The 72,089-nt window shown below is 37.4% G+C and overlaps 5 protein-coding genes across 10 annotated transcripts; 3 read left to right on the forward strand and 2 right to left on the reverse strand.

The window, feature by feature from the left end:
- Nucleotides 1–31,579: 31,579 nt before the first annotated feature.
- LOC110850553 lies at nt 31,580–33,247 on the reverse strand. 2 transcript variants are annotated; one of them, XM_035852275.1, is made up of 3 exons: nt 33,054–33,241; nt 32,204–32,995; nt 31,580–32,138 (listed from the first exon to the last, which is right to left on the reverse strand). In XM_035852275.1, the coding sequence occupies exons 2-3, from the start codon at nt 32,871–32,873 to the stop codon at nt 31,624–31,626; spliced, it is 1,185 nt and encodes a 394-aa protein (XP_035708168.1). In that variant the 5' UTR covers nt 32,874–32,995; nt 33,054–33,241; the 3' UTR covers nt 31,580–31,623. The 2 variants fall into 2 exon arrangements, with proteins under 2 accessions (XP_035708168.1, XP_021953679.1); XM_022097987.2 differs by having other exon boundaries at nt 32,204–33,247.
- A 2,093-nt stretch (nt 33,248–35,340) lies between these two features.
- LOC110849954 lies at nt 35,341–37,623 on the forward strand. Of its 3 annotated transcripts, XM_035852027.1 has the most exons (7): nt 35,348–35,648; nt 35,715–35,825; nt 35,886–35,963; nt 36,074–36,587; nt 36,648–37,068; nt 37,130–37,314; nt 37,372–37,623. In XM_035852027.1, the coding sequence occupies exons 3-7, from the start codon at nt 35,959–35,961 to the stop codon at nt 37,450–37,452; spliced, it is 1,206 nt and encodes a 401-aa protein (XP_035707920.1). In that variant the 5' UTR covers nt 35,348–35,648; nt 35,715–35,825; nt 35,886–35,958; the 3' UTR covers nt 37,453–37,623. The 3 variants fall into 3 exon arrangements, with proteins under 3 accessions (XP_021953129.1, XP_035707919.1, XP_035707920.1); XM_022097437.2 differs by having other exon boundaries at nt 35,341–35,648; nt 35,886–36,587; XM_035852026.1 differs by having other exon boundaries at nt 35,343–35,648; nt 35,759–35,825; nt 35,886–36,587.
- An 843-nt stretch (nt 37,624–38,466) lies between these two features.
- On the reverse strand, nt 38,467–40,469 carry LOC110850554. Of its 3 annotated transcripts, none has more exons than XM_035852029.1 (5): nt 40,243–40,469; nt 39,904–39,961; nt 39,564–39,815; nt 39,300–39,486; nt 38,467–39,148 (listed from the first exon to the last, which is right to left on the reverse strand). In XM_035852029.1, the coding sequence occupies exons 3-5, from the start codon at nt 39,748–39,750 to the stop codon at nt 38,671–38,673; spliced, it is 852 nt and encodes a 283-aa protein (XP_035707922.1). In that variant the 5' UTR covers nt 39,751–39,815; nt 39,904–39,961; nt 40,243–40,469; the 3' UTR covers nt 38,467–38,670. The 3 variants fall into 3 exon arrangements, with proteins under 3 accessions (XP_035707922.1, XP_021953680.1, XP_035707921.1); XM_022097988.2 differs by having other exon boundaries at nt 39,904–40,038; XM_035852028.1 differs by having other exon boundaries at nt 40,175–40,469.
- A 3,012-nt stretch (nt 40,470–43,481) lies between these two features.
- On the forward strand, nt 43,482–44,646 carry LOC118435927 (zinc finger protein 211-like). The gene is made up of 3 exons (XM_035852458.1): nt 43,482–43,492; nt 43,572–43,650; nt 44,154–44,646. The coding sequence occupies exons 1-3, from the start codon at nt 43,482–43,484 to the stop codon at nt 44,571–44,573; spliced, it is 510 nt and encodes a 169-aa protein (XP_035708351.1). The 3' UTR covers nt 44,574–44,646.
- A 6,057-nt stretch (nt 44,647–50,703) lies between these two features.
- On the forward strand, nt 50,704–55,533 carry LOC110850555 (gastrula zinc finger protein XlCGF26.1). The gene is made up of 5 exons (XM_022097989.2): nt 50,704–50,931; nt 51,951–52,126; nt 54,044–54,346; nt 54,601–54,679; nt 54,936–55,533. Exons 1-5 carry the CDS (start codon nt 50,704–50,706, stop codon nt 55,338–55,340), a joined length of 1,191 nt encoding a protein of 396 aa, XP_021953681.2. The 3' UTR covers nt 55,341–55,533.
- The last annotated feature ends 16,556 nt before the right edge of the window (nt 55,534–72,089 follow it).

Below are 72,089 nucleotides of genomic sequence, written 5' to 3' on the forward strand. Positions count from 1 at the left end.
ACTCTACCGGATCGTGATAAATACCACCGCGCAGTAGAGGTATGTCATCCCACAGGATAGTTTGCTACCATTTGGTGATACTCTGCCACCTAGTGGTGATATAATGTGACCAAGAAGGTGGCGTTGCCTATCATAAGAGGCGGTAGAGCCATATGGCGATGCAAATGATAACGGTTATCACCCAGTTTCTTAGAGTGTATGATTACTTCAGCTCCTCAAAGTGTTGTCGTATTAAAATTAACGATAAGTATATCCTACGCCCACTAAATATATCAATTGTGCTAATGGAGAGTTTAAGATACCTGTAACTACGTTATAAATTTATACTAAATAAATACTAAGCAACCCAGACAACGCCTACTCTCACGTATTTAAATGCAATTACTCCCAAGTCATACTTACAAGGGACGGTTCCCGACTGCTCCGCGTCCCCAGGGTACCCACTATGTTTTTTAGAATCTACTAGGACCCTAAATGAAGGATCCATTCATGTTTCCGTGTTAATCGCATATTTGGCGCCATGGCGTGGCGCCAAACTTAAAGATCTACATTTCCGACCAATTTCAAACCTCCATTGCTTTTGCAGTTTCCGGGGGATTTTCAAAATTTTGGGCTCAAAATGATCACAAAGATCAAAATTTTCAGAAATAATAAAAAAATTTAATATTTTTATTTTTTATATTTTTTTGGCGAATCCCCAAGCGTAAGAAAATTCCAAGATTTTGACAAAAATTGAAACAATAAATTTTTTAAAATTTCATGGCATACGAAAGTTGAACTTGTTTTAATGATTTTTGGAATTTTTTTAAAAATCCGCCCAGGATTTCAAAAGTTATGGCGGTTTCAAGAATAAAAACATGCAAATTTGGCAAATTTGTATGACCCTGGAAACGCGGAGCAGTCGGGAACCTTCCCTTGTTAGATCGATCTCCAATTTCCACATTCCTATTTACAAGCGTTTTGTCATTCCCTTCAACTTTTGAATCATGACAACTTCCAATATTTTACTGACTTTTACATCTCCTCAGTTCTTTTGGTTTACGATATCCTTACTCTTTACAAAATTCGTCAGCTTCCTTTACGCAAACGTCGAAATCTCTGTCGCCCCGCCCACGCGGTCAATGGACCCCATTGGTTTTCACAACTGGACAGCACTTTCCCATCTCCTACAAATCTTTTCAAACTGTTCGACCATCCTTGAAGTGAGAAATGGGACCCATATTTTTGTCTCAAGTACCCCCATCATCTTGGTCGATGGCGCCCTTTCCGAGACGGATTACGGTATGACCGACACCCTAAGAATATACATAACTCGGCGAAGAAACATCCTTGGCCATTGTTGGGCATATATAATCCTCCTGCCAGAAAACGATCCTTACCTTGACGAAGCCGTACATTACTGGAGGAGTAACCAGTATAAGCACGATTTAGTCACTTACTTTACCGAGAAGCAATATTACGTTGGAAAGGTCTATATTCCGCAATATATGGTTTTGGTGACGAAATTTAAATCAGAGTATCAAAAAGTGGTTCAATCCTTGGGTTTGAGAATTGTGACGTCGTACAAATCACTTAACTTAGTTCTGGTACCAGCTGATCAATTATTGTGCAACCAGATGGAAACATCAGCTGATAAACCATTGTCCAACCAGCCGCAAGATCAATTGTCGTCTAACCAATCAACTAATCGATTGTCGCCCAAGCAGCAGGAGCGATCAGCTGATAAACATCAAATTTCTCTCCACTGCTACAATCGATACTATTCAAAATTTAGCGTCAAAATTTCCCCACCTTGGACCACCATTAACTGCAAGACTTCCCGTTCCACACACTGTTTCGACCTTCTGACCATTTTCACCGACGATATTTCTCATTTGAACAAATACTTCTGGGAATTCGACGACTGGCTGAATCTAACCAGTTCAACTTCCGACAGTCACAGCTCCGCTGTTGGTTTCGTGGAAAACAAATATTTTACGCAACCTCTCGATACAAACTTCGATAGTCGGGAGCTTGCAAGGGACACTACATTCGGAGAATTTATTGGATTCTGGCTCTTTGCCGATATTTTACCTCATCTCCTAAACCGAAACCTCGATAAAATTCACTTTCTTAAATCAAAATCCGAATTCCGATACATCCCTGGCTCGTATCACTCCTTACTTCCTATCAAATCGAAATCCTGGAATGTTATATCGTGCTACCGGGTCGGATCTCATACTTCGACGTTATCCCAGCTGTTCACTCCTTTCGAAAAACCAGTCTGGACTCTCATCCTTCCAACCGTCGTTATCACCTTTATCCTTCTCACCGTTCCACGAACAAACTTCAGCGCGGCGTTTCTCTTCGTCGTAGGGATACTCTTAGAAAACTCGGTGGTCAGCTGGAAAACTAATTTTCGAACCTTGACCGGATTCTACATTTTCCTCTTTGGTACCATTTTGACGAATTTCTACAAAACTAGTTTTACCAAAGAAATGATCCTTCCCGTAGAACAAACCGCGCCGTGGAAGACGATCCTTGATACGATAAACTTTACGTTTTACGTCCCCTACGAGACCATCATACCTGAGAGGGACATCAACGCGATGGAAACGTTCGGACTTTTGGATTACCTCTTTTACTCCGAAATTTCAATTAAACTTGCATCCTGTGCAACTTACCTGGCGGAAGGTCGACTAACTACGCTCCAAACGAGATATTCCGATTTTTTCCGACAACTGCTAGAAACGATAAAGGTTCAGATCATCAAGGATGTCAGAACCCTGATTAGTCCGAACCTAAAACCCTTGAGTCATCAGGATGCGGCAAGTTTCGTGGAAATTTTATCCTCCTGCAATAAAACGGGTTACCTCGATACCGCTGAAAATGTCATCAAGCTACAGGAATTCCTTAACGACGCATTAGCCCACAAGATCTACAAGAAAGGCGAGGATGGTTTTATGCAGAGTACGTACGGCTGGGAAAATGTCCCCGTGCAGAATAGCTATGTCTGGAAGAGGTTAAAGGCTATGATCTCTTCAGGAATTTACAACTATTGGGATAATTACTTCAAACGATTAAAACCAGAGAAATCATTTCAACATTATGCAAACTTGACAAATTTAAAGGACGATCAAAATACAGGGATGCAATCTAAGTCCAAAATTCTAACAGGATTTAGCATGTACGGAGTTTGTGTAGCCATTGTAGGAATTTGTTTACCGTTGAAATAATTTATAAAACGTTCTGCAACTTGGTAAGTAATCTTGCAAATGATATGGCTCTAGCGTTATTTTTGGAATTACCATAATTTATTAAAATATCAAGTTTAATACATCTCCGCAGTGTTCGCCAAACAGCAAAATAGCATGGATAACTGTAATGCAGTTTGGCTTTTACATAGTTTATTGCTCTTTTGCTGTTTTGCTGTCTTAACATTCGCCATCTAGCGGCGAACTATGTAACTATTATTTTATAAATTCTACAAGAGCAAAATGGCAAACAAGCATCGTATTTTGATAAGCCAAAAAGCATGTTTTGAAAATCGCGCTTGTTTACTAGGGCGAACACTGCATGTCCGTTCAGCATGCGTCCGAATTAAATTTTTATTGATACACGGAAGTGCAGTATTGTGAGAAATTTGTGGTGATTAGTGCACTTGTTCTACATTTATCCTTGATATGTATCCTTTACGGCTTTAGCTAATATCCCACTTTTTTAATTATTGCTGCACTTTTTATTTGTGATCTTTATTAAATTACTGGAATGAATGTATGTACCCACGAATGTCTATCGATACTAATTAGTATTTAGGTTTAGACTGCGAACATCCCTATCGGGATCCCAACAGGACCGACGTACTTCATATGTACGTATAAATATGCATACAAATTGCTGATTTACAGAATTATAATTCGAAACTAATTCCATTATCTAATAAAGTTACTTTCTTGAACAGACCTCAAGCACAGGTTGAAAACCATCGCTTGAAAACCATCGCTTGTAGACCCGATTGCAGCAAGATTTTTGTCGCACAAGACCAACGACAACCTCCCCCTATCAAACGTCAGTAGCGACTATGTGGCTATAAATTTATAAATTAAGTTGAAAATAAGCTATTCAATCACCCAAATCGATTCCGCCTGCGCGTGGAGGTCAGTAAATAATTACGCCTACCATATCCTGCCGCGTGTATATATCACTTGTGTCCAGTCCTAAATCACGAGATGTTTTGATACCTTGAAACCAAGTTAGAATTATAGCTAATTTAAACTGTTATAATCCAATTAATGCTTTCCAACCATAGCAAATACGTGGATCAATGCGTAGGAAGCTTTTCAAATTTATTTACTTAAATGTATTTAGTTAATACATAAACACCTACATAACCAAGTAAATATAAGCATTGTTTACTTTGATTTAATTAATTATCCATTATGCTTCTGAATAAGCACCTGGCTTCTATCAATTAACAAAAATGGAGTAGGTTATGACTTCAAAACAGAAACAGGATGTGCTCCAGTGTTTGCGCAAGATATTATTTACAAGAATATATTTTGAACGTACGTATGCAGGTAGCAAGAGGAATGTGACCATTTTTAGCTCCGTCGTTATTAATTAAAGTCACAGATAATTAGCAATGGAAAATATGACGTATCTAGATATTTTAATACATATTCGCAACAAATCAAAGCAAACATGTTGGGCATGTCCATTCTTTCCTTGCCCAACTACACTGTAAGAAATTCTATCATCGTTTCATCACCGGGCGGTGACTATTTATAACTACCGTCTGGAGATAAATACCACGGTGCGGTGGTGGTATGTCACCATGTAGTGATAGGTTGCCACCATTTGGCGGTACTCTGTCACCTAGTGGTGATATAATGTGAGGAAGAAGGTGGGGCTGCCTATCACCAGAGGCGGTAGAGTCATATGGTCATGAACATGATAACGGCCCAGTTTCTTTGAGTGTACCATAGAAATTATTTTACATTGCCATATCTCAAATGCACTTATTTCGATGGTAAAAATTCCGTATACATATGTATGCCACCGACTGTATGCTACATACTTACATATGTCCCCAATACTGCTAAATAATACCAGCATTTAATAAGGCTTCCAAGTAAATCGGTTATAAAAAATAATATTTACTTTTGAACGTAATATTGTGGAAACACGGAGCCAATGTTGTTTTTAATAACGTGACCCAAAGCATATTATTAATAGGATTAATAACGTAATCCTATTACTGGTAATTCCTATGCATAGGCATTACCAGTTTCATTCTTCTCTCGCTATACGAAACTTTTTTAACCGGAAAACTAATTGCTCCTTCGTCGCCGGCAAAATACCGACATGTTGGAGACCTGGTTAACGCCGGGGCTATATGTTTCATCGATAGATTAAAAAATTTCAGTCTTCAAAAATCTGAAACGGATCCCGCTATTGTGCGAGAATTTCGAAAACGTGGAGTACTCCAGAAGATAAATTGTACATTTTTCTATGCTTCCCTGAACAATGATTCTTTGCCGATTGACAAAGTATCGATGTATGTTTCCGAAGCGCCAACTGGAAATAGGGACATGTCACAGGTTTATAAAATGATAATGATCAATACAACTCAGCCCGAATTTCAACGAGGGGATCGATTTTATTGCGATTTTGTCACGCTGGTGGGTTTAATGCATGAATTGTTCCAATACGATGTGAGATTGATGGGAGAAATGGTTAAAATTCATAGGAGATTAATGCCAGTGGATTGGTGCATTATTGGGACCAGAACTTCAGGCATTATAGATTCTCTAAATTAAGGAATAACCTCATTCGTAAACCAAAATTAGATACGCGTAATGAATAAGCGGACGATATCCTTAGAAAACTTTTAATCCAAATGGACACTCTAGAAATGATACTCGTTATGTGGGCAGTTTGCATGGGGTTGAATTCATTAGGATTTTTGTTCCATGAAGTTAAGCTTTATAAAATTTTGAAAGATTTGATTTCAAGAACCAGATGTCGTATGTACACGATAATAAATTCTAGCATTTTATCATCGGGAGGTGACCATATATGACTCTGCCGGATGGTGATAAATACCACCATGTGGTGGTGGTATGTCACCACGCTGTGATAGGTTGCTACCATTTGTTGGTACTCTGTCACCTAGTGGTGATATGACATCACCAACAAGGTGGAGATGCCTATCACCAAACGTAAATTAGACATTAGCAAAACGAGTAAAAAGATTTTACAAAATTGGTAAAGTGAAAGTTTGGTATTAGAAAAAATATCTAAAATGATTTCGCGGTTCTACAGATATGCAGTTCAAGACGTATCTAACTAGCATTTTGTTATTTGAACAGCTGAATTTATTGCTTGCGTGTTCAGATTATGTTCATGTACCATACAAATCGTTACAATTTATAATAAAATTGTCCAAAATTATTGGAATATTATTCCAGCTCACAAAAGAATTCTATCAACTTATTGGAACATTATTCCAACCCACATAAGAATTGACCCAACCTAAGAACATTACTCTAGGAACACACAACTAGGAAGTTATTTCAAGTCCGTCCAACAAGGTGTTTTCCCCATTCGTGGGTCAAAAAAGCGCCTTTTCCCACTTTTTCAACCTGTGTGGTAAAAAGTGGATTATGCCTGTAACACTGTATGTCTATTCAAAACATGCCGAATGCGATATTTTTATTTGTGACTTCATGTATTAGTGCCGTCGCTGGAGGATTCCGGCATCCTTTTTGACCTACATTTGGAACCAGATTGGTCTAATTTATGTAATACCCACAATTTTGTAATTGACCGTTAGTAGACCAGACTGAAATTTGACGACATTATCCACCATTAAACCAACAACCCGCCTAAATTTAAATCAGGTCGAAATCTGAAAATGTTAAATTTTTAAAATGGGTCAAGAATTGTCGTAGAAACTATTTCCGGGTCCTTAATAATTACTGGGTGCGCTACCTTACCTCTCTGGTGAAATCTGGTCCCTACAGACCTATATATGATCCTCTTACATAACATCGGCGAAACTGTGTTATGTCTCTAAGGAATTAGAAAATACATGCGTTTAGATATAACTGCCTTCGCTAACACCTCATGTAATCCGTAAGCGATATAGATGAACAATTTAAAGTTCCGCGAGTCCAAAATTATAACACGGGAAGTCTGATTATTACGAACTAGGACAAAGTTGCCCTGTCTCGCAGGCAAAATCAGTACGTTCGGGACATACACAAACACAAATAACTGGGTCAGACGACGTAATTCGGTAAGTCGAAGATAAATCTTGAGCATAAAATCAATTGCACGAGCCAATTATACATCGTTAACTTTAATTGTATCTTAGCAGGAACTGTGACCTCTGTACGTTGTCCTGAAAAGGACAACCGAGTATTATGAGGAACAAGGTTTTGTATATCATTAGGTAATATAGATCATTAAATCGTTTCAACACCCTTAATATGTATGCACAGAATTAACAGACAGAGGAATTACCTTCACTAATGCTCTCCTGGTATAAATAGAAGAGATCAACTCTTATGGACGTCCAGTAGTCTTCTGAACAACTTGGAACGCTCCTCGGCTGTCTTGTTTTTCCATCATCTCTGTAAAGTTTTCCACTGAGTCTTCGCATGGCTGTCACCGACTGGTTAATCTCGCACATCAAGAGCTGGGTTGGAGACTGGGTATACTTTACGAAGACATTGTACATCATATTTCACAAAGACGCCCGCCATTCAGCCACTTACATTGAGTAAGTTTGTCCCACTTATATGTAGTACTATATAATTATGATCAAAGAGATGGACTCCCTATGATCCGAACCTATGACCAAAGATTCACCTATAAAAATTGATCAAAAATAAACTGTTCTATGATGAGTCTGAAATATGAAATGATTTTAAAATAATTCCCAAACATAGCTTGTTAGTATTTTATACAATAACGTCGTTGATATTTCTTACAGCGCTTGTCGTACCAGCTACCGGTTGGGTTTGACCTGCTCCTTTCTGCCATTCCGATACGACGAGAATGCGAAAACCATTTCTCTCAAGCCTCTTCCAAAATGGCTATCTAACCTCCATTTCATACTTCAACTCATCATATGCGTCCTACACATATGGATAGGGATCAACTGGAAGTACACCATCGGAAAGGGGGTGGGCTTAGATGCCGCCGGGAAGAAGGAACTCACATGGAAGAAGATCGTGCAGTTTTACTACGACACCCTCTCAGGGTATACCCTGATGATTGTGATCTTTTACCGGATGCGCGCCACCAGGATGAAACCGCTGCTCACGTTTCCGTTCCACATGGAAAGCAAGTGGTGTCAGGGGAGAGTGGGTTACGTAAAAAATCTTCTACTCGGCTTGACCGCATGCGCGTCAGGGACCTGTCTCCTGTTACCCTTCATCTACCTGGCTGCCTCTATCCTGAAGCCGTGTCTGCCATTTCTGTCAGTATCCTTGGTAACAACAAGCTGCCCGAGCTGGAGATCTCCGGGGAAAGTTAATTTAGGACTGAAAATCTTTTTCGCCTTGGTTGAGTACTACTATTGGATTTTTATACTTGGGATATACCTTGGCATTGGGTGGATAGCGCTGGTGTATCCCGGGATCGCGGCAAAATTAAGGATTGACGCCATCATGAGGTAATATGTAGTTTTATGTACGTCTTCAAATTCATGCAAACGTCTTAACCCTAGAACCCACCAAGTCATCAATGTATTTAAATTTAATTGATAGCGGCGTCTTAATTATTATAGCGAATTCAAGGCCGGAATCGAAAAAGGTGTCGTAGGATTTCGAGAAGTGCAAGTCCTCCATATTTTGACCAACATATTCTGGAAGTTTCCCCTGATGCAGTTACTTCTCGGGGCGTGGCTTGTCTGCGAAGTGATCGCCCTCTACACCGTGGTTCGTCTTGGCGGAACCCTGCCGCAAGAAATATTCATCTACTTCAGCCTAATCGGCATCGACGGGGCCGCCTTAATTCATGTCCACTTCAAACTCTTGGCCACACCGTGCATCGCATCCTTCCAGATGTTCGAATACAGGAAGAGGATGCCTAAAGGGGGTAGCCGATGGTTCCGACGGGTGATCAAGTCGTGCAAGCCGTACCAGCTGTCGATGGCGGATGGGAGGTTTTTCGATAAAACAACGGCATTAGTCATCTGGCAGTTCGTGATTGATCGGCTCGTCATGTGTCTTATCATGTAGGAAAAGTAGAATCTGGGGAAACAGGAAAGCGGGAACCTCTAATGTAATGCTTTGGTAGATATATGTAGATGACGTATAATGTCAATGGAGGAGTAGGCGAGTATGTAAATATTATAAACTACAATTTAATCCAGAACATCATGTACATTCATTTAAATAGATTAGGTGGGAATAGCTTTCTGCACTTGTTGGCTGGATAACCCATCTACAGTTGCACTTAAATTCACAGTATTGATTGGGACAAGTTTTTCCATATAGAGGCGGTGTCCGTCAACGACAAAGAAATATTGGCATCCGGATATTGCCAGACCGTTGCAGTTCACCGTTTACCTTTATTTACATATATGTACATAAATATGTATATTTCCTGGACAGTATAAATTTTTTTAAAGTCATACACTGTTTAACTAGTTCAAACTTGTGGATCATGGGTCTACAAATAATTTACCGAGCAAATAGCCATTATCATTACTTTACAATTATTAAAACTACATAATATACATAAATAGGTAGGTGTGTATGTGTATCGATAACATTATTCCTACATACATACATGTTGCATGTAAGTCTGGATAACCTAACTGTTCCTAATTTGGGGTTACGTGTATGTAACTTTCAAGCCCTGATCTATGTTGGTAGGTTTAATTAGTATATTTTTTATTTGCGAAGCTTACCTGCTTATATGCCATGTCGCCGACTTTTCTCATCTTCAAACTCAGCCATGGCCTTGAACCTGCGGTCAGGTTTAAACCAAGTTGGTCAAACTTGGTTCGAGGGTTCGTCCGCTAGCGTGTCACGGACGGACGGACAGACAGACAAGACGATGGGTACATAGGCCCTTGGTTTAGTTTAAAAATTGTAACGCTTTATACACCGGTAAATGTTCTTGCAAGCGATTCCCGCTCCCTGCGAATATTGGCGACATTGCCGTTGGAAATTTTCCCAACATTCCCTAAAATTCCACAGAATCTTCGATATTTTCCAGAAAATTGGGAATATCCCTTGGGAAAAGGGAACTGGACAATCTTACTCGCAGTGCCCCCCAAAAAAAGTCAGCTTTACCCATTCATAACGTTAAATTTTGGCGCAGGCTGAGACCCACGTCGGCAATATACTACCGTGTGTGGTACCCAGATGCCAGCAAAAACCGGGTTCGGACACTGTGCCCGACACATTCTGAAATTTCCCTACTCCAACTCTCTAATCGAGGACTGACACGCGAGGAATATTTCCTGGAACGATTTTAAGAATAGGACCACCGCAAATCTACGACTGCATACCTGATAATCTGTTAAAAACGTGCAGCCTGGTTGCATGACTCCGTTATTTACTGAAATTAAAAAAAACATCAATTGTTTTCCTGACTAGGAACTACCCTCTGCGGTACCGTCTAACTCGACGAGCAGCTGAGGATTTTCCCTTGTGAGGCTACACTGTAAGAAATTCTATCACCGTTGTATCACCGGGCGGTGACTATATGACTCTACCTGATGGTGATAAATACCACCATGCGGTGGTAGTATGTCACCACGCAGTGATAGGTTGCTACCATTTGGTGGTACTTTGACACCTAATGGTGATATAATGTCACCAAGAAGGTGGCGCGGCCTGACCAGAGGCGGTAAAGTCATATGGTGACGAACATGATAACTGCTATCACCCAGTTTCTTAGAGTGTAGGTCATTTCGTATACTGTCAGATTCACTGATAAAGTCGACATGCCCGTCCAGCGTAATATCCCCGTACAATCCAGCATTTGAGTGATACACGTCCACAAAGTGGGCATCACTTGGGGCAATATTCCACTCCGGGTGGGGCGGGTAAAATAGTGGACCAGCGGGATCAAGTCCTACGAATGCAGAAGGATACAAATTATTGACGAAAAGTGCCGAAATATTTTGCGAGACCCATTTGCGAATTTTTAAATTGGCTCCAAAGTTTGGAATCCGACGCTGCTATGGGGTGGAGAAGAGGGTTGGTGTGTGGTGCGAAGTCAACGCCGCGCACTTCTCCTCACTCGTCGCCCAACTCAACTCGCCTTCTCCTCCACCCCATAACAGCGCCGGATACCTAACTTTGGAGCCAATTTAAAAATTCGCAAATGGGTCTCGCAAAATATTTCTGCACTTTTCTTTCCAAATAACCCAAGCTGTATGCACAAAGTTAAATTTGAACTCCAATTTCGACTATCATGTAAAAAGTATACCTTGTCAGTACAAAATCATAAAATTGGTCAAATTTTTCTGGTACATATAAATCAATGATTTGTTGCAGAAATATTTTTCAAAATCGAAAACAGCGGTAAATATCTATCTCTGTACCGGAATGGTACTGAATAGTCTTTTTACTTTTCGGTCGGGGACATTGTTACCATCTGGTAGTAACCTATCGTCACTCTTTGTAACTAACTGTATCTACTGGGTCGGTAACAAATTATTACCGCATACCAAAAGCTATCTAAAATTTCATCAAGGTCATACGCGGTTACCACCTCTTAATAAAATTTTCTATTTTCTATTGTGCCCGCCATATCCAAACTTTCCTCCAATTTTCAAAATTTTTGTCTCCTCACCTGTAATCCTTGGCACCTTCCTACCGCCCAAGATCCCTTGCACCGCTTTTCCTATCATACCAGATAAATGCGATCCCAGGGGACAGCCCCACCACCTGGATCCGATCCAAGCCTAGGTAACCCGCCAGTCTAGGATCATCCACGCCATGAAACTCGCAATCCTATCCCGAGTGGCGGGTAAATTCCCGACTGCAATTGGATACAAGGGAATGAAGTCAGGTTCAAATAACAGTCGGCCGGATAATTCGGTCCAACTGACGATAATAAAGTTGTCGACGAACGGGCTTTGCGTGAAGGTGGAGATGAAGAATTCTGAAAATTGCGGGAAACTATAAATTTCAAAAATGCGTTAGTTCAGGAAATTAATTTTATAGCCAGTGTTCGCCAAAAAGCAAGGATGGTTGCAATGCACATTTGCTTTTTACAAAATAGAAAACAAAATAGCAAAACAGCGAAAAACTATGTATAAAGCAAAACTGCATTACACTTTAAGAAACTGGGTGATACCCATTATCATGTGCATCACCATATGACTCTACCGCCTCTGGTGATAGGCAGCGCCACCTTCTTGGTGACATTATATCACCACTGGGTGACAGATTACCACCAAGTGGTAGAAACCTATCACTGCGTGGTGACATACCACCACCGCACGGTGGTATTTATCACCATCCGGTAGAGTCATATATAGTCACCGCCCAGTGATACAACGATGATAGAATTTCTTACAGTGTACAACAATCCATGATTTTTTGATGTTTGGCAAACACTGCCCCCCAATATTATCTGAAAACCCGCTTAACCATCTTTATAGAGCTTTGTGATATGATCCAAGAATCCATGGACCAAAATAACGGTCAACCCTCTCGGCATCAGCGAACTTTGCGACACGGACAAGTCATCCTGGGTGAACATTTCTTCTCTTACACTGCAAAATTTCAATGCACAAATTTCACCTGTAAATAATTCTTTTACAGTTACGATACCAACAATCAGGGTTGTCCAGTTCCCTGTTCCCTGGGAATATTGAGTTAACCCCACCCAATATTCCCAATTACCCCAATTTGCCGGGATAATATCGAAGATTTAAGACAATTTTAAGGAATATTCTCAATGGCACTATTCCCAAAATTCCTAAGTTTTCGAGAATTTATTCGCAGGGAGCGGTAATTGGACAACTCTGCTCAAATTGCAGTGTTTTCTCATGTAAGTAAAACTCCGATCTTGATGGTTCCCATAATGTTAATTTGTTTTTAAGTATATTATAGGGGAATAGTAATTCTAAGATTACGCATTTTTAGTTTTTCGAATTCGCGCCAAAATTCAAAAAGTTACAGCCATTTAAACATCTGAGAATTACACTCTAAATAATCCGGTAATGAATTATTGAAATTATTACCAGGCGGTGACTATATATGACTCTACCGCAATAGTAACAATCCGCCACTGAGATGGTGGTAGATCTTCGTGGTCGTGGTGCTATTCGCCACTACTTTGGTAGCAGACATAACCATCACAGTAAAAAATAGCGCCACCACATCGAAAATCTACCACCATCTCCGTGGCGGATTGTTACGGTAGAATCATATATAGTCACCGCCTGGTAATAATTTAAAATAATTTATTACCGGATTATTTAGGGTGTAGGAAAAAAGCCAAAATAAGGGACTGATTATTTTTGGTGGGAACAAATTCAAATTGGCCCAATCAAGATCCCTTTACATGAGAAAACCCGGCATTGTCATTGGTACGTGGCAACTTCTGCGAAAAAATTATTTTTTAAATTGTAGATTTTAAATAATTTTTTTTATTTAAAATTAACCATTTAACTTTCTTTCATTTAAAATTTTTGAATTATTTTTTTCTATGAAGTGCGAGACACTCGTGCATTGTAAACGAAACCGCCTAACTGTAGAGAAAGCTACTAAGCTGTGCTGTGTCAGTAGTTTCTACAAGATTTTTAATCAAAAAATATAGTTTGAAGCGAAGCAACCGAAAGAGAAAGTTTCCGGAGATGGTTAGAGCCTGAGTCAGACAAAATCTAATAAAGAAGGTCTATTGATGAAATGGTTTAAATAAATATTTATTATGCAGTAAGCAAAAGAATAGATCGTACCTTTGCGTATTTTTAATTGCGATATGATCCCGTACAGTTAGAGATTTGAAACTTGGCACACAATTGTATTAACTCATTGGCGACTAATTCCGCGTCGCCGATTTTTAAGGTCACCGACAGGTCAAAGGTCAAAATTTTTTTGGCACTTCAAAATGAGAGGCGAAATTTGAAACTCCCTGGATAATTTTTTTTGGAGTTTCCAATATTTTTTATAGGATGCGCCAAGGCCTGACGAAGAAAATGAGCTATCATACGACCGTGTACGATTTTTTTGACGCCCACAGGAATTTTTCGCCAAAAAAGTTTTTAGGGTCTAAAATCGTGACCGCGCCGAAATTCAAATAATTGAAATATAAAAACGCATATAAATGATGTGTGTATGCTTTTGTATATTTCAATTATTTGAATTTCGGCGCGGTCACGATTTTAGACCCTAAAAACTTTTTTGGCGAAAAATTCCTGTGGGCGTCAAAAAAATCGTACACGGTCGTATGATAGCTCATTTTCTTCGTCAGGCCTTGGCGCATCCTATAAAAAATATTGGAAACTCCAAAAAAAATTATCCAGGGAGTTTCAAATTTCGCCTCTCATTTTGAAGTGCCAAAAAAATTTTGACCTTTGACCTGTCGGTGACCTTAAAAATCGGCGACGCGGAATTAGTCGCCAATGAGTTAATACAATTGTGTGCCAAGTTTCAAATCTCTAACTGTACGGGATCATATCGCAATTAAAAATACGCAAAGGTACGATCTATTCTTTTGCTTACTGTACATCATTTAATTACGAACAGGTATTTATTTAATAGTTGAAAAATCTTCCAAATCGAATGTATCTGCTCTATTTTGCATCCCATTCTTCATGGCCAGGCGTTGATACTCTCGAAATAGACGCAGAGTGTACGCAGCATCGGTTGTTGCGCTATGAATACCAGTTTGTGGATCCTCGTTGAAGAAATGGAGAGAAAGTTGGCGTAATCCGATTGGCTGCGTCACCGGATTTCCTCTTTTGTCATAGCCGGTCAATTTCTTGAATTTAGATTGTAAATCGAAGCTGTCGTAGTCCCCAGGTGCTAGGTCAAAGGATTTGTAGTCCCCGTTTCCGCCTTGTGTAATAACGAGGCTGCCTTGCAATTTCTCCATTAGTTCTTTCCGAACTTCCACTAATTCCTTTCCGTCCTCGAGATCCTTTGATCTGAACCCAGTGATGGCAACATGGGCTGCGTCAGTAAGGAATGTACCCGCCTTGTGTTTAACCTTGCCCTGTGAAAGTAAAAAGAAAAATATTAGTTTTATAATACAACAAACTTAACCAATTTAACTTTATGCAAGGCGTTAATTACCGAAAATAATGGTTTCCCCGTAAAATCAACAACTGAAACTGTTCCTGGAGATTGGATATGCCTTCCACGCTCATCTTTTTGGAGAAGCGTGACAAACTCAACATCGAATGCAATAATTTGAGACGTATCGTACTCCTCCCACCAGTATCCTTCTCTCTGTTCCGCTTCTGACACAGGAACAGACGAGACTGACGCAGGAATAGAAGAACATTGGAACTTCTTGGCTCTCTCCAGTTTTTGGGCAAGTCGCGGTTTATCCCGTGCCCTCTTCTGGGCCGTGTTTACCAACTTTAAAACTATCCCCAGGTCATCCAACGAGCAGCACCTAAGTACATCCCGCATAAATCCCATCCTGGATTCGCTCTCCGTCCCACTCATCCAATTGAGGGTCTCCTCTAAGCACGACATGGTGAAAAAGGAGCAGGACGAAAGTCCGGAACTGACTATAAACTACATCAAAAATTATTTCAATTAATTTTCATCCTCATCAAAAGTTTGATCATTTCTCGCCTCCGTGAATTTATCTTAAAATTCTGGATGACAAAATTGTCCTCAATAAGTTGATTAATTGAATGGCAGTGAGTTTTTAAGCCAGTTTCGATTAGTTTCAATTTTCTGAAGACTTCTTCAAGTTGAGATCTCCTTTTTCAAAAATGGTCGAAATCTGGAGTGCATATTTATAAAAAACGGCAACGACCTGCTCTACAAATTTGGCGTCCAGAATTTAACAATAAATTCTCGGAGCCGAGAAATGACTAGAAATGTGATGTATTGGAAGTTAGCCCAGCGCAGCCCAGCCCAGCGAAGCTCAACCCCCGGGTTGAGCCAAACCGGATCTTATGTTATATGGCCATACAACCTCCAGGGATGCAGGTGGAAGCAAAGGGGGTGTGGCTCCACATGACCACACCCCCTTGGAATTGGGGCAAAATGAGATTTTGTACAAAATGCATGGATCATCAAAAACTAACAAGATATTAATTTTTTGTTACTCTCCCCCACTCGACCACACCCACTTTTGGGGCAAAATGAGATTTCTGTACCAAATTCAGGGATTATCCAAAAATAACACGAGATAATATTTTTGTTACTCTCCCCCACTCGACCACACTCACTTTAGGGGCAGAGTGAGATTTAAGCAAAATTCATTGTATTTTTGGAATCAACAATCTGGAAATTATGTGGGGGCCTACCCGCACATATTTGCCCACACCCTCGGCTGAGGAAAAATGAGATTTTCATATAATAAGTTATATTTTTCGTCGCTTTCACCTACTTGTAAGCCAAAACTACAAATTCAAGGCGTTTCACATGATGGCATGTTTGCGCTAAATTTGAATAGCCTTGTGGAGTGTTTGCCAAACCCTGCATGAATCGATAGTGGGGAATAATTGTAATAAGAAAGGGAACCTGATATATAATCTAGCGATACGCTGGGTTCCTGGCAGGAACTTCCTGCTACAGGAAATCTGAAACCTTAGCGAACCTTGCGTTACTATGATTGCACAAGATCTAACATACGAATGATTTCTACTTTTCATCGTGACTAGTCTAATGCCCACTTAATCCCAAATTATTGACACAATATCCAAATACCATCTCGAAGGCTTCGACTGAACGCAAGAATACTGAAATACTTTTGGAATTCATAGGTTTTGTATTCTTCCAGGCCCTAAAAACTTTAATCTTGACAATGATCCCTATGATCATCAGATGCCGCCCATGACGCCTGAATCAATTCCCAAGAAGGGCCAATTTGGGATCTTGCTTAGATTCACCCCCAGAAAGTTGCGACTCATTCATAAGCGGGGCGAACTCAGACTGTCGATTTTAGTCCATGCGGGATTATTGAAATATTTCCAAGATTTTCAACAATTTCTGGATTTTTTATTCCAAGAGGCGCATATGATTTTGCAAGTGAAATGTGATGCACATGAAGTAACAATCCCGCCCAGCAAGTTTCGACTCATTCCTAAGCGGGGCGAACTCAGACTGTCGATTTTAGTCCATGCGGGATTATTGAAATATTTCCAAGATTTTCAACAATTTCTGGATTTTTTATTCCAAGAGGCGCATATGATTTTGCAAGTGAAATGTGATGCACATGAAGTAACAATCCCGCCCAGCAAGTTTCGACTCATTCCTAAGCGGGGCGAACTCAGACTGTCGATTTTAGTCCATGCGGGATTATTGAAATATTTCCAAGATTTTCAACAATTTCTGGATTTTTTATTCCAAGAGGCGCATACGATTTTGCACGTGATATTTGATGCACATAAAGTACAAACCCCGCCCAGCAAGTTTCGACTCATCCCTAAGCGGGGCGAACTCAGACTGTCGATTTTAGTCCATGCGGGATTATTGAAATATTTCCAAGATTTTCAACAATTTCTGGATTTTTTATTCCAAGAGGCGCATACGATTTTGCACGTGATATTTGATGCACATAAAGTACAAACCCCGCCCAGCAAGTTTCGACTCATCCCTAAGCGGGGCGAACTCAGACTGTCGATTTTAGTCCATGCGGGATTATTGAAATATTTCCAAGATTTTCAACAATTTCTGGATTTTTTATTCCAAGAGGCGCATACGATTTTGCACGTGATATTTGATGCACATAAAGTACAAACCCCGCCCAGCAAGTTTCGACTCATCCCTAAGCGGGGCGAACTCAGACTGTCGATTTTAGTCCATGCGGGATTATTGAAATATTTCCAAGATTTTCAACAATTTCTGGATTTTTTATTCCAAGAGGCGCATACGATTTTGCACGTGATATTTGATGCACATAAAGTACAAACCCCGCCCAGCAAGTTTCGACTCATCCCTAAGCGGGGCGAACTCAGACTGTCGATTTTAGTCCATGCGGGATTATTGAAATATTTCCAATATTTTCAACAATTTCTGGATTTTTTATTCCAAGAGGCGCATATGATTTTGCACGTGAAATGTGTTTATTTCGGCGATGTGTCACCGAGTCCTTCATTAAAAAATCCGTTAAATACTAATTTTAATTAATCACATCATTTTCTAAACAAATCCTCACATGTAACTGCGGTTAGCACGTGTTCCAAAAAACATTAAACACTGTATTGTCTTGAATATTTAAGTTGACAAATAATAATAACGAACCTTTTGCGGAAGAGTCGATGACCTGAAAAGTTATCAAAGAAAACATATTGTACTGTAAAGCTATGTATGCACACTATCGGAAAGTCATAAATTAGCCCTTACTTTAACCTAAAGTTCCACAAATATTTCCGCAATCCCGCTAGCATTCCCGTTTTTGGCATACCCAAAAATAAATTTATTTGCTCCTCACTCCTCAAATATTGACGGGTTGAAAATTTAAATCTTTGAAATAATGGGAGGCACTCAGGTTAATTTTTTTGCAAAAATAAGACAAATTTCCGCACAATACTTTACTCAAATTGAAAATCCCTTGTTGTCCAAACACATCTTGCTGATAGGAATTTTACGAAAACTTAAGTTCCTCAATTTGTGGGATTTAAGATATTTAGCCAACTTCCTGTTGCAAAACGTGTACTTATTCAGGAATCACACTTGCTAAACTTATTACTTGATTACGGGGCCACCGACATTTATTTTATTGGTCTTAGTTCAATTACAGGTTTAGTAGATTTGTTCTCACCGTACCATTTATGTATCGTAGATGATTTTATCTTAGAAAAGCTCAATTTTTATTTCAAACTTTCCCAATGTAAAGGAGCAAAAATGCGGAATTTGCAAAGCAAAATAAAACTGGGATCAGAAATCAGTAACATTTAAGGCGATAATGTATCTTTTAAAATTTGTCAAGAGTTCCAAAATTCTACGAGTATCTGCTCCCTACAAAAAAAATAATTTCCAGGGGAGGATCCTCAGAAATTTGAAATCGCTAAAATTTAGGAATCCGTCTTCCCATTCCCCATCGTGCCACCTATTCCACTTTCACCACCACCGTCACCGACTGAAATCCTCCTTTGTGCCGTGAAGCATTCCATCATCATCACCAGGAGAGCAAATCAGATTCCAAAATCTGTTCATGCTCCGTCGCCTAAGCAATCACGACCCAATTTAGTCCACATTCATTTCATAAAGTAGAACACCAGAAGATCGATTTCATTCCCCAAATCAGCTTTCCAATCTTACCAAAAATCTGCATTTTGCTTCCATATTTTTTTTACAAGTTGCCAAATTTTTCACGATAAGTATTTAGCATCGCAGCCAATGCATGATATCAGATTCTTGTCAACAGCTAAGTCCAAATTTAATCCACATTTTGTATCGACGTAGAGGTTATGCATCAATGTACAATTTCGCATCCCACATAATTTTGCTAACGTACAATGCGTCTTACAGATTCGCGAATAGGTTTGCCAACAAGGTTTTTTGAAAAGTTGCAAATTTTAATTTTTGCAGATTTTTTACGAATTATATTAGAAGTTCTGACATTTTCAAAATTGTGTCCAAACTTTAACAAAGCAATCATATGTTTTTCAACAACCTCTCTATCGAAAATTGAATTTAAATAATACGCATTGTCCATTCCAATTTTCCACACAAATACCCGTGCGACAAAAAATGAACCTTCAATCCTGTCTTTTTGCTGTTTAGTTAATGTACAAACCAAATTTTTTATTCATTTAGAATTTAGTTTGGCTACATTTTACAGAGAAAATAACAGAAGAAAACATGTGTTAACCTGATTCTCGTTTAGTTGTTTAAAAGAATTTATCCCACATTTTATATCGACGTAGAGGTTGCGCATTAATGTACAATTTAAATCACACACTCCACCATTCAAAGAAACTTAAATACATGTTTTGCATTTATAATAAAATATAAATTGCGAAATAAAAATACCATTTCAAAGAATACCGACTCCATGAATTCATCTTATGCCAAAAGCTTTCCCTATTTAACCCCCAACTTAATTCAATCTCAATCTACTTTAAATTCTGCCTTGGCATGATTGCGTTCCGGAAAATAGTCGACCAATTATTTCATCTAAATTGTTGCGAATTTTCTAAACTGTTGCGAACCTAAACACGTTCCGTGATCCCCAATTTTACTGAAAACCTAGACTGAATTTTACCCAACGTTATTCAGTCCGTATTAATCCGGTCCTTGCTTGTTAAGCATTTTAGAAAATGAATCTCTCTCAAATTGTGCCGTGACCCTTTCCGCCTCCCCACACGGCTTAATCCGCTCTCTCATTTATTCTCAAATTTAAAACCCCTGCCACATTCTCACTCGGGATGGGATCGCATAATCAGCAAGGCAACTCGGGCCCGTATTCCTTTTGAATTTCTCCTTGGTTCACGTTCAGGCTAATCAATCATATGGTCTCAAACTCCACCTTCAACCCAGTTATCTCTATAAGGGTATTCAAGAGCTGTTGCAAACGGATTCCAAACGTAAATTGCGCGATCGACTTGAAATTCAAAATTTAAGCTTTTGGTGACCTTAAAAATATATTAAACTTTTATTATTTTCGCCATGACCTTTCTTCGACACGGATTAGGTCGGAAAAGGTCATGGCGACAAAAATAAACTTTTAATATTTTGTTAAGGTCACCAAAAGCTTAAATTTTGAATTTCAAGTCGATCGGGTAATTTTAGTTGTCAAGGTCACATTGTGTCGAAAAAGGTCATGGCGACAAAAATAAAATTTTAATATATTTTTGAGGTCACCAAAAGCTTAAATTTTGAATTTCAAGTCGATCGCGCAATTTACTTTTGGAATCCGTTTGCAACAGCTCTTGAATACCCTTATAGAGATAACTGGGTTGAAGGTGGAGTTTGAGACCATATGATTGATTGGCCTGTTCACGTTCCCATTTTGGAGAGAGACGACTAATTCCATCCGGTCCTCCGTTCCAAGCTCAACGACGGAGGGAAAGTAAACCGCAAGGTAAGAAGGAAACTTATTTCGGGGGAAATGAACTAATGATATTAAGAGGGAGAAAAGCTCGTAGATGAAATTTTTGTATTGTTAATTTTAGGAAATTTTATAGCAAACTTTTTTTAAGATTTCAAACTTTTGAGAATGCATAAAATTCTTAAATTTACAAGTCCTGATTTCTTAATTTCTCCCTACAAATTTCGAACCTTCAAACTGCCACAGCATTATTTTGCTCACATCCACACTTTACGAGATTACGCAAACATTTACATACTCACTTTGATCATCCAGTCTCGCCCAATTTCTGACTAATGTGGGACCTTGCAAAAACAATGTGTGCGAATTTTATGCACGAAATTATATTGTATCAATTCAAACATAAACTGGTACTTATGGCATCAAACAATCTGTAGAATCAGGAATGACTCCTGAAAATTATTGTGATTAGATTTTTGGCTTTGTAATTGTTCAATCAACTTTCATGTTAAATTTTCTTTTGAATTTGGGGCTACGCGGAAAATTTGTAGTTTTTTCGCTGACATGCTACTTTTCCAGGAATCTCATGACCAGGTTTAATTTTAAAACTAAAGTTGCTGACTTCCTGTACGCACCGAACCCCCGAGAGGGATCGCAGCCTGTGTAAAATCCACGACATGAAATTCATCCACTTTAAAGAGAACGAGCTCTGCAGGAAAATGGGAATTTTTCTGGTTTATCTTCACTCACTCGTCTCTGGAGAGTACGGAATGTTTGATGCACTCTTAAGAATCTGGCACTACTAAAACCCTGTCTTTATGTAAATGTCTTTACAAAATTGGTGACACCATTTTAAACTTGTATAATTCCCAAGGAATTTAAAACATTGAGAATATTCCCTATTTTTTTGGAATCTATATTCATTCCCTAGAGGCCAAATGTTGAAATAAATTCCGTGGAAATATACACCCCGGAAATATTCCAAATGATAATTATTCTTTTTTATATTTTCTCAATCGTCTATGGACAACGTATTTTGTACACTCTAAAAAATCCGCTACTACATAATGACACTCTCTGGTGGACTGAATGTTATAAAATTAGTATGAAAAAATGTGCCCGAGACGCTTCCAGCAGATTGAGAACAACACGTCCCAAATTTGAAGGACAACAAAACCTTAATTTTTGTCGTTCTCTCTTCAATTGATTTATTTATCACATCTAATTGTTTCCCAAAATGTAATACTTTGATGTCCTTATCGATTTTTAAATTAACTCATAAAACCAATTGTACCCTAGATATTTTGTCTTGGGATTATTTAATTACCGGATTATTTAGAGTGTAGCTTTTTTTCAGCTTAATTTACCGTGCATGTTTCCCCATCTTAAGTACATATTTTTTTCAAAAGGTTTCTGTTGATGGACAAGTCAACTTTTTAGTCGGGGATGTGACACATTTAAAATCTAATGTATGAATTACTCGCACACATTATCGGATTTGATTCCCAATAATTAAATTTTCGCCTTTTATAAGGCCGTGACAGAAATATGGGATTTATAAAACCTCTTAGTACAGCTCTGCTTAGCCCGAACCAGGGTTTGATCAGTATTATCAATTTGTCCGACTATTTGAAACTAACATTTCTAACCCGCATTTAAAATCTCGGCTTGATCTATTGATTTTCATAACCTGTGTTGGTTATACCCCGTCGGGTCCGCATGGTTACAAATATTACTCATTTCACGTCTTAGTTTATGTCAATTTAGCAATTTCGCCAAGTTTCAGTGTTAACCTAACCCAACCTGATGAAATATTTTTACAATTCTACTTCATCATAATCATTTCCTACTCATACAGCATCACCATACCAAATTTCAGCCACCTACGACCATTTTCATAAACCAGTTTGGGTCACACCTGGGGACCCCACCGGCCTGCATTTTCAAGCAGTTGACCTTAGACTATTAGTTTATGATCCAATATGAACTATCTTGCCCAAATACGGCAACTTTGAATTTTCGAAAAAAATTCCAAATTCCCAAGGGTCCCCCTTTCTCTAAGTAAATTGGCGAAAATATTTTCGACCCCCACCGGTCCAAATTTTTTTTTATCAAACCCATCTTCGAACTCATTCAAGGCCTTGTCCCACCGGTCATTTTAAGACCAAGTTGGTCAAAATCGGTCAAGGGGTTCACCCGCTAGCGTGTCACAGACAGACAGACGGACACGACGGTTACAGATTGTTATTCTGGTTTTATCACATTTCCTCAAGGACAAATACTAAGGCGCCCATCACCCCTTGGCAGCAGGCTTAGGAAAAACCCTGGGTTTTACTTCGAAAACCACTACCCCGGGGTTTTACTGGGTTTTGGGGTTTTACTGGGTTTTACTGGGTTTTGGGGTTTTACTGGGTTTTACTGGGTTTTACTCAATGTTTGGGGTGAAATAATATAACTAACAACGTTACAGTAATTAGTTAAATTCTGGATTTTATCAAGATTCACCATGAAACTTAAATGCAAAATGCCAGGAACACCCCGAATTACACTGACACGACAAAACTTGAGCTCAAGCTATCAATTGTGATTTTTAGACCACAAATGAAAATCCGAAATAAGCATCAAAGTCAAAGGAATATTCATCAGAGGACTTAATTCGAGCTAGATAAGAACTGAAAATTGATTTTATTGACTTATCTATTTAAATTTTAGACAAAACAGAGTAAAACCCTAGTAAAACCCAGTAAAACCCGAGTAAAACCCCTTTAACATAGTAAAACCCGCTGGGTTTTACTCATTTACAACCCAGTAAAACCCAGTAAAACCCCAAAACCCCAACCCAGTAAAACCCGGGGTCGGAATACCCTGGTTGGCAGAATAACATCACGGATGAAATGGAAATGTATGTGAGGGGATCTATGTATGTACATATGCACATACTTGGTATCTATCACTAATCACTCCTTATTGTGTAGAGTGACATACGTAAATTCCGGCTTACCTCATTATTCAGGCGTCATGTCAATTATCCCGAAAGTATGCCAGCCCAAAACACTTGACCATGATTTGTTACTTGCTGAAAATATTGAGTATGCCTCGTGTCCCATTTAATTAATCAATTATTGTGACATTGAGGGAAAGTACGTTTCAGGTATTGATACCGTATCAGTGGCACATGTTCGCAATAATTATTGATTGAAATGCCAGAGAGTCAACTTGACCTGGGTATATAAACTTGGAACGAGAAGCTTGATCGGAAGTTTTGTTTGGAAAGATACGCATTGATTTTCAGGCAGGTTCGGTTTGGTTAAGACAGGTTTGTTGTATGTTTTGTGTTTTTTGTGTTTTTTACTTTCTTTTGAAACCTACATATTTAGTTTGAATGGGTAGATGGTGTCATAAAAGACATGTAAAAAACACGTAAGAAATGCAAAAAATACGCGACACAAAAAACACTGTGTTAAATGGATTGAAAAAACATACGGTTTACGAACCCTGCCCAAAAATGCGAAACATTATTAGACTCGGATTTTTTCTTATTGTTGGACTTCTCGGTTACGGGAGCGCCGCAGTTGTGAAGCCAAGTGAAGATGGTAATGATGTCAATATAATTGTTAGATAATTATAATGCTTAAATGTGACAGAAAATATCGACCCATTAGGATCCTTAGGGGGTGAGGTAGGCCCACTCCTCGTCAGCTTGGGATCCGTGGATGGAAAAGCGTACTACTTCGATACAATTCTGAGGGTTTGAAACTTGAATTTATGTAAACTAATTACGAACGTGTTAAAACTCTGTACTGATTTCCATTTAGAATTGGGCCGATTCTAAAGAACACTGTGAGTCGTATGGAATGCAACTTGCTCAAATTAAATCACAACAGCAGCAGGACTTTCTAATGGGGAAAAACACATTTCCTGGGTTTAATGGTAAATTAATAATTGATCATGGGCTTTAACCTCTTGGCTACCAATTACATATACACACACATTTCTGCAACATATTATTATCCGTTGCGTAACACACATTTTGTGTAAACTCAAACGACACCAAATTATTAAAAGTCGAGTTTCACTAATTTCCATTTAAGTTTTGTAATTTTGGGAAAAGTACCAGGGTTTCTGAGAAATTTTGCCTGGGAAATTTTTAGAACTTTTCCTATACCAACTCAACAAAAAATTGACTCTTTAAGTTTTTCATTAAAAAAGAGATATTTCCGAGTTTGAGAGAATAAAAAAAATATATTTGGTAATCAGGTGCAATTGCGATTGTAACATGGTAGAAATTTTTACAAATTACTGTGGGAAGCATGAGGTTAAAACATGTAAAATACATTTAGGAAATTACTGGTTGGGGGGAAGAGATGCTCGGACAATTCATCAAATGGCGTGGGACAAGGACAACACCCAAGTCTCAGATTATGGTCAGCAATGGACATTCTCGTCCCAGTCGACATGCTTACGGTTCCTCAGTTACGTAGATAGCTATGACAATGGACGATGGCAAACGCATCCTTGCAATTATTCCTCCCGGGTTTTGTGCCAAACATATTAATTATTACAAAATTTTTGGGTCATTCGATGAACAAAATAATGATTGGAATATAGGAATTGTAGTAAAATATTAAATTTATAAAATTTGTCAACGTAGCAAAACAAAAAACAAAAATTGTCAATTTATTTCTATAGTGGATCATATGTTTTCTTAGCCCGAACCATGCGGCTTACGTAATCGTTATGTCTGTCCGTCCATCCGTGTGTCGAAAACTGAAGAACGCGTCCTACCAAATTTGGTGGGAATGGTTATCAATTTTTTTTTATAATGAATCAGATTTGGTAAAAATTTTACTGTCCCAAAATTTACACACTTCTAAATTATACATCGTATATCGTAATTTAAAAATTGTTAGAAGTTTTCAAATTGCTTTCAGTTTTCCCTAAATCATAGGAAACACAAATTGATCCCGAAACATTTCGAAAATAAAAATGTTAAAACAGAATGTCCAAAAATTTCTCTCGTTTTTCATTTGTCTTATTCTTGTGAAAATATCGTCACCTTTAATTTAAATTTTGAACTTAACTCTTACAATTTTACTTATGTAGACAAATGTACAAATTTGCAGCATTTGTTTTTACCTCAAAAATTGTCAACATTTCCACAAAAACCTCTATATGAAAACTGTTCTATTTAATTAATGGAATTTATTACTATTCCCGATTGTCGTACATTTTATGGTTGTCTTTCCTTTTTTTGTTCTTTGTGATTCTGCTCTCTCCCCGTCAACATTCCTAGTAGCGCATGTAACGTCGATATTTCTAGATCTCGAAATATCGATATTTCGATATTATAATATCGAAATTTCGCAATTGCAAGTTCTTTCCAATTTTGTTGCAACATTATGGATTTTTAAAATCTGTTCCCGTGGGAACAACGTTTTAAGGGGGGTGGACCTAAAGGATGGTCTGATCACCTTTCTTAGAGCCGGGGGGTGTACCCCATGAACCCATGTATCACAAAAGAAACACTTCAACTTCCTGTCACTCCCCCTTACCTCAGGGGGTGTGGTTTTCTTGAAAATACTAAAACATGAATAACTTTTAATTGGGTCAAGATTTTTGAAGTCTGTTTTCGCCGTATGGTGCACTAAATTAACTCCGAGGGAACAGCCACACCCACTCGTACCTAGGGGGTGTGGTCCGGGGCAAAATGAGATTGTTACCGAAACTTAATCTTTAGATGAAATACAGCAAGATTAGGTTTTCCCGCGATGTCATGGGCGTGTTGGGGGAGAAGTGAGACAGCTTTTTCGGTGTGTGCGTTTGCCCTGGTTAACGTTATTGATAATATTTAGAAACCACCATGCAGGTAAGTTACGTTCAAATGCTCTAATCTTCCTGTTGTTGCGTTCACGAGATTCTTTCCTATCTTTTCTTCGACAATGTCCTTGTGACAAGCATTACACCCCTGGCGGCCAGTATCCTACATAAAATTATTTGACCGTACTAACCACCCTCCCTGATCTCAGGGGGTAAGAATAAGTATATCATGCAATCACGGAGTTTTACTACTACTTCTTCAACTCCTCCATCAAACAGTTTTTCTCCATAAAGAAATTTGCTTCGCGTAAGCGTAAACAACGTAAAATTATGCGATGAAATTCAAAATTTAAGGATCCCGTGATCTTAAAATTACTTATTGTTTATTTTGATCGCAATGGCCAGTTTGAATTTCAAGTTAATCACACAATTTTACGTTGTTTACGTTTAGACGAGTACCCCTATTGAAATCCGGTTGCGGGAGGAGGTAATGAGGCTTAATAAAATCGCTGTCTTTCCGTTCATCCGTCTGTTGGTCCAAAATCTCGTTAACGCAACAACATTAGAGCCTTTGAACGTAACTTACCTGCATGGTGGTTTCTAAATATTATCAATAACGTTAACCAGGGCAAACGCACACACCGAAAAAGCTGTCTCACTTCTCCCCAAACACGCCCATGACATCGCCGGAAAACCTAATCTTGCTGTATTTCATCTGAAGATTAAGTTTCGGTAACAATCTCATTTTGCCCCGGACCACACCCCGTAGGTACGAGTGGGTGTGGCTGTTCCCTCGGAGTTAATTTAGTGCACCATACGGCGAAAACAGACTTCAAAAATCTTGACCCAAGGTCTCTATACTTTTTAGTTTCTATTTCTCCTTGGTTTCCGTCTCTCTGAATCTCCATACAGGTTATCCAGGTTTATTCCCGATTTTTAAAAAATGTCAAAAATTTAGAGTTGGAGAAATGCAGGCAAAATATGTTTGGGCTGCGTTGTCAAGCACAAAAAATGAGAGTGAATTTGAGTTGATGCTCTGCTCTATTTCTACTCGATTCGGATTTTTGACCACAGTTATCATTCGTGGCGTAATCTAAAAGCGGTGCATCTTACAATATTATCATAAAATGAAGGACATTTTGGTTATAATTTATGTTTTTACTTGACACAATATCAGCAACTGTTATGCAACAGTAGAGCAACTATAAAATTTATATATTTAATATTTATATATCTAATAATACCTTAAAAAACCTTGAGAATTCAATAATAATTCTTCTTCACTATCGTCCACCAAATCACGCATATCTTGCTCGCACATAGCAGAAATCTCATCAATTTCAAGATCCAGCGAAGCTTCTTCCTCGTCCTCCATTTGTTCATCAACAATAGCTAGAAACTGCCGAACTTTCCTTTTTCTTTGCATAATTTCAATTTTTTTATTAATTGTTTTAACCCGAAATCTTGTTACAAGTTTTAAGTAATACAGTATTGCTTTTTCAGGGACGCTTGGGTAAATATTCTTCAAGTGGTGTTATGATTTTTCCGTCCCGATTAACGTCCCAACCATATTGGTGGAACTTGATAAAAATGTCAATAATTACCTTGAAGTAAAATGCTAACGAGTAAAATTTCAAGAAAAAGTATAATACACTTAAAATAACATTAACGCCACGAATGATAAAATGGTCAAAAATCAAAAATCCGAATGGTCAAAAATCAAAAGTGGTTAAAAAGTGGTCAACAATCCGAATCGAGTAGAAATAGAGCAGAGCATCAACTCAAATTCATTCTCATTTTTTGTGCTTGACAACGCAGCCCAAACATATTTTGCCTGCATTTCTCCAACTCTAAATTTTTAACATTTTTTAAAAATCGGGAATAAACCTGGATAACCTGTATGGAGATTCAGAGAGACGGAAACCAAGGAGAAATAGAAACTAAAAAGTATAGAGACCTTGATCTTGACCCATTTAAAAGTTATTCATGTTTTAGTATTTTCAAGAAAACCACACCCCCTGAGGTTAGGGGGAGTGACAGGAAGTTGAAATGTTTCTTTTGTGATACATGGGATCATGGGGTACAGTTCGTGTAAAAAATTTTTGAAATATATAAAAAAATATGTTTGACCACAGCCCTTGAGGGTGTGGTCAGCTACTTTATACACTAGTAACCCTTAATTTTGATTTTAAATGTTACTAAATATTCGCAGCAAGTTAAGCCTTGGGATATGGGAGACTAAACTCGGTTCAACGTTAATAAGCATGGGCGGGATTTAGTCTTCCATATCTCCGGGCTCAACTTGCTGCGAATATAGAGTATGCATTATTTTTAACGACTTTAACCAATTAATTAAATTCAAAAATTGCAAAATTTCAATTTCGATATTTCGATATTGAAATATCGAAAACGAGATCGAGATTACATGCCCTACGTCATACTAAGGAGTATACTGGAATTAAGTATATTGTTTCTTGATCGAATTGTATAAAAAAATTCTTGACTACTGGGCATTAATACATTAAATGATATGAAAAATCTATTGTAATCGTATTGTAATCGTCCACAATAATTTTTTCCGTACAATATAATGTCAATTTCTGCATTTACATAAACCAGTTTGTTACGACAAGTTCATAAATAGTATTTATGTAGGTTGCGTAAAATGTAAGAAATCATTTTTTTTTAAAACAATTTCTTTACAAATTAAAAAAATAATTACAAATTGCCGCCCCTAAAATAAGGGATTTTGCTACAGCTTGTTCAGAAAGTAAACATTTTTTCCCATGCCAGATAAGAACTCTGGAGAGATAAAAACACAGTTTGAGCAAAACATAATTACGCAGCTTATCTACACCTTTTGACCATAGATTGAAACAAACTTGCATTTACACTGTTCAATAAATTACGTCACAATTCATAAGCCTTGGTTATAAAATAATCTAGTTTATCAAACAATTTGCAGGGGGTAGGTCGTGATATAACAATAAACACTCCGTTATCAAATGTGTTTCAAAGAATTATTCTTGATCTTGAATCCGTAAAAAATCCGAATGTCGGCTAAAACGATAAGTAATATGTATATGATTCGCTAAATATTTAGGAAAACATGTTGTGATGCGGACCAATTAAAAAGCTAGTGTAGCAGGAAATACTGCGACACAATGAACAGCCAGATTTTGAGAATTAGCTAGGGATGACCCTTGAAATTCAAAATTGTTAAAAAAATGTCGTATAAAAACAATAGAAATTTTATTACCTCAATCGTACCAATAGTTGAACAGGTTCTGGAATTTAATTGAATTAGAAATATATTGCGGGTATGCACTCAGAATTTCATGCAATGCATTGTATTGAAAATTTAATGACGAGATCATATTTATGAGTTATAAAATGGTAGGAATCAACATTCCATTCTATTCTACACCATTCCAACAAATTAACTGGTGGCGAAGCGGGTGAGTTTTCCTAGCTTATTTATTTATCTAATGTTGCAAATGATTTGATTTGATTTATTAGTTAATTTTTCCTGATATTTATTTTTTATTCAGATTTTATTTAGTTGTAGTATAGAATTTTGTTCGCAGAGATATTGTAAAATTAAATAATTATTGAAAAAATGTAAACGACCAGCGCCGTAAAAAAACGTCCCTAGCTGATGTTTTCCGGGTTCGCGGTAAAACGGCAACCCGGCAAATGCCGTTCCGTAAACTGCCGTTTTGCCGAGCAAAAAAAATCATGCCGTTTTGCTCAATTGGGGTTATTTGAGAAATTGAGTAATGTGTCACGTTCCAGAATCTTGAAGAGATTTATTTTCTGGGAAAATTTACATGTTTGCAAAAGAAGGCAAATTGAGAGAAAGTATGAGATTTACAAATATATGCCAATATAGAAATGAGAATACTTATGTGTCTATGTATCATAAAAATGTGTGTTTTAAGATGACTAACCTTGTAATCTATGTAAAAATAACCATCACCTTTTATGGTGATGGAATGGTTGAGCTTTCTATAGATTTTGAGATATTTTAGTTGTTTAGGTAACTGTAATAAAATCGGATGTAAATGTGTAAGAAAGAAAAATATTATTTTTGGAGAGAGAGAACGACGAGAGGGAGAGAGAAGAGAGAGCGTCTTGTTTGGAGAGAGGAATTTTGTGTTACCGATCGCTTTAAATGTGAAATAAATAAATTTGGCAAACATTTCTTAAAATTCTTATTTTTTCTTCCATCACGATAATTTTGAATTAATTTATCCGTGATAAATGTAATCATGCAAGTATGTAATTATTTAGCATTAATATTACCAGGTAATTATTTTAACTAAAGCATGAGTAATAATGAACCGGACAAACCTGTCTCTTTATCTCTTAATCGTATTCATTACAACGAGATATATCATAAATAATTACTAGATCAGGATTTAAGGTGGAAATATTGCATGTCCAATATGAAACTTATGCTAAGGAATTGCCTAATGATCATTAAATATGAAGTCGAAACGTATGAATGAATTAATTAGTTCGGAATTAAAACTAACAATCTTCAATTTTACATTCAAAATCCCAATTTGGCATGCAAGCCGGCAATTCGGCATAATTTTCAGAGCAAAAAGGCACTGGATATCTGGATATTTTACTGCTTCAGTAAGTATTTATTTATTTATTCTAAGCCGACCAAGAATTACCAATAATTCCCAATTTCTCCGCATCTTCTTGTCGGCATTGTCGCCCCATAAGTCCAATAGCCATTTCATTCTCTTCGTCAAGGCTCCCCGCAAAAATAATGGTGCAAATTTCTCTGCCAAAAATATAATAAGCCAACCAAACGACCTGATCATGAAATGTTTTAGGAAGTCGGATGACTCCATAGTCTGCTGAAGGCGTAGCTATGAACACTGGTCCATGCTTTTGCATCACATTTCTCGCTCTGCCCATAATCTCATCTTCTGTACAGCCCTCCACATCTGTCTTATCTAAAGTTATGAAGGTCCCATAAGAGAAGAGAACCCATACTCTGTCTTTGAAACAGTCCGCCTCCATTATAATACCAAGCGCTTTCAACAACTTTTGGGGGTTCGGTTCCTTCAATCCTGGAAAAATTCTAGACTCCATCTTTTGAAACACGGATTTCTGATTCGTTGTAGTCGACATGTGTAAGTTGGCCGAAGTTAATACGATTTCTACATGCAAACAAAACAAACAAACTTATTGTCAAGTTAGAAAAAATTTGATATATTATATTTACTTGTTACATCATTCCTCCTTTCTCCATTTTCTTTAATCAGCTCATTTGTAATAGCCTTTGTATTTATTGTATCTCCTTGCTCTAAAATATCTCCCAAATTTAACAACTCTTCCTCATTACTTGCAACCATTGTTAACCGAGATGGCACGTCCTTCTCAATCTCAACTAAATCGACTAATTCAGGTCTCTCCAACAAGGAAATAATAGTTTGCTTCATATTTGGGAGCCATACATGTTCTCGCACCAAGTCGTGGTCCCCATCTATTGCCACTCGCCCGTACAGCTCCTCATTGAAGGTAATTAGCCCGGTAACTTCCCATAAAAGGTATCCCAACATTGTCTTATCGATCTTCATGCCATCTACGGGATTATTCTTGTCTCTAAATTCGTAGCTCCCAAGCTTCACCGGTGGCCTGTATTCGTATCGAGAAAATATAACGTTTTCTGGGCGAAGTGAGCCATGGACAATTCCATTATTGTGGAGAAAGATTAATCCGACGATAACTCCTTTCACAATTTTCACTTGCAAGGCCTTAGTTACTTCATCGTCCAAATTATGCTCCTCCTCGCGACGTTTTTCTTGAAGCCAACATTGCACGCTAGATCCATACAGAGGAATTTGTATGGAGAGTACATGCTTTAAGTTCCAGCCTAATATGGCATTACGCATTCCCTGCAGAGCAGGATCAAGGGCAATCAGAGCCTCGAGCTTGTCCAATTCCAATTTTTTCTCGCAAATTTTTATCGTTGGGACCAAATATGGATGTGGATTCTTCTTCGCAAATTTCCATGCTGCAAAGTAGCAGTTTTTATTGTTTAAAGTTGGTGAATCTCGAAAGTAGAAATTTACTTCGTAATGTTCTTCCTCCTCTTCTACAAGGGCACGGAAGGTGAGTCGATTATCACTATACCCTAAACAGCCGTCAAGTTTTAATACTCGGTTACCTCTGTTAAGCGAGACCATGATTGTAATTGGTGACCAACAACTCCATTCGCACAAATTTATGGAGATTTTTGCTGTGCGTCACATCCACGGATATGACGCACAACTGATATCAACGGAATGTTAATCACAGCTGACATTACGTAGCGATGATTTATGAAGGAGGCATACATTATCAATGATAAGGCATTATCATGGATAAATCATTACCTTATAAGGTAATGAATGATTAACCTGCTACCATAACCGTAGACAAACAACAGTATAAACTACTTGCCGAAAAAGTGGTGCCCATAGCACCAGGTTAGCTCATGACATATAACATACCCAATGTACCATACATTCCACTCTACATTATAATCGGCTACTCTACTACTTACTACTATTTACTCTACCACCCCTGAAGTGTTAAACATTGAATTACGTCAGACAGACAAAGATTTGAAAAATATTATTATGGGCTGCCCGTTAAGCATGGACATCGTGCTAAAATATCTGTAAAATAATAATGTCTAAATTAAATGTTGTGAAACTTTTGGGGAACATTAATTATACACTTACCTAACTGGTTTTTCCATTTAGTGGGCTGTACACCCCTTCCCTTCCGATTTGTCGAAGCTTTTGTCGCACACTCGCCATGAGAGCTTTGCCACTCGTTTCCGCTACTTCCTTACTTCTTTTCTATAAGACCCTTTATAATTTTCAAATGTTTTATGGTGGATTCTATAGGAGCTTTGTCTCTTGATTGATGACCAACAAGGTTAATTTGGATAAGTTTCTGGAGTTTTAATTTGGATAGAATATTCGAAATATCCACTTGAATTATACCGAAATAACATATTTTGAAATTTATTCCGATCTCAAATTTCCTGTAGTTTACCTTTTTTCTCGACCGGTTCATCGTCTCATTTTGCTGATCTCATATCATAGCAGGTACAAAAGAGGTACCCTTTCTGTAAATTTTATTAATTTAAGAAAAATCTACAGTGGCGCACTATCTTAAAATTTGCCTTCAAATTGTTGCCTTGGTTAGGGGACGTTCGTAAACTTCATAACGCGAACTTAGCCTCCCCTCACATGTTAATAGTTCTGACGGGTGGGCCAAGTTCGCGTTATGAAGTTTACGAACGTCCCCTTACTAGGTTCACAAAAGTTTAGAAATTTTCTAAGATAGACAATTCTTGAGGCGGGCAGAAGTTGAGTACCATTTTGTGTTGATAGGCATCCAATTAGTCTTCAGAATTAATTTAAAGAAAATCGTAATTTAATTTTATGCAATAATGTGTACATGTTTGAAATCCAGTAATAACAAGTTGAAACAATCACGGCTTGGCATGTTCGCATCGCAACTTGTTTTTGAAAAATATGTCGTTGGGGTGGGTATTGCTCCGTAAGCAGTCTGCAGGACGGAGTAGGCTGGAATCTTTTATAGATTCCATCCTACTCTAGGGAAAACTCGGCAAGGCTGTAAGCTGAGCAGTAGTAGTTTAGCGGCGACATAAATCTGTACGGTACATGTATCAAGAGTGAATAAAGGTCTCAGCTTGAGAGACATTGAACGGTAACCATTTTGCCAACTAAATACTACCCGAGGATATGAGCAACTTCGCAAAATTTCATTTTTCAAGCCAGTTTTCGGGAAAAGTTTTTGCTAACTTGCGAATATTTATTGTTTGCTAAACTTGCTAACGACACAGACTCATGATGAATCAATAAGAAATGAATAAGATTTGTTAGAGTTTAAATCACGCAAATCTTATTTCATACGTTTTAAACAATTTGCTTAACCTACAATTGATCATTTTTAGCGGATTTTTTTAACTATCAAAATTCGACAGATTCACCAAAGAGCTTTATTTTCCAAAAATTCAGTAATTTCTAAATTCGATTGTACACATTCACTCGCCCATGTCAATAAATACTGCATATCAACATACATGTGCAAAACGGACGTGGAAAATGAGCCTATGGAAATATCCATGTCTCCATTCAGCAAATGTATGTATAAACCTTGCTGGTTTTGAGTGGACTCTGCAGTAATGCAAGTAATGATATACGAAATAAACATCATCATCTTCTCGTCAGGCATTACTACATAAATAGCATGGACTTTACTATTGTAAAAATGACGCAAGATTTTATTACACGACCTGTTATCTGCATATGTAAATTGTTTTACATGGCTCCGTTCGTCTCCCATCCCCGCAGTGCTGCAAATACTGCACTCTCCACACATTTACCAATCCTGCATTACTTTAGACAGACTTTGTGCCTCAGCCAGCTGAAAATCTTTTTGTTTTTCCAGCAATACTTTCATTTCTTCAAAGTTTAAATCGAAACTGCATAAGCTAGGTGACCCTATTTCCATCCCAATATTGAGTTGGGGAGCCATTTTGTTCCTTAGATACAAGATATGCCGTATTTTAAATCAAGTCCCCTATAGACAAAATACGTCATGTGATGTACTTGAAGCTTTCCATTGACAATCGAAGTTAAAAATTGGTAAACAATTTAAAACTCTATTATGAAAAGTGGAAAATACCATAGTGAAATTTTGATTTTTTTTAGCACAATTTTTGAAAATTTTCAACTCCAATTATTGAAATGTTTAGTAAAAAACGTAAACCCAAGTTGGACAAGGATCTATCCGCAATGGAGTTAGCGATGACGAATATACTCGTAAGAGAAAGCCGTTTTACGCTTAAAAAGGTGGAAATTTTAATCCTAATTATTTTACAGATTCTGAAAGCTATTTTTGCACAATTGCCGATACAAGAGTTAAAAATTAGTCGAGCAGTGTGCCGACTTTGGAATGAGGTTGGTTTCAAAGAATTGAAGGATAGGGTGATCCTATCAATCGGGAAAATTTGCACTTTCACCGACCCACTTTTAATTAATGCCAAACTGACGAAATATATTGGAATAAGGATGGAATCGAATCGATCCTGTCATGAAGAGTGTTCCACGGGAATGAATTTAATTCAACTTCCGCCCAACGTGCAACAAGTAGTGGAAGAAGTTAGGATTCAAACGAGTGCAGAATACCTTGCCGCTATTATAGAATACATCAACAATTGCGCGTTTCCAATTCTAGACTACATTTCACTTAAGATTTCAGGATGTAACGCATATCGTTTAGATTTGACCAGCCACCAAAATCGACGGACCGCACTCTTAATTAAATCCATTATCACGCAATATCCTTCCACACTCCTACCAACTTTTTTGGAAAATTGTACTAATTTAGAAGTGCTTCAATTCGAGAAAAACACTCCCCCAAGCTTGGTAAAGTGCTCGAATCTAAAATTTCTCAGTTATTCCGGTGTCCCAGTCGACATGTCGGTAATAAATAGAATGCTGGAACAAGTTGGAGGCTCTTTAGTAGAGTTGGAACTACGGAATAAACTTTTCTCCATGAATCAGAGATTAACCAGGACTCAGGTAAGGTTCGAATTGCTGTAATTTTTTAACAAACCAATCCAACCTAATTTTAATTAACAGTTTAACCCACCAAGGATGCCAAACCTAACAACCTTAACCGTTTTTGCGGCGGAACTCTATCAACTGGAGAACGTCTTGAGCACCAAGTTGCTACCAAGACTGAAACACCTTTCACTAAAACCGTCCACGGGAAGTACCTTTGCTGTCGACAATTTCTTGCAAAATCTTTACGAATTTCATAACGGAATCGAGTCCCTCAGTTACGAAGCAAGTACTCAAGCTGACGTACGACAAGCGGTGATCCTCTTTCCGAACGTCAAGAATATTGAGGTACGATTCAGCTCGGGTGCGGCAACTAATAGAGAGATGCTCGAACAATATCGTAATTGGGATATTCAGCGGGCTAAAGTCACTTTTATCACGATGATCTCCTCAATTCAGGAAATGGTGGTCTTCTTGGAAGCCATGTCCACGTGGAGAGGTTGTATTCTTATATCCTGTACTTTATATAAGATGACATACTTATACGACAATATTTTTAGGAAGGAAAACCCTGTCCTTGTTTTCCGCTCCGGTAGTCACATTTGAAAAGAGCGGCATAGATTCGTCCCGAACTGCGCGTCGAAGTTTCGCCGGCACTTTTTTGTTTACCGAATTCGGAGAAATGGCAAAGTCAGCGTTTCTTTTTTGCAAATCATTCCAAGCTGTAGAACTGTTTGATTTCGGGGTAAGTATTTAATTCTAAAAATACTTTTGTTCAATGTTAAAACTATTTTTAATTTAGACGTCAGACGTTGTGAGGAGAGAAATGGAAGAATTCATAGCTATCGAAAAACTCCCTATTAAGTTTAAGAGTACTTCATAAATACTCTACCATATAGAAGCTGCGAGGGACAAGTATTTAGAAAGTAATAATTACATTAATAAAATTTAATACTACATGTTTATTTTGATCCTATTTATGTCCCATGGGAATTTAGGATTGCTCATCAATTTTATTCGAAATAAATAAGTTAACAAATCTTGCCTACCGCAACTACTTAATCAGAGTAATTTTATTTTCACAAGTTGAAATCAGGGTTACGTTCTTCGGGTATTTATGCCGGGCACCGGCATAAATTGGCATAAAGTCCAAAAGTGGTATAAAGTGGCACAAAGTCGGGCAGAGTGATTTGAGACATTATGTATGGATTTCCTTGACTGAGGATTGCGAGCGGAGATATCATTATCAATTATTTGTTTCAATTCGCCACCCAACAACTCGTTGATCTTAACATCCAGCTCTGGACTGTAAAGTAGGTACCATTCTCCTGGTAGCAAAGGTAGGTCGGGACGCGGATGAAGTCCTAAAGATAGGGTCAGAAGTCAAGGTGGGCAAGGCGTCCTCGCAATCTTTCGTCGTAAATTTCATGCCGAACTTCATCAACGAGTGACGAAGCCTGCTGCAGTTAGAAACAGGGTTTCTTTTTGGACAGCAGTAACGGTTTTGGGGGTAAACCACTTTTGTCCGCGTGGAAAAAAAACATTTTAACCAGTCTGGTCCCGGCAAGAGTGGTTAAAATCAGTGATTTAGTGGTCAAAAGCGCCATTTTGACCGTTTTTGTCCGCCGGACAGTACAGTTTTTTCCACTCGAAACACTGTGAGTGACCTACCTGATGTATATGATCTCTTGGAATGTAATTATAACTACTTCATAATGTCCTACGCAGTCAGACAATGATTGATGGTTCACGTCACGGGATGTACACAATGTTCAAAAGAATTGAACCTTTAATTAAACTGAATACCAATGACGATTATCCCGTCAATCGTTACAACCGCATATCGACAATTAACATACATTGAATATGTAAACAGAAATTAACCCTTGAAACTGACTTGGGGTTATATGTACATACTAGAATATGTCTTGCGACATGAAGACGTACAAAATTTATTATGTTCAATTCAACTTTAATAAGACAATTACCCATGTTAACTTTATTGGAATTTTGACACTACTTATTGTTCTGATTTAGATTTAACCCTTAAGAATTAAAATATCTCCCATGTCGTTTACGTCAATGCTGTCCAGTTGGAATTTCATTTCCACGTATCTCCCATATTCGTTGCACCGGAAATAATTCGGGTCAAAAGTCCTCCCGTACAATGCAGCAACAAAGAACTCTTTTCACCAAGAATAACCCTTGCCCCGTACCTAGCCCCACCGATCGTGCCGACAAGTACGGGACAAAAATTTCCACAGCCGGCAAATGCAATCGAAGCGTTCAACGCGTCATCGAAGGAGTTGGACTGGTGCAGGAAATGTAGAGCCGCTTGAAGAACTGCAGGCGCGTAACCGTCCTTACTCAGACGACTTTTCATACAAGTTGCGGCAGAGATGATGGCATCAGTTACTTCGCATTGGTGCAAACCATTCATTGCTATCTTGATAGAATCCTCCCATCCAGTTCCGGTAATTAGCTGTCGACAAAGCCAAGTAACAAAGAGGCTGACTTCATACGAGATTTGGTTCGCGTGAGTTATATACGTTTCCGACAACACGGCAGAGTCTAATTGTCTGAAAAAATACAAAAGTGTTTAAAAAAAGCATCAAATTCAATACAGCAAAGTAGCACATGTAACGCCAGTTAAAAGCAAATCAAGCAAAAATCCATATTGTTTGGATAGCCCTGCTAAAAAATGTCTCACTACGGTCACAAGTTCCTTACTTATCATCTATGACAGATGCCATCGAAATAACGGCATTCCTGTGAGCTGCCCCGACGCCGATGCTTCCGTACTTGCCTTGAACCGTGGTTGACGCTTCTTCTGAGGTTCTTCCTTCCGAAATCAATTTAAACACGGAGAAGAATGTATGACCAGTATCGAACGCTTTCTCAGAATCGTGTGGTGGTCCTGAGGGAAACAAATCCAGTTACAAACTTAATTGAAACTTTCAGTAATTGAACTAAAATTTCAATTTTAAAGTTGACCTCGAAAGTAGCTAAGGTACTTCTCAACAACGTCGCTTTTATCGAAACCTTTCTTCTCCAATAAGCTTTCAAGCAGCCGGATCGCCAATCGAACTGGTCCTCCATTTCTGTCTCCTGCAGCTAACCCAACCAACACCCCGGCACAACGGTCACGTTTCCCGTCAACAGCCGTGTCATCAGTCTGCATATTTCGGTTTCAAATAGAAATTCAACATCTATCTAGATGTCGTTAAGTTGAAAAGTGTTATATATCTGTACAATAAATAAAAATAAATAAAATTAAAACTAAAATAAGTTCTTTGTATTTCCTTACGGAATACCAAAAGTAATTGGCTCGTACCCTTCTGGTTGGATTTTGACGGAGAAACTTTTTAGCCACGCTGTTTTTTGTGGTATCACTAAAATTTACACTATTCTTAATTAAGCATAAAAATCACCTTTCCACTCCGAGTTACTGTAGGAATTATTCCCTATACTACCCATACACCGACAAAAATATTATTATCATCAGGTAACCATATATGACTACCGGGATGTTAATCAAATGCAATATTACTTAATTTGCTACCAGCTAACAATATTTTATTGCCAAAGCGGGAATAATTTATTACCAAATGGTGACAAAGTACTTCGCGGTAATAACACTTATTACAATTCCAGCAGAGTTATATATGATTACCGGTTTTTTTTTCTTGTAAAAATCGGAATTCTATTTATTTGTTACCACCAACTCACACACTTTGTACTGTTCAACTAATACAACTAATTTTGTCCTGGTCTTGTTGCACATGCATTAATTTTTTTATTAAGTCTATTTATTTTCTAGTATAAAATCTTTGTAATGGTAATGGCAAAAAGAGTAAGTTATGCCCAACAGCTGATGGTGATGAAGGAGAAAGGAGTTTAGTTACAAGTGAGCCATTCTGTGCATCATTCTCATAGCAAGGTAGAGAGAGTGGTTTAATTCTAATACAAATACCCTCATTGTAACCTACCGCACTGTATATCTCACACATAGCTAGAAATCAGTGTTTGCCACCCCGGGTTTTTGCTTGGGTTGGGTTTTTGGGTTTTTGTGGGTTTTTGGGTCGCAAAAAAAGGAAAAACCTACTTGGGTTTTTCCAATGATATTTGGGTTTTTGCTTGGGTTTTTGGGTTTTTGCTTGGGTTTTTGCTAAAAATTTGTACTTTTTAAAGGATTTTGATATTTGAAATGAAGAATTTCCGTTTACCTAAGTTATTAAATAAATATAAGCACAAGAAAATGCAGAGAAATGTAAATGTACTCACGTTATGGGATGTTATATTTTACCATGCATTCCTTATGGATGACTGGGGCTCTTACAAAAATTGATATTTTTACAAGTATCTGGTAGTTTAAAATAACAGATTTTACTATCATAAAGTTTTTAGACTAATATAAGCAAAATAATTGGCTCACAAACTTAAATACAAGCATGTTGAAGAAAGTTATACTTACACCGTGTATTTCTTATGGATGACTTCGAAATTTTACTTATTTTGGAGTAACTTCGGTAATTCTTATCGGATCGCGATAATTAAATCACCGTTGTTTCTAATTTTTCCAGATGTATTGATCAATTGTGTTTCTGGTGTGTATCATTTTACTTCAAAAAGAGCAAAAACCCAAAAACCCACAAAAACTCAAAAACCCCAAAAACCCACGAAAAACCCATCGGTCGGGGTTAAAAACCCCGGGTTTTTCCTAACACTGCTGGAAATATTATTGGGAACGGCCCGTAAAATACCCTTCTCTGCACGGGTCTAGTTTATTAATCAAATTTTGATTGCTCATAAAATTATCTTTAAATTCTGAGACAGAGTGATGCATACATTGCACGCAAAATTATAAGATCATTTATTTTATTCTGTCAATCCTCTTAAATATCCGGCCTAGTTTTGCAATTAATAAATTTGGCACTGGTTAACATCCAAGATAATAATTTGTCTCTTACTCTAATCACATATTGCATCAGCAACTTGTACAACATGTCCCGAGCTTCTACAGAATGAGTCGTCCTTATTTTCCAGGGAGAAAATCATTTAAGAAATAGTGCTAGTGCTATCAAATCTAAAAAAAAATTTTTTTGGCTATTAACTTTTGAGACTTGCAAAAACTTAATTTAAAAATTTCAAACGATATAGTCCGAAAATGGTCGAGAAATTTACCCCGAAAGTGGAACATACAGTAAAACACGTTTCCAAACATGAATTGTCGTTTAACAACGTTTCTGATAAGCAAAAGTGCTCAGAATATAGTGTCACAGGTAGTACTGTTCATAGTATCTTAAATTCCGTTGAAAAAAGTAGAAAAAATAAACTTGCTCGACTGCCTTGCTCGACTGTTAAGAAGTAACAGCCCCCAAAATGCGTCAGCCGTACCGTATTTAGAGAAATCGACGCCCCGACGAATAAAGAAAATCTTCCGACTCCGCGTCGCATTAAAATAATTAAATATATCCTAAAGAAGTGTTGTGAGAAGAAATTGAGGAGAAATTTGGTGAAGCCCTCAAGAAAAAACACGTGTTCTCGTACTAAAAGAGAATCACGACAGAAGTCCAACAGTAGAAAGCTGTATAAGCATCATCTGGTAGGTGGAAATTTAGAATTTTCTGTCACAATAGACGAGGCTTACTTCTGTTTACAAGATGGTAAAGATTGGAGGAAATTACATTTTAAAAAACCTGGAAAATCGGACCATGAATTTGTTCATCAAAATCCCAAAGGTAGGGCCACTTATGATAGGGTAAAGAAGTAACACGTTCCTGCAGGTATCGAATATATAGCTCTGTAAACTGCAGAATTTATTGAACCAACTTTATCATTTCGTGGGTCAAAGGTGAAAATGACTTTTGAAGAGTTGAAGTGCAAGGCTTCGTATCTGTATAAAATATGTCTTCAATATGTATAAAAGAAAAACATTGTACAACTCAAATTTACATATATGTTCATAATTTTGTAAATAAATCACTCAAAATTCTCCAAGTGGGACGAGATCGTTCAAAGTAGTTAGGATAAAATGCTCCAGCTACCAACAACTACAAATATTTTGGTTAATTAATACATTACAAAATACTTTGATATTGTTAATAAGTTTTTGTGGTATTGGTGCCCTTACATTTAGGATAAATCCTCTGGAAAACTTTTTATGGATAAAAATACTACTTAGTGCAACAAGAGCATCTAGATTCTAGGATCAAAGTTTTCTTTGGTAAGGGAAACCACTACTTACTTTGGTAAGGGAACATCCATATATTACAGCATCAAATTTACATATGTGATGTTTACTCGTACCTGTTCACTTTCATTCATATAATGTGATACTGAATGAGTCCCAAATTCCCTCATTTCGGACGAATGAACCATGAACCTGAATGAAGGGATTTTTCACTATATGCTTAATGCACGGGGCGAAGTAAGAAATGAGGTGGAATGAACTTAAAAGCAAATTATTGAATGTGAATGAAAATATTTATTCAGAAATCGGGATGACTGACTTTTGAGTGAAAATAATTTTTGTAACGGATGGGTCTTACTCAAGGTTTCTGCACTTGGGAGGGCTGCTTGGGGATTAATTTGGATGCTTATACAGGTTGTGTCAGTTTATTCGAATTTTGGAAAACTGAAAAAAATCCGGGCTTGGAGAAATCGAAAAATTTACCCACTACTTTTAATTTGTAACTATTGACAACGTTTAAAAGTAGGGGGTAAATTTTTTGATTTCTCCAAGTCCGGATTTTTTTCAGTTTTCCAAAATTCGAATAAACTGACACAACCTGTATAAGCATCCAAATTAATTCCCAAGCAACCCTCCCAAGTACAGAAACCTTGGGTCTTACTCTTGTTTAGCTTAACATAAAGCTGATGGTGTAAGAATTGACGTGTTTTGATGACGTAATGTATGGACGGTACCTCAGAGTTTGAATACTATTTGTCAAATAGTATTTGAGCCAGGTTAAAGCTAAATTTGGGTATTTACATATTTAGTGGAGCAACTTTCTCCAGTTCGACTGGATTCGATCAGCACATGATGGTCCATCGTGGAGAAAAACGTTACCAATGTGATGTAAGTGGGGACAACTCGGTCCGTAAATAAGTACACTCTTAGAAATCTGGCGTAGTCAGGCAGGCATTGAATTTTCGGTAGTAAAAAAGTGATCTCGTTTTGTATTAGATGTAAAATTTACTACAGAAAAAACAGGCAAAACTTTAATACGAAACTATGTATTTATTACTAGACGGTAGGTAGTACATACATATCACTTTAATTGAGTTATTCATTTATGAATATTTACTGCTCGGTATTATTTTAATACTAGATTTCTAAGAGTGTACCCATGCATTATAGAATTTCTGTAATTTCTTCACCCTTAACAATAATGTTACCCTGTGGAAAAGTAACCTTCACTCGATAAAGAGTAAAGTTTTCTAGATGTTAGTGTACTGAATACATAATTCGGAGTGAATTTACTTTTCAAAAGGGTTACACTATTTTTAAGAGAGTGGCAAATTTTGGTTAACAAGTTTAAGAAAAGTGTAAACAGATACATATTTATTCATACTTTACAGATTTGCGAGGCTCGTTTCGTGATTAAAATATCTCTAGAAAATCACCGCAGGACGCACACGGGAGAGCGTCCCTTTTCCTGCCCGCATTGCGAGTACGCCTTCAAAACAAAGCGAAATTTGAGCAACCATATACAAAAAATTGACACTCCGGGCTACATCGCCCCAATCCGGCATCGGTGTTCCCACTGCGAAAAAGGGTTCGAAATTGGGGCCCAGCTGGAAGCCCACGTCCGCCAGGTGCACACGGGCGAGCGACCCTTCGCCTGTGACCAGACCGACTGTGGGAAAGCCTTCGCCCAGAAAAGGTCCCTCGTCCTGCATTTGAGAAATTCGCATAAAATCGGCGAGCAGAAAACCGGTTTCAAATTGCCTCGTCGGAAGGGATTCGGGGGACCATGCGAAGGCAAGAATACGGAATAAATCGGATACAATTTATTAATTAAAATATCTATTTTTCAAAATTTATATATGTATTGTTAAAAAAATCAGGGTTTTAAGAGTCTAAGAATTGTAATTAAATCGGTAATAAGACAAGTTGTCTTATTGATCAAAAATTAAAAAATAAAGTCATTTTTAAGGCCATATTTTGGGAATATTTACGGTAATATTTCATTCATATTTCGGGGTTTTATCGATCATTCATACCCGACGTCTGCGGATTACTTCTAAATGTAAATTTTTACTGGATTACGGATTACATTCAAAGTAATCTGATTACTTCATCTGATTAAAGTAATCCTGGGATTGCCCATCATTTTAAGTGGATTTACTTTTCAAAAGGGTAACATTATTGGAATAGTGGCGAAGGTAAAAGTTGGTTATTTAGATTAGGGATGCAACGAGTACTCGGTTGGATTCGGTACTCGGTGAACTCGGTGCATCTTCGGTGGACTCGAACTCGGCCGAGCTTTTTTTGGTACTCGGCCGAGTTTTACATTATAATTTTCTAGTAAAATATGAAAAATGACGCAGATGGAAATGTGGAACACTACTCCAAATATCGATCTCTTATAAAAACGAGGATGCAAAAATAATTATTTTGTTATTTTTAGTGTAACTTTTTATATTAACGGCGTTTTTCATTATGAAAGTTGTCAATGAGTAAAAATTAACCTCACGGTTGCCGTAGTTTCGGGTAACAATGAGAAATAACTCGGTTTTTCGAGCGCTCGATGACCGAGTTTCACCGAGTACTCGAACTAAAACCGACCGAGTTCGAGTTTCTAAAACTCGACCGAGTTCGAGTACTCGGTCCAAAATTTTGTCGAGTACTCGAACTCGACTCGGTTTCAAAATTTAGTACTCGTTGCATCCCTGATTTAGATTCATGCTGCGAGCAATTCATGCATTTTACTTTGTTCAGGAGGAGAAAATCCAGTCTCACTTTTTGGCACGAGTTTGATTCCACCTGCTCAAGTTGAGCAGCTCAACTTCTTTGTCAACATTTATTTTCTCCCAGTTTTTTATAAATTTAATCCATCAATCAATTATTGGTGGTAACATTAACTAACTAATTATGTAACTTTAACGTGAGTTGGGTGCACAAATTATTCATCGATAATTTATTTATATCGCAAAGTTTAAATTTGTTACGGTATTTCGCCTACCAAATTCAATTGTTAAAAATATTTGTTCCTTAATAAACGCGGAATATTTTTATAATTGAAAAAATAAACGTTTTGCTTTTTGTAATTTCTAGGGGACGAGGTTGAGGTGTTTTTGGTAGTGAGCATCAATTCGTTGAAAGATAACATGTGAGATTTTGTTAATTTATTGATGAATATACTTAATACTTATTAATTAATTATTAATAAGTATTATTAACTACAATTATTGGGACTCCCAATTTGGGAGTAGGAGAGAAGAGTAAAATACGGTAAATCAGGTGTATAATTGTTTATTTACTCTGCCCGTATTCAGTACGAGTTGGAATGGCGACATAATTTTGAAGAAGATAAATTGCATGTTCGCAAATTGAATGTTTAAGACAAGATTTTTTTGCGAACTCTTAACGTGTAATGAATGTCACATTAATGAAGATTATATTTTATTTTTACAGCTATTTAAGTTCAAACATCTGCAAATGGACCAAACGTCGGACCAGACCGGATGTGGTCAGATAAGCAGTGCTAATCCTCCTCCCCCAAAACCTATTATACTTCCCCGACGATGCCCAACCCCCGAGGAGAAAGCGGTCATGTTAGAAAAACGGAAAAAGGCCATCCCCGAAATCCTCGGCCCCCTCATCGACACGAGGGACGAGGGAAGAAAAATGTACGAAGGTTATGAAATCGCCGTGGAAAATGGGATTTACACCTGCGCCACGTGCGGTTTTATGACGGGGCCGACGCACCACGTGGAAAATTGGAGACGATTACAGGTCATTAAAATGCACGTCAAGGCGAAACATTTAAGTAAGTGGAGAAACACCAGTAGCGTGCCAACGGTGGTACAATGTGGCAGCAGATACCAGGCCCGGGGCCCGCAGGGGCCCGGGCCGGGTCCGTGGCTTTACACTAGATATAATGGACTTTTCTTGTGTATTGACGATTTTCCAAATAGATAAATTCTTGTAGGCTAAGAATAATTTACATATAATGTATAATATAATATTGCATTCCTCTTACAGATTTTGTACATGCCCATTCTAATTTCATTTCGAATAGTTTTGCATGCGTTTGAACTTTGACTTAATATTGTGAGACAGACCTTCATTTATATATATTTATCAATCTTCGTTTTATAGGATTACAAGTTTTTACGTTAAATATTACATTTAAAGCCGGTCTTGGCACCAATATTTTAAAATGTATCTGGCTCTCTAATTATGACCTGTTAAATTTCTGAAATTTAGTGCTTCGTATAAATATGACCGAAAAAATTTAAGGGTCCCAAGTTAGAGAAAGAAATTGTGTTTTAGGCAAGTCCAAAACAGGGGTGTACCGCTACCTGTAACCACCTACCTACCGTATGGTACCCTAAATCCCAAAATTTCAAATGCACGATCTAGCGTCGACCCATATTCCCAAATTGTAGGTATTAATGAGCACATCATTTCTACATAAAAAATTTCGAACTTTCACACTCAACATTTTTCAGGGGAGGTGAAAATATGCACAAAAACGTCGTTTTCTGATTTTTCTGATTTTTTGCGCATATTTTGGCTTCTCCTGAAAAATTTTGAGTGTGAAAGTTCGAAATTTTTTATGTAGAAATGATCTACTCAATAATTCCTACAATTTGGTATATGGGTAGGGATTCCATTCCCGGACGATTTTTTAAATCCCGGGAATCGGGATTCCCGGTTTAGGCCTAAAAAAATCCAGGGATTTTTCCCGAAATCAGAAATTTTAAATCTCATTGATTAAAATGAGTCAATTTGTTGTTTATTTACTAAAAATGTCAATCTCGTTAATATGCTTAGGTGTATTGGTAGAGTACAAATTGAATTTAGTACATAAATAATTTAGATATTTCGTATGTCCAACCGAACAAATATGTTAAGCAATGCTATTTTTTCTGATCTCATTAAAATACGACCTCAAGAAGCACAGACCACTAATGGTTTCATCATTAAGCCGCGATCGTATTTTGGTACAAAAATATCCTGCAGAGGAAAATGCCCGCTCCGACTCTACACTTGTTGGCTTAATAATTTGCAAATATTCATATGATTTTTGAAGATGATGACCTCTCGAACCACCAGCTTCGAATAATCCCATTTCCTTTTTGATTGTTGTCAGCATTGATGCCTTGCAATTAAGATTTCCGACGTGAGCACGAGATCCAATACCTTCCAAAACTTGTTCCAGTTCGTCTTTTAACGGCGTTTTTGTAATTGAGGGTACTACCATGGCTTCAGTCTCTGCAATATCTTCGTAGTTGTTGACCTCGTCACCTGAAGGACTTAACTTTGTTAATAAGTCCCGTAGAAATGACGCAATTCGGTTTTTGGAGGGGATGTCAAAAAGGTCGTCATAATTTGCATCCATGTTTAAGGCTCCAGTATGAAGATATTGAAGGATACCCGCGCATAAATTAGTGTAAATATTTGTGGACCGTTTTAAAATTATGCCGCATAAATATTTTTTGTGCACCTGAGCATTCAGTTCGTCTTTCATGAATTCGTCGCCGAAAGGCTTCTGCTAATTCATTCACTAGAGGGGTCGAATGTACGTCAAGTTTTGCCAGCGCGAAATTTAATGCTGCATCTGCGGTAAGTAAAGTGGCATCACGTCGACATATCGCTTCGACAGTAATTTTGAGTGGCTCCAAGGCTGAAATTAGTCACGTAGGACGTCAAATTCCCATTCCTCTAGCGTTATTTTCTCTTTCAAATCGATGAGTGCCTTCAATATGCAATTTCGCAGAAGGTAAAATCGTTGTATCATATCTAATAAGGAATTCCACCTTGTCTTCGTATCCAAAATTAATTTCAGTTCTATTCTGAAGTCGGCTTGCACATATTTCTGCAACGCTTCGTTTTTCAGGGGAGACCGCTTGAACATTTTGACGACTTTTCTGACTTTGTTAACTAGTGGCTTCATAGTCTCATGGCTAATTTCATTTTCAACTTCATCTTCAATTCGAAAACCCTCGTTTAGTTCACGCTCATCCTCGTCTGTATCAAGGTCTGAGCTTTCATCGTCGTCGGAATTAGGTGTAGGGGAATCTGTTTTCGCTGAGGGATAAAGAACGTCCGTGATTGCCAATTGAACCCCATGTGCGAAACAAAGTTGATGAAGGGTTGCGGATATCCTTCCAAACTTGACCATTACAGAGGCACCGTCAGTAATTGTACTCACCAGATCATCTTCCAGGGACAAATTGAACTCAGAGAGTGAATTTGATACGATTTCGACACATTTTTCAGCCGTCATTGATCCGCGTATCCGTGTTAGTCCTAAATTCCAGAATTTTGAATCGATTCCATGCACAATAATATTTAGGAATCTTCTATTCCCTCCTGAAGTCCACTCATCAAACGTAGCAGAAAACTTGTGGCTGGTTTCTTTCAGTTTTGTAATTTCAATTTTTTGTTCCTGACAAACATGGTTGGCAAAGTCGATGACTAATTTTCGGACTGTTGTTGAAGTTTTGGGCAACTCTTCTGGCAAATTCCTTGCCTTGATGGCTGCACGGAGGTCCAACGACGTACAAAATGTTAAGAATGGAATTCCATCCAGGGCCACCATCCTAGAAACTATTGTAGGAAGGGTTTCGGTTCTTTTTGTGAAGAAACTGTCTATTTGCTTCAATTTCTTCTTTGGCACGATCTCTAAAATATAACAAAATTAGAATATAGAATAATTAGGCAATTATAATATTGATAATAGTTATTTGAGTAATTAATTACTAAGTACTAATCACAACTACAGTTAATTGCTTAATTAGTAATTAATTATTCAATAAGAAATTGTTTACATTTCTTTATTCAAATATGAAGGAACTGCATTAAACAATTGCAGATAAAGCTATAAACTAATTTGTATTCCAACAGCTCAAATTAACAAAAACTGAATAATTGACACCCATTATCTAATTAGTAAAATTAATCTTCCAAATCCTCCAACCCACCATTGTATACAATAAGCATTCAAATTTTACGCTAAAAGAAAATTAGTTTACTTACTGAGTAATTAATTTCTTTGAGACTCAATTAAAGCAAAATAATTAATTGTTAACTACATTAACATTAACATTGCCACAACGTTATTTAAGTTAATTAACAAGTACCTATTCGAGCTTTCCTTGCAATTGAAAATACACTACAGAGCAATATTATTCGGGCAAGCGGAACCTCAAAATTCAAAGGACAATAAATAAATAACTGGTAAGCGTATCGGGTTCAATTTATTTGCAATTTGTGCATAATTTAGTTGTCTTTGAAAAACATTAAACCAATTTTGGACTAAAGTCCAAATTTCCAAATAGTTCAACTTATAGTGAAAAAAGTCAGAAAAAAAGCGAGCAAAATTATTCGGGCAAAATTGGCTTTTGTGTCAAAACTTTATATATAACCTTGACTGAACATAAAAAACAGTAGTCAATGACTTATTGGGCCTTAATTACTCGAAATAACTACGCTACAACAGAACAATGTAGATGTAACCAAATTTTAGGTGACGTTTTCGCCAGAATTTTAACATGCTTCGGAAATTTTGTGTTTCAGGTCGCCCTGGTTTGAAATTTTGAATTTTCAAATTTATTTTTCGATAAAGTCTTTGGGGTGTTCACTGGGATTAAAATCTGGCCTTCGTGGGGGCCTTTCTAACGTTTAAACGTAGTTTTTGTTAACTATTTCGAACCTCCAGAAATTTTGAGTTCCCTTGAACCACAACCCGGCTGCTTGCATTTGGCTGATTCTCCATTTACTTCTCTCAAAAAATAAAACCAAACGGATGTTTCGTCGTCTTTTCTTTTCAAAAATTCAACAAATGTTTTACTTTTGCTAATATTTTGCTGTTCTTCCATTACATCAAAACAATTAATTATTTGATTAGCAATGTACGGAAAATATGTGCAAAAAAATACTGTAAAGAAAATCCAAATGAAACTGCTGGCTAAACTTAAAGAAGTGCTCGTTGAAATTCCGCTCGTCAAATGGGGGCAACCCGAAATCCCGGGATTTCGATTTTTCAAATCCCGGGATTTCGGGATCCCGTTTCCCGGGAATTCCCGGGAAATAAATCCCAAAAAATCCCGGGACTGGAACCACTATATATGGGTCGACCCTAGGTCATTCACTGGTAAAAACGGGGATTTAGGGTACCATACGGTAGGTAGGTGGTTACAGGTAGCGGTACACGCCTGGTCCAAAAGACAAGTCTAGGAACTACGTTACGGGTACACTCTTAAAACTTAGGTAACCATGTGTTACCGACCGGAGTATCTATTTGACTCTACTGCCACCGCATGAAATTTGTTTTTGACTGATACAAAATTTACTACCACACTGATAATAAGTCCAACCGCGAGATTTGAAAATATTACCAGTTTGGCAAATTTTCCACCAGTCAGTAAATAATTTATTATCGTTGCGGTAGAGTCCTAGATAAGATAGTTTTAAGAGTGTATTAAAGTAAAGGCAATGAGGGAAATTAAATGATGCTGAAACGCATTCTCAACGTTGGAATAATTTTTGCAGTTTTCGAACTCAATTTTGACTTTTTTGCATTGCCATTTCAGCAATACAAGTCCTTCTGATGAAATGAAGCATTATGTTCCATCAAATATATAACAACACTCCACAAAGTCTTCCAGGCTGGTCAGCTAATATCGTAGATTAGATGTTTTTAGTCGTAATTTCTCAAAGCGGGAATACCTATGTTAAATTAAGGTTTTGGAGTAATAGTTCAATTGATATGATTGGAGCGAGAAATCTCCGTCCCACGGAAATATTTGCTTTACAATACTCAAAAATTGTACCAATAAAGTAAAACTGCTGTCCGCCATGACAAAATAACTATCCTTATGTAAATGGTGAAAGAATTTTTAAAAGCTCAACAATACTGGATCTTTGGCGAGTGCTTGAACATGTTGGGTTTCGTAATTTTTCCCCTTTCAGAACGTTTGGCTGGTACGAATGTGGCCATTAATCGAGCCGTGCCGCAAACTTCCAGTGCGGATTAAATAAATTGGTTGTCGAGTCGTCTTAATTTTTTCAATTGAGGGGACCTTTCCAGCTACTATGTGCTAGTATGATCAATCTCTATAGCTTGCCGTTTTTCCTGGTCAAAGTAATAAACAGTGAATATGTGTCGAGTCGAGCCATGTGACTAAGGCATGTGACTGCAGAACTACCACGTCCAGACTCGTCCAACTACCACCCTCGAAACATTCCAAAACCGACGTTTGTCACAAAAGTCAACCGTGACAATTGAAAAGAAAATACATCAACCCAGACCGATTCGCAAAGAAGCATCAACTCTCCCGACGAATAATAGGCCGAATTATTCACCAAAATCTGCGGAGTAAGACATTTAACCCTTTAAGGAATATTATTAATTACAAGAAAATGCGTTAACTCGGGAGCATTATACGTATGGTGCGGGAAAAGGAATTCGGTGATTTTATTAAAACTAAAACAAAATGAGAAATCCAAAATTTAACATCGCGTTATATTGGGAAATATCGCATTTTTCGGCAAGAAAATGTTCAATTTTAACATTTCGTTGGCATAGGAGAAATCCCCCAAAATGGCAGAAAATTTTACGCCGCAGGGAGAAATCGTGAAAATCAATGATCTCGCGGAAACGACAATTGTCTTCCTCCCGCAGCATAACCACAATTTTTCATGAGGACAATTGTCCTCCATCCGAATTAAAAGGTTAGAAAGACGGAAGTTCACCAACCACAAACGTTTTCTAAGACGCTGCTCGGATGACCACGAACAATTTTTTTAAATATCACAAATTTGATTTATTTTGAAAGAGAATAACCTAGTTACATCTGTTGTACGCCCTTAGTGTTTTATGTTTGATGAAATTTGAAAGACACTTTTAGAATTTCCATCAAATTTTTTTTGATGGGTTTGGCAAACTTTCAGACGAAAAGTGATTTAAATTAACTCTGCTGTCGGGCTTAAAATCTTCGCTTTTTTGGAAATGATACGTTCATTCCATACCAAAAAAGAGCGAGGAACACGATGAGGGCGCTTCATATATTCCGCGACACATATTTCGCCCACAAAATTAAGCTTAGAGACACGGAATATAGTCTCGCCTAACGCTCAGTATAAACTAATCCCAACATATTAAGGACATATTAAGACATGTTATGCATAGTCTTATTTATGTGACTTAAGCAAATATGCATAATTTATTTTTCGACTTCCCACCTGATTGTGTTAAAAATTTAAGTAATTGTTTGCTATTTTTTAACGAGTATATTGACGTTATGAAAAGGCCCGGCAACCAAACGCGTTCCAGGCCCGAGAATTTGACGGTACGGCTCTGAGAAACACGATAATAATTTTTTTACATGATCATGTCGACATGATCGAAAGTGTTAGCATATGTATTTTGGAGGGCAGGGGTGCAGTAGTTTTAAGTTTAAGCTCTCTAGCTCCATGTCGAAATTTCGACGCGTCGACATGGTTCCCTTACGACATGGGTCAATTTCACCTGCGACGCACTTTTTAGAGCATTGCCTGGCTGAAGCTAGATATCGATTTTTACTGCGATACGACATGTCAAATTTCACCCTTTTTGGACAATTTCGCCACGAATGTTCCCAATGTTCCCGGGCTTATAGCTTATAAAGGGGCAGAATCAAGATCTCCGTTTTTAAGCCGTTTTTACGGCCTGTTTAAGATCTCTGTCGGCCTCCAATTTTTTCCGTATGCAGGTCTAAGCTTGCCGTACGGGTGGGTGGTGGGAAAGTATGATTTTACACTTAAAAGTTTTAAGTGTAAAATTTTTACACTTAAAAGTTTTAATAAAAGTGATGCTACCCTTTTTAAAGTAAATTATGTCTGAATTCTAACTTACGTAAACTATACTAAGTCCGGAGTAATGCTGACTTTATAAAGTGTAAAGTTTGCCGGTTAGTACATATGGAAAGTTTTCTTACTTTCGATTTCAGAAGGTAACATTATAATATAATGATTATTTTTAAGTGTGTGCCTCCAATCAATACTTCTTTTATTTTGTACACTCTTAAAAATAATGTTGCCCTTTTGGAAAATAAATGCACTCTGAATTCTAAATTAAGTAGACTATACAAAATCCAGAGTAAAATTAACTTGATAATTTATCAATGATAAAGATTCACATTTACGATGGATTTAGTTTACTTAATTCATAATTTAGGCTCTAAATTTTAGAGTGCATATAGGGTACCAGTGGTACCGTACCACTGTTCTTAATAGTGCATTTACTTCTTTTCAGACACATCCGAGCCATCCACATGGGGGAGAAACCGGACAAATGCGACCACTGTGAGGAGTCCTTCATCAACAGGCACGCCCTTGCCAGGCACGTGGGCCTCGTCCACACCAAAACTAGCCACGTCTGTCACATTTGTGGGAAGAGTTTCCCCCTCATCGGAACCCTCAAGCGGCACCTCAAACTGCACGACGAATCAAGAATGGTCACGTGCGACGCGTGTGGAGAAAAGTTTAAAGGCCACGCGAGGCTAAGGTCGCACCGGATCCAGCAGCACGGCGCTGACCCATTGGTTTGCGACGAGTGGTAATATTTACATATTTTGCTCTGTTTAGTCTTTAACTTTAACTTTGTACAAATCGGTTCGTAACTTGCTTGTCATGCTTGCGAATAGTAAGGATCAGAATGATTATTTATTTACGAAATATTTTTGCGACACAAGAACCCACCTACTTATTTCGCAAGCACGTGTGTTTTTGAGTTCCGTGACTACCCACTCAATAAAGTTTTACTGCATATTTGCGAAAACTAAGCTGAATTTGGGCTATAAATTTGTTTAGTGGGGCAACTTTCTCAAGTCCGACTGGATTCGCGCAGCACATGATGGTCCACCGGGGGGAGAAACCTCATAAATGTGATGTAAGTGGTCAGAAATTAATACACTCTTAAAAATATTATTACCCTTTTGACAAGATAATGCAGTCTGAAGAATTCCTAATTAAATAAACTATACTACCTCCAGCGTAAACTTTACTCTTTATCAAGTCAACGTTACTCTTGATTTAGTATAATAGTTTATCGAATTTAGAATTCCGACTGCATCTACTTTTCAAAAGGGCGACATTATTTTTAAGAGCGCTACTTTATGCATTCTAAACTTTTCCGTACTTTGCAGTTGTGCAGCGAGGCTCATTTCGTGACGAAAAAATCGCTAGAAGATCACCGTAGGACGCACACTGGGGAGCGTCCCTTCTCATGCCCGCATTGCGAGTACGCCTTCAAAGCAAGAAAAGCGTTGGTCGGCCATATCAAAAAAATTCACACGCCGGGCTACGTCGCTCCGATTCGGCATCGTTGTCCCCACTGCGAAAAAGGGTTCGGAATCGGGTCCCTGCTGGAGGGCCACGTCCGCCAAGTGCACACGGGCGAGCGGCCCTTCGCCTGTGACCAGACTGGCTGTGGGAAAGCCTTCGCCCAGAAAAGGTCCCTTGTCCTGCATTTGAGAAAAACGCATAAAATCGGCGAGCAGAAAACCAGGTTCAAACAGCCGAGTCGGAAGCCAGGTGGGACAACGTGCTAGAAGGTGAACACAAGAATAATGAGTGAATAGGGTAGAAACGAGTTATTAATGAAGATGAAAATATTTGTTGTTTAAACTTATTCGAGATAAGCATGAAAGTCAGGTTTTTTATTTAAGGTGACGTTTAAAATTTGAGATACATCTGTTCTAGAAATTGTAATTTGTATATGTGCAATAAAAATGTAAAAATCTCAAAAAAATGATAAAAGTAAAAAATGAAAAAATATACATATTAAATCAATATTGCCAGACATGTATTTATGAAGGGCACAGAATGAACTTTTTACGTAATCGCTTACCTAGTTTCGAAAATATTTTGTATGCATTTTGCCCTGTAGAATTTCCGAAATGTATTTTATTTCACTTTCTTAATCACGGAATAAGTTTAATACTACATATTTACATACAACGAACACACATCATAAAGTACGAATGCTACCGGAACGGTTTACCAAGGCTTGAAAAGTTAGTAATTTTGAAAAATTAAGCATCCATCATACAATTTTCATCGAGCGGTTCCTCCGTTGTTGTATCCTTTCGTCCAGCAAGTTCTACCCTTATGTATGAGACCACAACGACCAAAAAGTAGAAAAATGTTGCAATCGCAAAAATGGACCGAATTGCTGTCTCGTTCCCAATTTCGGTTGCAAGATACGCTATTTTTAGGATGACCCGTGCCACAAGAAGAATCCCATGTGCGCCCAACCAAATTATGCATAATGTTCGGTTTCTTTGTGTAATAATTTTTTTTTAAATATTTACCAAAACTTTAAAAAAAGATTCGAGTTTTTTCATCTATAATTTTGAAAGTCTTAAAAATTTCAATTGTTTTGTTATGCTGAATAAAATTTGTTAAAAAGAGAAGATTCGATTCCCTTCTGTTCTAAGACTGGATGTTTTCGGATGTTAACTTCACCCAAAAATCTCCAAAGATTTGTGTACAGCTGCAAAATTCTGCTGGAACCTAGCCATTGCAAATTTCTGTAAAATGCTTCAGCCCCATGGTATTTAATCTCCCAGATGATGTTGCGCTTGTGAGATACTTCTTTAACAATGTTACAGGTCACGTTGGTGTATTGACTTTTCAGAAAATACAAAACATTTTCTATTTCGTCGGACGTTGGGTCGAAAACGACAGAATCAGCGAATACGGCCGCTCCAGAAAATTCCTTGTAGAAAGCGTGGTGTGGCAGAATTACTTAAAAAAATATCACTGTGCTCAGTATTAATTTAGACAAAATTTCAAATTAATCGGATATTTTAATGACCATATTTATCTATTAATAAGACAAGCTGGGGTCGAATCTAACAAAATATTTCATACCTTCTTTCCATACGAGAACATCCTGATCGGGTAATTTTCGTACGGCTAAATGCCACGCGGTTATATTTTTTCTGTTCGGCGGTGCGTAAATTTTGAACCCAAATCCTGTCAATAGTTCTCGAATATTTTTGACCACGTACTTTTCTAGTGGTGTCGTAATTATGGCGTCGTAAGATGAGCTGATCGCAATCATCACAACAATACATAGCAGCCCAAACCATGTAAGCCTCCTCCTAAAAAATTAAATAATCAATCGGTTTGTGTTTCTCAGAAAATACTTTCTTTTGATTGATTAATAAACATGATTTCTACCCGTCAAGAATTGAAACTCTCACAAATGCGGCGGCAATATCGGAATAACCTCCTAATTTGGTGACACCAAGAAATAGAGAGAGAAGAATTGACGCCGCCCAAATCCAGGTATCAATTACGATAAAAAACTGCGAAATCTTTAAAGACAAGAGGGGCGGATTTTTCTGACAGTAGAGCATATAGTAGTCCAACGTTTTTTCGATGTGGAATTTAACCCCGATGTCTAGCCTGGAATCATCGGTTCTAGGCCACCTCATACCCCACATGTCATTCCCCCACATCTCATCCCCCACATTGCATGCCCTCACAACTCATATCCTCACATCTCATGCCCACCACACGTCATTCCCTCACACTTCATTCCTTCACACGTCATCCCCCACACAGGTCATTCCCCACAGTTCATGCCCCCAATTCATCCTGACAAATGCGAAATGAGTTACATTACTACATACATATAATGTAACTATTAAATATGTAACATATTTAATAGTTAATTCCGGTCTATATCAGTTGTTATCGTAGCTAGTGTTGAAAATTGATTTAAACTTCGCTAAATGACCCACGTAGAAAAAAGAGGCCAACATATTATTGACGAAATTTATTCGCCAGAGGTATTTTCACTTTTGGTTAAGGTCAAAATTCATGGGGTCACTTGTGTTATTAAGTACGACTTAATGCTTCTGACATAGTTTTTACCATTTATTTTACTGAATTTTACAAAATCAGGCACCATATCTATCTAAGTAATCCATTTTACTTCATAATTTTGATTAGCGTCAACGAAATGCATATTTAGAATCTGCATTTTTCCCCAAAGTGGGGAAAGTGGGGAAAGCAATCCTACAAATCTCATTTACTCCATCTGGTTTGAGTTGCAGTATCGAATTAATTTTAAAATGCTTGAGTGCTACGAAGAATTATACGTGAAATTCGTCGTTATCGTAATTGCCGAATTGATACATCAATTTGTATTAATAAAATAATTTTATTAAAATTTTCCACGTGGCCTAAAGTTTTCCCCCTCCTAAATTTTTAATTTTTAGAGTGAAATTAGGGGGTAGCGAATTTCAGCTGTATGGCTTATGTCAGTTGCTTAGAATGTATTACACACGTTTTGGTCAAGAAATTTACAATCTTTTCGAAGCAGATTGATATTTCTTCTTGGATGGTTGTGTCACTCCAGCCAAGAATTGATTCATTTTCAGTCAGGTTTTTACCAATGTGTAATAATGTACTATCCTCGTACATTGGCGTGTCACCTCATTAGCATAAATCTCAATAGCACATTTTCGGCGACACGGGCTTTCCATGTTGAATAAACCCTGTCTCTCACGAATGCGTCAAAATATGCAAATGAGGTGACTACCCTAAGTAAGATTTTATATACAAGTAAATATATAGTTTGTAGTAATGTAACTCATTTCGCATTTATCAGGATGAGTTGGGGGCATGCACTGTGGGGAATGACCTGTGTGGGGGATGACGTGTGGTGGGCATGAGATGTGAGGATATGAGTTGTGAGGGCATGCAATGTGGGGGATGAGATGTGGGGGAATGACATGTGGGGTATGAGGTGCCCGGTTACCGGAATCATCAAAGGATTTTTAGAAGTATGTAGAATCTTTTGTGCAAATAATTTTGAGCAAAATATTCTTTACTCTACAAAGTTATACACTCCAAATACCGTAACCTGAAAATATGACAATATTTTCCACGAAATTCAAACTTGTCGCCCTAGGGTATTAAATTTGTCACGAGGAAGATAAAAATTTGAATTTATCCGAAATTATTGTTAGCACTTGACAATTCCGCGCTTGTATGTAAATTTATTCGATTACCTGAAATTTTTGTACTGATGCCCAACCCAGAATTGCAGAACCTTGCTGGTATACCAGTCGCTGGTACTGAGACCAAAATATTAATAGCACTTAATTAGGGGACGTCCTTAAATTACGTAACGCTAAAATACGATTTTTTGGACCCCCACCCCCCCTCTTGTAACGCTTGCGTAACGCTTGCCCAGACCCCCCCTCCCCCCCTTGTAACGTAACAAAAATTTCAGGTTTTTTGAAAGTCTCAAAATGTAAATAAATCAAATGAAGCAATATTATACTTTACGTAGGTGATGCATTCCACTGGATGTGTACAACTTTCCCTGATTCCATTTTTCAGAGAGAGACAGAGATTCAGGCTGATTCTCGCAGGTGTCACTACCCGCTCGCAGAAGGGGCGTATGAAACTCACCAGTCTTTGTCTCTCTCTGACAAACATTTTATGGTGAACATTTTCTTACCAACGAGCATCTCATTTAATGTAATATGTAATGCATTCATATGCAACATATATTAAATAAAGATGCTGGTGGCATCTTTTAATTTGTTACCCCGGGTTTTCAACCACCTCGTGTTCAGATGATTTTCATCTTCACACGAGTTGGTTTGTTTTCCAAATTCTCCAGTTTTTTTTAAAGCAATAAAAAAGTGTGAGTTTTTTATAAATTAATAAAAAAAACTGTGCATCATGGAGTCTTACTCCTCCCACACGGATCAGCCACCAGTACCACCACCCCCACTTTCGCCCCCGCCACCACCGCCACCCCTTCTTTCGACCATGTCGTCGTCATCATCATCATCATCATCATCACCACCACCACCGGATACTACCCCACCCGCCCAAGGAATTCATGGTATGTATCCTTTTTTGTTGTATTTGGGGAGGGTGGGGTTCCTGGTACCACTCCCCCTGCCCTGTTGGTTAGGGGGTCGTCTTCTCCGCCAGTATGTTCCTCTACATACGGTGGTACCAGAAGAGAGGAACATGCTGGCTAAATTTGGTTTTTTAAACCATATTTTAACCTTTTTGGTTGTTTTTGCAGAAGATGCAGAAACCAGACGGAACGTGGAAGGTAATTTTTTAAATTAGATTTGAAAAATTAAAAAATATAGTAACAATGGTTGAAAAAAATTAAAATTGGTAAAATCATATAAAATTTGGTAAAATATAAGTATTTATATTAATGAAAATTCTATTAAATTTGGTAAACAATATCAGAGCGTGGTTAATTATTAACATTAATGAAAATCTAATTAAATTTGGTACACAATATCAGAGCGTGTTTAATTATTAACATTAATGAAAAATTTATTAAATTTGGCAAAAAATATCAGAGCGTGGATAATTATTTATATCCACTAAAATTTTATTAAAATTGGCAAAAAAATATCAGAGCGTGGTTAATTATTTATATCCACTAAAATTTGATTAAAATTGGCAAAAAAAATTCAGAGCGTGGTTAATTATTTTTATTAATGAAAATTTTATTAAACTTGGTAAAAAATATCAGAGCGTGGTTAATTATTTTTATTAATGAAAATTTTATTAAAGTTGGTAAAAAATATCAGAGCGTGGTTAATTATTTTTATTAATGAAAATTTTATTGAACTTGGTAAAAAATATCAGAGCGTGGTTAATTATTTTTATTAATGAAAATTTTATTAAACTTGTTAAAACATATCAGAGCGTGGTTAATTATTTTTGTTAATGAAAATTTTATTAAACTTGTTAAAAAATATCAGAGCGTGGTTAATTATTTTTATTAATGAAAATTTTATTAAACTTGGTAAAAAATATCAGAGCGTGGATAATTATTAAAATATTTCAAAGTATTAATAAATTATAAGAGTGCTAAATTATATTTTATAGTACGACTCTGCAATATTGGACTCTTGATTGCCCACCATGGCTGGACTTGTTCTAAAGATAAATCTGTGGCTGGATTAGTTAGCAAGATGGAGCAATACAGGATTTTGCACTCAATGAAGCAGACATTTCCAGGGTACAATCTTAAAGTTAATTTTAATGATAACAGCATCTGCACCAAATGTATCGAGTATTTTGGTCGGCGAAGAAGCGCTATGCTATGTTGTCATCCAAAACATAATGATAAGTATAGTGGTAAGTATGTGAAGTACATTACCGCGGAGCAATACTTTACCCAGTATAAGGAGATAGGTTTATTACCAAATCAAGCTATATGCAAGGACGCAAAATTTTGCCATGGTTATGCTGAAGAAATTCAAGAACAAGAGTCGGAAGACCCATTTGAAGAACCTGTCACCAAGAAGAAATTGGTCGATACGTTGACCAATATAAAACAGACAATCTCTCCTTCATCCCCTGCAATAACATTTAATAGAAGAAACCTCATCCAACAGGGTAACCTCGTCACAAGAGAACTTGAGCAAGTTGCCAAGACAATCACCACAGGATTTAAAGAAGTCGGATTGCCAATTGAAGAAGAAGATAAACAACAACTTCTACAAGATTCTGAAGATCTCAAGTGGATCATGAACAACTTAAAGTTGAGATTGCAAGGATGTTCTCAAGCCGAAAAAAACAGCTTTTAACCCTGGTTCCGCCATCTTGGAGTATCAAGAAAACCAAAGACTTCTTCGACGTTGGACAGCGGTTGGTCCAGGGAAGTCGAAAACGTCGAACAGAAACCAACACCATTCTTCCTCCCGTAAAACCAAAATGTGGATTCAAAATTACTGATGAGACAAAATCCAGGATTAAGGACTTCTATTATCAAGATGATGTTTCTAGAGCCTGCCCAGGACAACAGGACTTCTTATCCATAAAGAACAAGGAAACAGGGAAACGAGAACATAAGCAGAAGCGGTATCTTTTAAGCAATCTGCGGGAGCTCTACGAAATTTTCAAGACCCACCACCCGGATTCGAAAATTGGGAAATCATCCTTTATGATGCTAAGGCCGCCAGAATGCATCTCGCTAACCAGCAAGGGATACCACAACGTTTGCGTATGTATTCATCATGGGAACGTCAAACTTTTGTTCCACGCTATCAAGATTTCTTCAATCAAGCCTTTAATTTCACAATTAGTTTGTGAAAACGGAGGCAAGGATTGCTACTACAGGAGATGTGCTCAGTGTAAAGGATCCACAACAAGATTCAAAACAACTTTAAGAGAAAATGAAGTACTCAAGAACAACGAGTCAATATCGTACCGAAGATGGCTAACAACCGATGGGACCCAATACGTGACTCAAGAAAAGGATACCGAAGAATTCTTGGACTTTGCAACTTTAGAATTGGAGAAGATGATGAAACATCACTACATCAGCAAAGCTCAGCATGAATTTCTGGTGGATCTTCGCCAGAATCTCAAACCAGGTGAGATTGTCATATGGGGCGATTTTTCTGAAAATTATTCACCTGTCATCCAAAATGCTGTCCAGTCTGAGTATTTTTCCCATAAACAAATCACTCTCCACCCCTTCTCGATATATTGGAACGTGAATCAAGAAGTCAAGATGAAGAGGATAACTGTCATTAGTGATTGTACCACTCATGACACAAACTCTTTCTACGCATTCCAGACCAAACTCGTACCAAAACTTGTTGCTGAGTTTGCTGCTGCCCAAATCAAGATTACCAAGATCTACTACGTTTCGGATGGATCTGCAGCCCAATATAAGAACCGAAAAAACTTCTGTAACTTATACCATCATCTAAAGGACTTCGGAATTATAGCTGAATGGAACTATGGAGCAACTGCTCATATGAAGGGACCTCAAGATGCTCAAGGAGGAATTGCGAAACGTCGAGCAAGAACTGCATCCCTACAAGGCACCAAGATTACAACAGCCTTAGAATTCTATAACTGGTGCAGTTCAAATATCAAAGGAATAGAATACATCTTCATCTCGGATTCCGAAATTCAGGAGATTATTGATGAAAAGGATTTAACTTCCCGGTACGAGACAATAAAAACAATTGCGGGGACTCAACAAGCTCATCGTATTGAAATTGCATCGGGAAAAATTCACCTTTACGAAGTTTCTCGGGACACCACGGTGATGGCTACGAAAATAATGGAATCCGAAGGCCAACCTCCCCTGGTCATCATCGATGAATGCTCTGTCAGCGATTGGGTTGTTTGTGTCTACGAGAAACAATGGTATGTCGCAATCATCGACGAAGTGGACCTCGCGGAACAGGAGGTGAAGGTGACATTTTGGAAACCCAACACCTCCAAATCCAAATCTGGAACTTCGTATATTTCTGAAAACGCTTCTTGTTACATCAAGATTGGACAGATTATTAAGAAGATTTTCCCATCAAGAGCATCAAGACGTGGAAGGACCATCAACATCTCTATGGAGGAGCAGGAAGAAATAGGAAGACTCTTTCAACAATTTCAACGATAAATGTATAAACTTGTAAATAGTGTATATATGTAAATAGTAGGTTAATTTCTTAGTTTAGACCTTTATTTTATGCGGTGCTAGTATTAAGAAGTGATACCTCCTAGTCTCAAGAAAGAAGAAGGACGTGGTGGCGAAGATGGACTTCGAATGGTGGTATTGGTGGCTGACCTAATAATATTTTTTAATAAATTTATTTATTAAATCATATTATTAAATACTTTAAATGAATTATTCAAATTTACCCGATTCTTCGAATTTAAAATCATTTGGTAATTTAGTCATGATCGCAGATCGCATAATATAACTTTCATATGGCTTTCAATGACTGTTTTTAATTGGTAAGAATGTTAGTTTAATTATCCCGCGATAATTAAATTAACATCACCTTGGGTAAGGGTCCGAGGTTGTTGCTACCTCGCTGATGACTGGATTTTCCAGCAGGAAGTATTTGTAAGCAAATAATTCTTGGACTAAGCATAGTCGAAACCCTAAAATTGCTGATAGTGTCTAACAAACACTATTAGCTTATGAAATTTTACACAATCATGGTGATCCATGATTATGAACAAATAATTTCAGATAAGCTTAAGTTTTAAATTTGGAGTGATTTGGATAAACTTAATGTGCTTATCTGAAAAATTGATAAGTACACTGATAACCCCCGGAGCGCTAATTTTCGAGTGCATGACGTCATTATAAATTCAGATAAGCTTAAGTTTTAAATTTGGAGCGATTTGGATAAACTTAATGTGCTTATCTGAAAAATTGATAAGTACACTGATAACCCCCGGAGCGCTAATTTTCGAGTGCATAACGTCATTATAAATTCAGATAAGCTCAAGTTTTAAATTTGGGGCGATTTTATGACTTCATGCAATACAAGTGCATTTTCATGCAATTCTGCATGCCTGAAATGCATGATTCATAAGCGTCATATATATTCATAAGTTTGTTACGGCCTTTACCATACAAGATGGCCCCCACGGAAACTTTGACCTCAAAAAAGTCATGGTTCCAGTCATTTCCCTTCCGACAACAAAAGCTGAGAATATAGCTCTTTTGACGTAGACAAATCTGGCATCAGGTTGTCAGAAGGGAAATGACTGGAGCTATTAGTTTTTTAACGATTTATGTGTATGTAAAAAAACCGCGAATATTCGAATTTTGAAATTTTTGATGCATCGAAATGTTCATATTCAGGGGGGGATTCGAATGTCAAATGCAAGTTGGGGCCTAATTCTTGTTGTACCGAGTGTATACTAGCTTTCTCATTTTTCCCAGTTTCTTGTCTCAATTTTTAAAGGGGGTGTGGTTACATGCAGTTCTTAAATTCCTATACTACGTGAACCCTTCCACCGAAAATTAAATTTGTAATAATTTTTATGGAAATCGGTGGGATCGATGCGAAAAAGATTTTTACGTATCCCTCATTTTCTATCAGGTATTATATTTTATTAGTCAACTTTCAAACACTAACAATTTTCCCATCTATTTTGCATATGGTCATCTAAATTTAAGATAGGAATACTATTATTCTCCTCCATATCTGGCAGTTCTAGTCCATCCATATCTATTCCGACTTCATCTTCATTAAACCAGTCGACGTACTTGTCATTCGACCGCGATTTCCACACCAGCATTTTTTCTTTCTGCCTTTTCGCCACAAGTCTTGCGGGTCTCATTGATCGACGAATTGGTGCTGGAGCGACAATTGGAGCGATAATTGTCTTACGGCATGAATTTTCATGCGACGTCGCATGGTAAGTTTTGCACCACTTAAAATGAATCTTAAGGCTTTTCATTGACGCGTGATAAATTCCACATAGTTGGCAGGTTCTCTGCTTAATCAATTCTTCAACTGATGGGCAGCAATAATCGAATGGAAGCTCTTGATTAATCCCTTCTCGGAGATGAGTGTCATCAATGGCAAGACGAATCATCATGGAAGTAAAGGCATTGATTGAATTCTCGTTACTATCAATCCTTAATCCGTCTTGAATCAAACACAGCGGTGCAGGAATAAATTGTTTCATGACCTTAAAGTACCCACTTCTAGGTGGAGAGCAGTACGTAATGTCGGTGCATTCTACCACCTGAATTTAAAAAAATTATATATTATGGCTATATTTATTCGACGTCGAATATATTTACCCAACCTGGAAAAAATAATGGCTCTCCCTAACATGTCTGCTCCTCCACTCTGCCGTAACCAAAGTGTCAATTTCACTTTTCTCAGAATCCTCTGGTTTGACATAGCTAGCAATCGTTTTATGACCGTCAATTATGGTATTGGACCATATTTCAGCCAAAATATTTCCAGCATGTGCGAAGTTTTCTCTCTCTAAGTCCGGATCCAGAGTTTTCCCATTATCATCCAAATGACTGCCAAAGAGGTCATGATCCAGAATCAACCCGGCCAAATCTTTACTGAGTGGTGCCATTCGACGTCCACCCTGTTGAAAACACTGCGGCCTGGTCCATTTGTTGCGATGAATATCCCATCAAGATTTTTCTTTTTAAAGTGGGCGATCCCCGAGTTCATGACTTTTTCGTACCTGCTTACCCAAAAAAAGACATTACAAACGACGTCGTTTGAAAAGTATACTATTAATACCAACCGGGGATTCTCGTCAGGGCCACCGTCAACAACAATTACTAGAATCGGTTTGCAATTTCCTGACTTGTCTTTGCATGCGGCAGTGAAATCTTCATGTTTTAATAAAACTTCTAGTCTCTGGCGTGGGACAAAGCGGTGCTGCTACTGTGTTTTCCAAGACGATTTGGAAGGTTGACAAAATCCCTGAAATAAAGAGTCCTTGCATTTTTCATTTCAAATCATTTTGCCAGAAATACTTTGTACCTTCCAGATGTTATCCAGCTTTTCTTTCTTGTTATTATATTTATCTCTCCAGTTTCGAATTTCTAATTCAGCCTTTATCTCAAAGTCATCCCCAGTCGCTTTTAGTTCTTTCCAGATTTTAGATACCTCCAGGTCACATTGTATGTGTTTCATGGAAGTATTAGCTAGCTTAAATGCTTCAAGCAACGAAGAATACTGCTTATATTTTTTATTTACAGACATTTGTATTTTAAAATAAAAAATACAGGAAAAGTTTTCAGTAAATAAAGCTGGAACAAAAAAGAAAGTACTCAAACCGCGTGGTTTGTGAAAATCGCAGATTTTGGGGCATTTGTAGAAAAAGTTACGTAACGATTGACTCCAACCCCCCCTCCCCCCTATGTAACGATTCGTAACGGGACTCTCAACCCCCCTCCCCCCTTGAAGCGTTACGTAATTTAAGGGCGTGCCCTTACAGCCCACAAATACAATTACTTTAAGATCAACTTTCACATACTCGAGTGACACTAACGTGATGTTTAACTTCCCCATGAGCGCCTGCAGTGGTCCATATACGATGAAACATTTCGTATCCGTGAATACGAAGTAGCGATGGTTTTCGCAATCATAATGTAACAAAGAATTCACCCAAGATTTGAGTATTGGCAGTCTATGCAAATTCTGGTTATTGTCCGACAACCGCCTCTCTTTCATTAAGGCTTCTCCTGCCGGAAACACTTGGATGAATTGAACTTCATCCCCATTCGGCGGTGAAATTATTCGCTCAAAGAAATAAATTTCGTAGGATGAAGTAATCCGGAATAAACCTTAATCCCATCCACCTTAAATTTCAGAACTATTACGTAAACAGGTGCATAAAAAGAGGCTAAATGTGAAATGGAATCAGCCCTTGGCAAATTATTTTGCACCGAGATTGGAAATATCATATATATCACGATATTCCCACGATACCCCAGTTTTTTAGGTCATCCAAGAATAAGGGGGGATTACTAGATTCGTAAAATGCGATGGTTTCTACGCAACTCGTTTTCCAGTAGGAAAATTCATTAATTTGGATGTTAGAGGGCAAATGTTTTACTACGAGCCCGGTACGATGGGCGAATGATAAGTGGTTATCGTACTGCAGGGATAGATTGCCTATTCTCGTCATTTTGTCTTAGACCAGACATCAGTAAACAGGTCGGAGTATGGTCAAAGTTTGTTAAGGGGGAGACAAAATGGAAAGAAATGAGGAAACCAGAGGCGAAAAAACTGATACCTGTCTGCATTTTGTCTCATAACTGATGAAACCTTGGTTTTGTTGAACGAATGTCGCATGTAATGTGAAAAAATGATTTTCTAAGGTGCCTCGGCATCTGATGCAAAACAACTTAATCATGTCTTCTTCGTTCAGCTTCTAATAGTCTTGGCATAATATACAGACGTAAGAATCACAAATTCGTTCATTTTGCACGCAATGTTTGAAAACAACAATTAGTCGATTAGTTCCTGACATATGGACATGTTTTACATGTAAATGTCTTTCCTACACTCAAATTCAATTTAAAGACCTAGAAATAAATATTTACGCAAAGCGAAATTTATGTAGTGTCAAAGTTGGATGCTTTAAATGTGACATATGGTTGCATGTTGGCTTGAAAAGTCAAAGGAATTGATTTTCTAACTACTTTAATACTTGCTTTGTCCCTAAGCCTTAACAAAAGCCAGAGATATGCGATTACATTTTTTGGATTAAATAAACACTTCAAACTAATGGAACGAGTCTTTTATTAGGATAACTTTGTAGCTGCGACCGGTTTCATAATCTTTCATCAGGCTGTACAAAATGGTATATTTTATGAATGAAAATCTCTAAAATTGATACTGAGTAAAAATGCTCATCCCTTAAATACGGGATAAATTTTCGTTAAATTGTTAAAATTAATATAATATAATCGGAGAGGTTAAAACTTTTATGTGATTGTGTCAAAGTAAAAGAACGAAGTAGTTTATTAAGCAGAAATTGGCGTCTTGAGTCTATTTCCGGAATCAAGATTTGTGTAGGATTAGATGAATCTGGGATTACTTAAAACTCAACTTGATCTGGGTGATTACAGATATGGATTAATTCACAATGACTTTGACTTTGGGGATTATAGACCAACGAATTCTGCTTAAATTTGAGACTAAGAGTTAATATGATTTTGATAACGATCGTCTGGTATCAATCTATCCTAGACCACCAGTCTTATGTGTTTCACATACCATGGCTTGATCAGAGCCAAAATAATATTCAAATTTCATACCTTCTTTCTATACGTGATCTTGTTCAATTGGCAATTTTCGCACATAAAGGTGCCAATCTATATTATAATTTCGAAAAGTCCGTCCCGTGAAATTTTCCGTGACATTCCAGCATTCTGATTGGCTGTTGGGATTCTAAGCGCACCAATTAGCTTAGATTATGGTTATGATTATGGTTATGGTTATGGTTATGGTTATGGTTATGATTATGATTATGGTTGTGATTATGGTTATGGTTATGGTTATGATTATGATTATGATTATTGTTTTGGTTATGATTATGGTTGAGCAACATTAAAAAAATTCCTTAGCAACGTTAAAAAATTCCTTAGCAACGTTAAAAAATTCCTTAGCAACGTTAAAAAAAATCCTTAGCAATGTTAAAAAAATTCCTTAGCAACTTTCAAAAAATTCCTTAGCAACGTTCAAAAAATTCCTTAGCAACATCAAAAAAAATTCCTTACCAACGTTAAAAAATTCCTTAGCAATGTAAAAAATATTCCTTAGAAACGAAAAAAATTCCCTAGAAACGTTAAGAAAACTCCTTTGCAACGTCTAGAAAATTCCTTAGCAACGTTAAAAAAAATCCCTAAAAACGTTAAAAAACTCCTTAGCAACGTCAAGAAAATTCCTTAGCAACGTTAAAAAAATTCCTTAGCAACGTTAAAAAATTCCTTAGCAATGTTAAAAAAATTCCCTAGAAACGTTAAAAAATTCCTTAGCAACGTCAAGAAAATTCCTTAGCAACATCAAAAAAATTCCTTAGCAACGTTAAAAAATTCGTTAGCAATGTTAAAAATATTCCTTAGAAACGTTAAAAAAATTCCTTAGCAACGTTAAAAAATTCCTTAGCAACGTTAAAAAAAATCCTTAGCAATGTTAAAAAAATTCCTTAGCAACGTTAAAAAATTCCTTAGAAACGCTAAAAAAAATTCCTTAGCAACGTTAAAAAAATCCTTAGAAACGTTAAAAAATTCCTTAGAAACGTTAAAAAAATTTCTTAGCAACCTTAAAAAAATTCCTAAGCAACGTTCAAAAAATTCCTTAGAAACGTCAAGAAAATTCCTTAGCAACATCAAAAAAAATTCCTTACCAACGTTAAAAAATTCCTTAGCAATGTAAAAAAATATTCCTTAGAAACGAAAAAAATTCCCTAGAAACGTTAAAAAAACTCCTTTGCAACGTCTAGAAAATTCCTTAGCAACGTTAAAAAAATTCCCTAAAAACGTTAAAAAACTCCTTAGCAACGTCAAGAAAATTCCTTAGCAACGTTAAAAAAATTCCTTAGCAACGTTAAAAAATTCCTTAGCAATGTTAAAAAAATTCCCTAGAAACGTTAAAAAATTCCTTAGCAACGTCAAGAAAATTCCTTAGCAACATCAAAAAAATTCCTTAGCAACGTTAAAAAATTCGTTAGCAATGTTAAAAATATTCCTTAGAAACGTTAAAAAACACTTTAGCAACGTCAAGAAAATTCCTTAGCAACATCAAAAAAAATTCCTTAGCAACGTTAAAAAATTCCTTAGCAATGTTAAAAAACTTCCTTAGCTACGTTAAAAAAATTCCTTAGCAACCTTACCAAAAATTGCCTAGCAACCTTACAAAAAAATCCTTAGCAACACTAAAAAAATTCCTTAGCAACCTTGAAAAATTCCTTGGCAACCTTACCAAAAATTGCCTAGCAACCTTACAAAAAATTCCCTAGCAACCTTACCAAAAATTGCCTAGCAACCTTACAAAAAATTCTCTAGCAACGTTAAAAAAATTACTTAGCAAAATGGTCGCCCATTTTCAACGCGGCCCGTCTTTAAGACGGGCTTGTAGGCTAGTGGGTGATATTTTTTTAGTGTGGGGATCCGTACAATTTGAATCCGAATTCTGTCAATAGTTCGCGAATATTTCGGACCACATATTTTTCTAGTGGGGTCGTTATGTCGGTGGTGATTATAGCGTCGTAAGAGGAACTGATCGCAATCATAAAGACAATACATAGAAGCCCAAACCATGTAAGTTTTCTCCTGATAAAAAAATGTTACAATCAATCGATACGTATTGATCATAAAATGCTTATTGATTTTTACCCGTCAAGTACTGAAACCCTCACAAATGTGGTCGCAATGTCGGAATATCCTCCTAATTTGGTGACCCCAAGAAATATAGAGAGAAGTATTGACCCCGTCCAAATCCAGGGATCAATTATGGAGTCATATCAAATGTAATGCGCATGAAAATCCATTTCCATCCAGCGAGAGAAATAGAGAAAAAAACTCGAATTCTCTCGCGTGTCCACCACCGCTGCATCTTAATATGCCAGTGGCGTACAAGAATCCGTCTCACTTTGCAAATTTTGGATTTGTTGACCGGGGTTTTGAGCCACTCGTGTTAAGATGATCTCATCTACACGAGTGGTTCATCTTTCCAAACTTTTCCAGTTTTTTTAATAAAAAAATTTAAAAAAGTGCGAGTTTTTTGTATTATTGGCCAAAAGTTAGTTACGGCTCTTGCCATAAAGATGGCTCCCATAAAAACTTTGACCTCAAAAAAGTCATGGTTCCGGTCATTTCGCGGCGGACAACAAAACTTTAAACTGTAGCTCTTCTGAGGTAGAAAAATCTGGCATCAGGTTGTCAGCCGCGAAATGACCGGAACCATGACTTTTTTAAGGATTTATGTGTAGGTAAAAAAAAGCGCGAATTTTCGAATTTTGAAACTCTTGGTGCATCAAAATGTTCGTATTCATGTGACAAGTAAAACGTCAAATGCAAATTGGGGTCTAGTTCTTTTTGTACCAAGTGTACATTAGATTTCTCATTTTTCCCAATTTTTTTCCGCAATTTTTAAAGGGGGTGTGGTTGCATATAATTTAAAAATAGCTATTCTGCATGGATCCTTCCACCCAAAATTAATTTTGTAATTTTTTTTATTAAATTCGGTGATATCGATGCAACGGGGACCAGTTCCTTTTAGCTTGGCCTTACTCTATGGTAAAAAATTGCGAAATCTTTAAAGACAATAACGTTGGATTTTTCTGACAGTAGAGCACATAGTAGTCCAGCGTTTTTTCGACGTGGAATCTAAACTTTAGGTCAGCCCTTAAATTATAAAAGAATCAAAACTATATTTGGGGAAAAAATTTGTCGTCTACAATCTCAAACCAATGCGAAGCTCAATATGCCCACGAAATTCAAATTGACGGTATCAAGTTAGCGACTGGAAGATTGAAAATTTAAATTTCGTGGAAGTTATTGTTACCACTTGACGATGAATTGTATGGGCTAGCGTTGCAGGAGTGCCAGTTGAGAAATCAAACCTAGTTGAAATTCTGCCAAATTTTATTTTCTAACTTCCATTTGAAAAATTCTGACCTATAACTCGCCACTATAATGTTTTCTATTCATTTTTCTTCAGGCATTTCGCGCATTTCTGAGCTTGATTAACAATTTCTTACATTTGAAATCAGCAGCAAATTCAATATCTTAATTAAACCTTTGTAGTTTAATCATACAATAAAAAATTACTTTGCAGTGAATCAAGTTTGTTTTCCTAAAAAATACAAAATTTCCCCATTTTTTAGTGTTGTCAAATCAGTTAGGGCCAGGGGCCCCTATCGAACCTGTGCATAGCTGCCCAATCTATACTTCCGCTACTGGTTAAAGGAGGGAAGAGGGGGGGGGGTCTCGAAAATCGCGATTTTTTCGTTACGCAATTTATGGGCGGCCCCTAATAAAAAAATAT

Source organism: Folsomia candida, unplaced genomic scaffold (assembly GCF_002217175.1).
Source record: "Folsomia candida strain VU population unplaced genomic scaffold, ASM221717v1 Fcan01_Sc005, whole genome shotgun sequence".
NCBI classification, from domain to species: Eukaryota; Metazoa; Arthropoda; class Collembola; order Entomobryomorpha; family Isotomidae; genus Folsomia; species Folsomia candida.

What these genes read in the sequence shown, in the direction of transcription:
- LOC110850553 (XM_022097987.2), bottom strand. Translation starts at nt 33,167, where the DNA reads ATGGTCTCGCTTAACAGAGGTAACCGAGTATTAAAACTTGACGGCTGT. An exon ending in AAGGAGGAATGATGTAACAA is followed by an intron (nt 32,139 to 32,203) that starts GTAAATATAATA and finishes GTTTGCATGTAG; the next exon opens with AAATCGTATTAACTTCGGCC.
- LOC110849954 (XM_022097437.2), top strand. Translation starts at nt 35,751, where the DNA reads ATGTTTAGTAAAAAACGTAAACCCAAGTTGGACAAGGATCTATCCGCA. An exon ending in TAGCGATGACGAATATACTC is followed by an intron (nt 35,826 to 35,885) that starts GTAAGAGAAAGC and finishes ATTATTTTACAG; the next exon opens with ATTCTGAAAGCTATTTTTGC. An exon ending in AGAGATTAACCAGGACTCAG is followed by an intron (nt 36,588 to 36,647) that starts GTAAGGTTCGAA and finishes TTTAATTAACAG; the next exon opens with TTTAACCCACCAAGGATGCC.
- LOC110850554 (XM_035852029.1), bottom strand. Translation starts at nt 39,750, where the DNA reads ATGCAGACTGATGACACGGCTGTTGACGGGAAACGTGACCGTTGTGCC. An exon ending in GTACCTTAGCTACTTTCGAG is followed by an intron (nt 39,487 to 39,563) that starts GTCAACTTTAAA and finishes TGTTTCCCTCAG; the next exon opens with GACCACCACACGATTCTGAG. An exon ending in GCATCTGTCATAGATGATAA is followed by an intron (nt 39,149 to 39,299) that starts GTAAGGAACTTG and finishes GTATTTTTTCAG; the next exon opens with ACAATTAGACTCTGCCGTGT.
- LOC118435927 (XM_035852458.1), top strand. An exon ending in AAAAACGTTACCAATGTGAT is followed by an intron (nt 43,651 to 44,153) that starts GTAAGTGGGGAC and finishes CATACTTTACAG; the next exon opens with ATTTGCGAGGCTCGTTTCGT.
- LOC110850555 (XM_022097989.2), top strand. Translation starts at nt 50,704, where the DNA reads ATGAAACTGCTGGCTAAACTTAAAGAAGTGCTCGTTGAAATTCCGCTC. An exon ending in GGGATTTAGGGTACCATACG is followed by an intron (nt 50,932 to 51,950) that starts GTAGGTAGGTGG and finishes ATGTGACTGCAG; the next exon opens with AACTACCACGTCCAGACTCG. An exon ending in TATTCACCAAAATCTGCGGA is followed by an intron (nt 52,127 to 54,043) that starts GTAAGACATTTA and finishes ACTTCTTTTCAG; the next exon opens with ACACATCCGAGCCATCCACA.